Source organism: Triturus cristatus, chromosome 7 (assembly GCF_964204655.1).
Source record: "Triturus cristatus chromosome 7, aTriCri1.1, whole genome shotgun sequence".
Lineage (NCBI taxonomy): Eukaryota > Metazoa > Chordata > Amphibia > Caudata > Salamandridae > Triturus > Triturus cristatus.
In genome coordinates this window covers 1,263,615,719-1,263,687,807 of record NC_140590.1, presented here as the reverse complement: position 1 = coordinate 1,263,687,807, position 72,089 = coordinate 1,263,615,719, and the positions used below count along the sequence as shown (strand labels likewise).

The following is a 72,089-nucleotide window of genomic DNA, read 5'->3' as shown; positions in this document are numbered from 1 at the left end:
ACAATGTACTGTGATTTCAAACAGCTTCATGGTGGCTTAAGACATAAGGGAAATATAAAACAAATACAGACCCAAAATGCGTGATATTCCCAAGCAAAGGACACGTTCCTTTTACCTTTTGGGCCTGTGATTGTGCTTCACGTATGTTCAAAGCGCCTTGATACACTAACTTTCAGCCAATAAAAGATATGCCCGATTCCATTTCATGTTTGGGTGGGACTGCCTGTCTCTGACACACTGTTCATTCTGTACACCGCATGCCCTGGTTAACACGAGACACACTTCATGCGCACCTTACCGTCCCTCTGTGACGGACTTCTCTTGACACTGAGACCTCTCGATTTCCACTCTCAGAAAATGTTATTAAAGAAAGGTTTTAGGGAGGCAGAAACCACAATAAAATGTGCCCGAGAGAAGAGGCCAAAAGGAACTGATCTGGGAGATAAACAACTGCATCCTCAGGAATGAAGGGCACAGGGAAGACGGTAAAAGTGGATTAGGGTGGCAGTAAAGGAAGCTGTTAAGTTTTATATGGGCACTGGGCGTGGTGCACGGCTGAGGAGAGGAAGGGGAGCCCTGTGGTGCAAGAATCCACTTGTCGCTATCTGACTGCCTAGCTATTTATGCCCTATCTGTGTCTCTAGTTATCTATGTGTTTATCGAGCTCTCTACCTCCTACGCTCCACCTCTCACACCCCTTTCTGAACCTCCACTCTCTTCCTAGCTCTGTGACTGTATCTCGATTCCATCTGTTTACTTGTACCACCCACTCATAATATAAGAATAAAAGTCTGGATGTTATTGGTGCCTTTCAGTCTTATAAATGTGTGTTTATGTATCCCCACCTTTACCACTCAACTTCTGTGGTACCCATATCTGTCTGTGTGTCTACCTATCGCCTCTATTGATCTGTCTCTGTCTATCTAGCCCTCTTCCTTGTTTTACTTATATCACTTTAACTATCGATCTGCCACAATCTGGCCCTGAGTAGTGCAGGACTCGCCCTCTCTTTGAATACGCCTGCGCGCCCTGCTCTTCGTGTCTACTCTGCCTGCCGTGCACACACAGTCTTTGAACACTGGGCTGTGCTCGACTGAGGCAGCGAGTGGAGGATGGGTGCAGCATTTCCAGCCCTCCCACCCCCCCCCCCACCTTTGTCAACATAGCTGGGATTAGCAACTGTAGTTCTGTGCCAAGGGCATCACCGTCAGTGGTAATTAATGGGCTTAGCTGCCATGTACTGGGCAGTCTGCGGGCATCAAATAGCGTGCAGCACTAGCACATCTGTGCCATAGAGGCTATGTGACTCGCATTGTAATGGGCATGGCCATATGAAGGCCACCCATGCCATTCATTGCAAATGCCAAAACTGTAAAAGGGCGTTAATGACTGATAGAAAACGTATATTTTACCTTAAACTGGGTATTCTAGTCAGTTTGGGGTCTTTAATTACTTTAATAAATGGCAGGAAACCAGTGCCATAGACTACACATGCCAACACTGTCAAAGGACTTCAATTAATGGCTGAAAGTAATAGGGCCAGGATATGATGAATAATTTACCATATACTTTGATGTCAGGAGACTGTGCTGCTTGGCTGAACACTTATAAAGTCCCAGGGGCAAGACCTATTAGCTATGGAAATTAGACCATAGTACATCATGTACATATAATTCATGTAAATTCTGAAGTACAGTGAATTTACTCGGTTCCCGTGTTAGTTACATTGAATTTACATTCTCAACCTCATTCAAAATAAATCCCTTTAAACACCCCAGCAATGTGCCGCTCCCGCCCCGCTCCGTTATCTGTATATACATCCCCTCTGCTCCTCGTTACGGTACTCTGCTTCCATACAGATGCTCCTGCTGTAACAAAATGTTCTCTGGCAACACTCAGGGAACTAAGTTGAGCTACATCAGCTGCCCAAAACAAGCATTGAAAATGCAATAGGTCTCGCCTTTGATTAAGTTAAAGCCATTTGCTTTGCTAATGGTATTGTATAGCAAATGGCTTTAACTTAATTAAAGGCGAGACCTATTGCATTTTTAATGCTTGTCTCTCTTAGGTCAGAGGACATGAGGGATAGAGAGATGGGAGATCATGAGCCCTGGGCAGCCAACAGAGGCCTGGGTGTGGTGATCTGGATCTGCCTGCTGTACAAGACGGGGCTGCGGGACCTTTGACGACGTAGATGGGGGTGCTGCTGATCTGGGAAGGGGCCTGCTGCAGTGAATGGACTGCATTTGACACTATTGTTGGGCTGCAAGATGGCACTTCTAGTATGGAGACTCTCTCCAGACCCCCAGAATTGTTGCAACTACAACGAAACAGCGGAGGACAGGCCCCTCAGTCCCCCGGGCCTCTACCTGCATCGCCATGGTTGAGTGACAGATTCAGAGACTGGGAGATGCAGAAGTGCAGACAACCCACCAAACCCCCCACCCCCCATGAGGGTGGCATCGACCAGAGGAGATCAACAATATCAACAATACCCCAGAGAGTTACTACTCTGCCATGGGGAGGTTGACCATCAGATTTAACACACTGTGGCCACTAGTACACACAACAACAGGACTATATGCTGGCCTATCCCTGGGCGCACTGTGTTAGACTGTTGTTGGGGGACACTGGAGACATGGTGCTGTGCTGACTGTCCCACATCCGCTGGGCACGCTGGCGACCTTTGTTGCCATGAGGCCCTGATTCCTGCAGCTTGTCCCATCCCGATGAAATGATGGCGAAACCCAAAACTGCTAGACTAGAGATGTCTAAAGGTTTCTTTTCCACCACAACTAAGCCTCCCAACAATATGAACCCTTTGATGCAGGTCAGCTCAAGTCTGGAGGAACATACAAGCGAGTTTGACCAGATACTGCGGTCCATTTGTGATCTAAAACCCCTTTGGAGATAAAGATACTCGTGGTAGCCCTGAATGTCGGCCTCCTATGGGCTGATCACAGGAAGCTGGTAGACCGAGTGGACAGTGCCGAGTCTACTCTCTCAACGATATGCCCAACTGTCCATGTGCTCCATTCTCAGTCGACAGCCCTCAAGGATGAAACCTGTATCCTCAAGACTCAAGATGAAATGTGAAGGGTGATCAAGCCATAACAATATAAAAATCATAGGGCTGCCCAAAAAATCGGAGAAGTGGCTCCTAGATACAGTCCTGTACTGAAAGAGTACACCGGGTCCAGAGACACCCACCTCCCCTGGGCACGCCTTCATAATCAGTGGTAGCTTGCCCCTTTAAATACCACGATCGTGACCTCGTCCTCTAACTCAAGAGCGTATGGTCCTTGGCAGCTTAATGGTACTCTGGTCAAAATATTTCCCGACTACACACTGGAGGTGCAACATCCGTGTAGCTCGTATGTGGGAATCAAGAATGACTCTTTTCTTCATTAACTTGCAAGATGCCTAGCAATGGCTGCAATCGAAGAAACCACAGGAGGATAAGGCAAAATTGACAGATGGACCAAGCAGAGAACCAGATGGCAGAGGTCTAAGCAGTCCAAATGGGGACCCATGAAAGAATAGGCGGCTGAAGAATGGGCACGGGCTGTAGCACCAAAACACCATTCATCAGGGACAGACGAATCAGAGCAGGGCGACATGACACTACCTAACGAAATGAACTCTGACAAATCTGAAACTGAGGGGGGCGATCGGCCGTCCCTGACCGTCAGATCTTCGGACAAGATCACATGATACTCTGGCTTGCTCCACTGTGGGCATTCATTTGCAACAGTTCTTGTTCTTTTATGCACAGACTGGAGCAGATACCTGCTCATGCAGCAAAGTGGTGTTGGAGAGGGTCTGCATGGAGCTCATGAATGGCTGCGACGCCATGGATAACACCCGCCTTCCCCAGATAGAAAGCACAGGCGACTTTATGGTTGCCGTACCGTATCCTTGCTTACAATGTTTGGACGCTAGCTACTGTTTGCCTTCTAGCCTGGGTTATGGACATTGGACGTGTTATGGGTGCATTTACCAGTTTCATTTTCTTCCTTCTTGTTCATTTCTTTCTCTCTTTGGTTATGGATAGGTTGAAGGGCCTGTCAAACAAGGGCGTACTTATCACCATCGTGTCACCCCCTTACCCACTTCCTGGCCTCAGCTGATATGGTCCTGTGTTATGGTTTGATCTGATTTATGAGAAGTTATGTAACAACTGTGGGTTCCATTCTGGAATGCGGGGAGTGGGTGGCAGAGAAGGATGCAGAAGGAGAGCTGTGTGGACAGTTGGCGATGTACAACTGAGACTTAAATGCCTCCACACGAAGCACAAACCTCTTCAACATGTGATTCCTGGATTGTTGAACACATCACATGGCCACAAAAAGCCTGTGCTGGGAGCAGGATTGTCCATCATCACCCCAGAGACGAGTTTGTTTTGTGGCAGATGGAAAGAGCTGGTTACTGAAGTAGTGAGCTCCTTTGATTGTGGCATTGGGCACCTTTTGACTATTATTTTTTCTCTTCAAAGAAAGATTGTTTGTTGGGAAAAGACGTTGATGAGTCCTTGAGCTGTTGCATTTGGAATCTTTATTCCATGAGCATAGAACAAGACTTTGGGTGAGCACATTCTGCACTCCGTGAGCATAACACATAATGCTTGGGTGTCGTCATCTTTTACCTGGCGCATACGTGACTCTACGTTCCGCCATTTTAGATCAGTGTGGAAGGGAATAGCCTCGGTGTCATTTCTTGTGGGTACAACCCCCTGATTGCTTGTGTCGTGCTTGAGACTTTTGAACTGATTTCCAAGTGTGACCTTTTATGCCACCGTATTAGGACAGTGTTTTATGAAATAGCCACATCCCCGTCCACGTCCTCAGCAGAGACAGTGGGACAGAAATCTCACTTTGTTAATTACTGCCTCAGGTGAGAAAAAGTTTATTCTATGGAACTTTTGAACACATGTCAGAAGTCACTGGATTATGTACATTTTGTATAAGGAATTGTGCAGTTTCTTTTCTCACAATGAAGGCTTTTGTTCCATTTGGTGTTGACTAATATTGGCCTGGTCATTTACATATTCATTCATTTTGACTGACATTTCTTTCTCACAGTGTACTGTTAGCAGCGTTATATTTTTTGGATCAGTGTCACAGTTTCATGTCTGTACGCATGTGGATCACAGCTCTTTATTGTATTAACTTGCTGTTTTAGTTTATTGTTTTGGCTAGTTCTATTTAGCTTGTTGTGTCCGTTAATTGTTTTCCCTGGGCTGATGGCTGCTGCAAGCATGTCACGACCTACAGCTTTCATATCCGAAGCAGGAGAACCATTGTTGACTTGTAAAAAGTGAAATAAATTGTTTGATTCCTACTTAATTGCCATTGGTGGAGAGAAAGTTTCCCCTATGAGGAAGCTAAAGGGATTTTACTACATACTTTAGGAATTGAAGAGAGGAATATATATGAGAGTTTGGATGAGATCTCTATTGGCCAAGGCGTGGCCACCCTAAAGAACTTGGCAGGGACAAGTGAATTTGGAGACCTTACAGACTCGCCAATCAGAGACCAGTTGGTATTTGGTACAAGGAAAAACTCTTGGCAAAAAAATCCGAATTTGAAAGAAGATATTTTCATTATTGAGAGCATTGAACATACCTTTGGATAAGTCAAGGAGATGAGAAATGATGAATCGAAAGTGTCAGAGATAGCTAGAGTGGGTGACAAATTCCGTCAAGACCTGTCCAAAGTAATTTTTTTTTTAGCTCTGATGTGCTCAAACAAGTGACTGGGAAAATTAGGTGTTACTGTTGTGGTAGTTTCAACCACAATTCTAATAGCCTTAACTGTTATGCCAGGTTGTCCACTTGCAGGAAATGTGACAAGCATCATAGTGCGAGAGGATGCAGGGTCCAGATGGGAAAAGGGACTATTGGTCCAGATGATGTTCAGCAAGTACAGGACTTACCAAATGGTTCACATCAAGTTATTTTTAAAGTAAGAGATGTTTCTGGTACAGTATCTGATTGTGACAAAGGTGTCATAAGAATGCCAGAGTGTATAGTTACCATTGGTGGGAAAGACGTCAATGTTTGACTGACTCTGAGTCTCCCTCTACGCAGCCAACCTCTCCCCATCACTGTGGAGCAACTCTCACTACTGAAGGGGGTTCACATGTTCATTGTATGGACCTATCTTCTGGGCACCATCAGGTGCTGCTGCATGAGGATTTGAGCGGTACAAAAGGGGGTGGTGATGGACGGAGCATCAGAACCAATCAAACACTCACACCCAGTCAACAGATCTGGGTTTGATCCATCACCGTTCTGTAGCCCACTCTGCCACCCCAGTTCAGACATGGCCATATGCAAATCAGTCTGACCCTGTGCCTCATGGGAACAGTCCAGCCCGAACTGCCAAGCAATGCCTTCCCTGGACCGGAAACAAGCTTCCTAGGACCGGTTTCTGGCATTTCGGCCGTCTTCAGCCAGGCTTGCTTGAATCCAGTGGCAAAGTGAGCAAGGGGCTCACGTCTGAGCATACCCTGCCAACTTATGGCGAACAAAGCGGTACAAAAGGGGGTGGTGATGGACGGAGCATCAGAACCAATCAAACACTCACACCCAGTCAACAGATCTGGGTTTGATCCATCACCGTTCTTTAGCCCACTCTGCCACACCAGTTCAGACATGGCCGTATGCAAATCAGTCTGACCCTGTGCCTCAAGGGAACAGTCCAGCCCGAACTGCCAAGCAATGCCTTCCCTGGACCGGAAACAGGCTTCCTAGGACCGGTTTCTGGCATTTCAGCCGTCTTCAGCCAGGCTTGCTTGAATCCAGTGGCAAAGTGAGCAAGGGACTCACGTCTGAGCATACCTGCCAACTTATGGCGAACAAAGCAGTACAAAAGGGGGTGGTGATGGACGGAGCATCAGAACCAATCAAACACTCACACCCAGTCAACAGATCTGGGTTTGATCCATCACGTTCTTTAGCCCACTCTGCCACCCCAGTTCAGACATGGCCATATGCAAATCAGTCTGACCCTGTACCTCATGGGAACAGTCCAGCCCGAACTGCCAAGCAACTGGGGGTGAGTGCTTGCAATGTTCAACACTCCATCCATCATTTCCTTTGGTTTTTGCTTTGCTCGCCATAAGTTGGCAGGGTATGCTCAGACGTGAGTCCCTTGCTCACTTTGCCACTGGATTCAAGCAAGCCTGGCTGAAGACGGCTGAAATGCCATAAACCGGTCCTAGGAAGCTTGTTTCCGGTCCAGGGAAGACATGGCTTGGCAGTTCGGGCTGAACTGTTCCCATGAGGCACAGGGTCAGACTGATTTTCATATGGCCATGTCTGAACTGGGGTGGCAGAGTGGGCTAAAGAACGGTGATGGATTAAACCCATATCAGTTGACTGGGGGTGAGTGCTTGCAATGTTCAACACTCTGTCCATCATTTCCTTTGGTTTTTGCTTTGCTCGCCATAAGTTGGCAGGGTATGCTCAGACGTGAGTTCCTTGCTCACTTTGCCACTGGATTCAAGCAAGCCTGGCTGAAGACAGCTGAAATGCCAGAAACCAGTCCTAGGAAGCTTGTTTCCGGTCCAGGGAAGACATGGCTTGGCAGTTCGGGCTGGACTGTTCCCATGAGGCACAGGGTCTGACTGATTTGCATATGGCCATGTCTGAACTGGGGTGGCAGAGTGGGCTAAAGAACGGTGATGGATTAAACCCAGATCAGTTGACTGGGGGTGAGTGCTTGCAATGTTCAACACTCCGTCCATCATTTCCTTTGGTTTTTGCTTTGCTCGCCATAAGTTGGCAGGGTATGCTCAGACGTGAGTCCCTTGCTCATTTTGCCACTGGATTCAAGCAAGCCTGGCTGAAGACGGCTGAAATGCCAGAAACCGGTCCTAGGAAGCTTGTTTCCGGTCCAAGGAAAACATGGCTTGGCAGTTCGGGCTGGACTGTTCCCATGAGGCACAGGGTCAGACTGATTTGCATATGGCCATGTCTGAACTGGGGTGGCAGAGTGGGCTAAAGAACGGTGATGGATTAAACCCAGATCAGTTGACTGGGGGTGAGTGCTTGCAATGTTCAACACTCCGTCCATCATTTCCTTTGGTTTTTGCATGAGGATTTGAGGCATTGAACATCATTGTTACTGCGCCTGGTACTTTCCATTTTATTCATATTGGGGCACATGCATCAAAGCTTTTTGCGATCGCAAACGGTGCGATTTGCAAAAATCGGCCGTTTGCGATCGGAAAATGGGCTTTTGCGATGCATGAAACAATTTCGGTAATCGCAAGTTTTTTGCGATTTCCCAAATTGCGATTGCATTTAAGGAATCGCACATTGCGATTCCTTAAATGCAATGCAAAAAGCACTTTAAAATAGCTATTTCGCTATTTGGGGACGCAAATTACTGTAAAATAAAACAAAACGTAATTTGCTAAAACTTTGAAAAATGCACTAAAGTGCATTTTTCAAAGTTTCATGTCACAAACACACATGCCCTTGGGGCATGAGTGTGCGCAACATGGGTGCACAGTACAATTTCAGGGGTGCAACAGGGTGTGCTTTTGACACCCTTGCACCCTTGAAATTGCATGCACAATTTGCAAGTACCAATTGGTACTCGCAAATTGCGCATGCAATTTCCCATTCATTTCTATGGGCCCGGAGGCCCGTAGGAATGAATGGGAAGCCACTTCTTAATGGCGACTCACAATTTGCGAGTCGCAATTAAGGAATGTATAGGAATCGCTATTTTTATAGAGATTCCTACATGCATAGGCTTTTGCGAGTCCTTAATTGCGATTCCTTAATAATCGCAATTAAGGACTCGCAAAATCCTACCTTGATGCATGTGCCCAATTGTCTTTTGGATTGCTATCGGTGGCAGCTTATTTTTAGCTTGAGGGAGTGGAACAGATTTTATTTTTTCAAGATGATATCCTTGTTTACAGCAAAGATAAGATTGATCAAGATAACATTTTAGAACAAGTGCTGCTGAACTTGCAAGGGTGTGGACTAACGGTTAAAAGAGAGAAGTGCAATTTCATATTGGGTACTGTTACATATTTAGGTCACACCATTTTTGGGTGCATTGGTATTGAGTAAAGTGGTGTAGATTGCAGTAATAGAGTTAAGTGGCTAGGAGTTCAGTGGTGTAGAATAGCGCAGAGTAGATTGCAGTGGCGTAGAGTAGATTGTTTCAGAGTCGAGTGAAGTAGGGTAGAGTGGAGTGGTGCAGGGTAGAGTGCAGAGGTGTAGAGTTGAGTGATGTAGAGTGCAGTGGCATTGAATAGAGTTGTGTAGAGTGCAGTTGTGCAGAATATATTAAAGTGTCGCAGAGTGATCAGAGTGTAGTGGCGATGCTGAGTGGTGCAGTGGCATAGAATGCAGTGGCATTGAGTGCAGTGGCATAGAGTAGAGTGATGCAGGGCAGAGTAGTGCAGGGAACAGCGGCATTTTGTACAGTGGTGCAGAGTAGAAAAGAGTAGCATAGAGTGGAGTGATGTAGAGCGCAATAGTGCAGAGTGACATAGTGTGTAGTGGCATAGAGTGCAGTGGTGTACAGTAGAGTGGTGTTGAGTTCAGTGACATAGACTGCAGTCTTGCAGAGTAGAGGGTTGTAGACAGTGGCGGCTCCTCCGCAATGGCGGAGGAGCGTGGCCGCACTGCTTTCAAGCAGTGCTAGAAGCAAGAACTTAAAATGATAAGAACTTTCAGTTATTATCATTTTATGTTTCCTTTGCAGGCGGGTGGGGCTGCTCTGCTCTTGGAGCGGGGCAGGGGAGGAGTGGTTTGCCCGCTCCTAACTACGCAATGACTGTTTGGTCGGCCCTCTCGGGCCGCCCAAACCAGTCATGCACACTTTCCCACTCCTCCATGCAGTTTGCATTACAGCCTGCATGGAGAACATGTCCACCCTCCAGTCCCTGGCAATCACAATACTGCATTGCAGAGTTGTGATTGGCTAAGAGGAGGGGGCCTGGCTGCCAGCTTCCTGTTCCTGAAGATGGAAGCAGGATAGCAGGAGCAGAGACGCAGGACCCGGCGGCGGCAAGGTAAGTGAGTTAAAAGAAAAAATGTTTATTTTGCTCCCTTCCTCCATCGCGACCCCACCCCCTACGCCCAGCTGGCTGAAATTGGCTGTAGGGCTGTAGAGTGCAGTAGATTGGCGCAGAGTAGAGTGGTGCAGAGTAGTACAGAGGAGAATAGAGTGGTGTAGAGTGCAGTGACAGAGCGCAATAGTATAGAGCGGTGTAGCATGCAGTGGCATAGAGTGTAGTGGGGCTTAGTAGAGTGGCATTGAGTTCAGTGTTGGAGAGTGCACTCTTGCAGAGTAGAGTGTCGTAGAATGCAGTGCCTGTGAGAAGTTGGCCTGGCATATGCTGGTCACTAGTTATAGTGGCCACCTTGCACCAGTCCAATTCGACTCTTGTGGTAGATAGGTTTAAGACAACCTTCAAAGAAAGCTATCCTAGTGGTAGCTGTGGAGAGCAGCCTTCAGGCTAAGTCTCTGAGGAATGTAAAGCAGCTTGTTTTACCTTATAATCTCTTGAATTACCAAATGAAAAGACACCACACAGGTATATATATCAAATATATATGTATTTATTTCTAAATATACTCTACTAATCTCTTTATGAGATTAGAGCCAGGTAAACATTCAAAAGATCAACAGTTCTCAATAAATTAAGTACAAATATGGCTGTAGCCCTAGGGGCGTACCAGACCATATACTAAAACAATGGTGTAACAAACTCGACTTGCAAAATGAAGAGGCCTAGGGCCTTGGGAATCACTTGGGCTTCACTTCTGCAGTGTTAGCAGGTAAGTAGCCAGCCCACAGGAGACGCGTGCAGTGTCTAAACACACACGCGGGTTTTCAATACGTTTCAATGGCAAATGTCGCGGTTTGTAAATTACAGTTTTAGGGCACTTCGAAAAAGTCAACAGGCAAGCAACTTACAGGGTAAGTATTTCGAGAGCCAACACACACTTGGGCACCGGAGTGCACGAGTTACCTCACCCAGGGAAGCCGGGTGCATAGGTGTCCTTTGGTGTCGGGTCGCGATGCTGTTTTCAATGGAGAACACTGAAGACTTGCTGCTTGTGACGACTGGAGAGGTGTCCGTTCGAATCCAAAGATGGATTGGAGTTGCAGAAGACCTAGAAATTGAGGGGACAGAGTTCAGAGTCACTTGCCAGTGACCGGTGGCCAGCAAGATGGATGACCACAGCTGTCGCGTCTCTTCAGGTTGTTGATGGTGTTTTGTCTCTTCGCTCACGAGGTCCAGGAAGGTTCGACGATGACCAGCAGCTGGATTCGGGAGGTCCCACAACGTCTGCAGCTGTCGACGGTGTCGACACCCGGATTGGAGCCAACAAGCCTTGGCAACCGCAAGTCTCGTGTGGAGAGAAGATTGGCAATGGTGCAGACCAGCAAGGTCTGATGGACTTACCCAGCGAGGGTAAGTGAGGGCAGGCCCAGAGCAACCAGGCGAGCCCTTGAAGTTGATGTGGAAGTCTTCAGGTGAGTTACTAACCAACAGGCAAGCAACCGCGAAGAAGCCTTTGCAGGAAAAATTTAACAACAGCCCACGGTCACTTGGGACAGGGTAGGCCACTGAATTTCGGTACTAGACCTGCTAGGGACTTGGACAATAAATGGTCCAAAGCACACTTTCGTTGGACGTAGATTAGGGCTTGCACTTGAAATCAGTGCACGGTTCCCTGGTATTGCTGTTCCTCGTCACTCGTGGGGTCCAGATGCCACAGCTTCGCTGGGGGCTTAAAATGGCCGTCGAGAGGTCAGGAAATCCACTTCAGGGGACGCAGGGACTTCGGGCTCCGGCGGGAGCGGTAAAGTTTGCAACCGTTGTAAAAGAGTTTTGGTGCCTGCCAAGCAGGGGAGTCACTCCTTGACTCCAAGGGAGATTCTTCAGTCTTCCAGAGATAGTGGAACGTCGAAGGGCCAGGATTCTTCTTTGTAGAGCATCGTCCAGGTGTAATCTAAGTTGCATTGGCAAGCTTTGGTATCTTATAGTCAAAAGATGGGAGAGACTAGCTCTATGACCACTCCTCTAGGAGGGTCAGGGTAGTGGGTGGTTACACCCACTTCCCTTTGTCCAGTTTCGCGCCAGAGCAGGGGCAGGTAGCCCCTGAACCGGTTTGAGCTGGCATATGCACAGAGGAGCCTACTGCTCCCCCAGTGCAGGACTTCAAAGTACTCTAAGAGTGCACCCACCCAGCTCCAATAAACTAAATCCTGTCTGGGAGGTGGTGACACCTCCCTGTGACAGGAAACCCTTTGTTGGGCTCCCTCCACTTCGAGTTTCGGTCAGCAGCAGGAGGGCAGCCCGGTGTCTGTGCTGGTGGCATCCATTTTGTGATGCCAGGGCTCTAGATGATTTCTACCGTGTAGTACAGTGGGTACATGTCGTCCCCTCTAGAAGGGTGGGATCCTACTCCCACACCAGTTACTGGTGTGGGGGTAGGATTCCAAGACATGGAAACACGACATGTTTTGATGCAGTCATTCCAAAGTTAGCATTTACCGCAAGGTTATAATGCACTTAAGAGTATATGGTTTAACCGCATCCACAAACAGCAGCAGAGAATAGACTCTGCCAGCTGCAGAGGGGTCCTGCTCAGGCAGAAGCACCCCCTCACATAGTAAACCAAGCACCCTGCCCTTGGGATTGATAGGGCCTACCATAGGGGTGACTGATAGGTTTATATGTGTGTGTATGGTGAGATATAGGAACCTATACCTCAGTGAGGAGTGCTAACACTACCTCACACAGGCTGCAGTAGCAGGCCTGTGGTGTCAGATTGTGAATGCTTCCCAGGGGGTGGCATGATACATGCTGCAGCCCCTGGTAGGCCTGTGAAGTACCAATGCCCTAGGTACCTAAGGTACCATATACTAACTTTCACAGGTGATCAGCAACAAGTTATATTTATGATTTGTGATTTGTCGGAGAATGATCTTCAATGCAATTATGTGTATATATAATTTCTTGTAAGAGATTATTTTGCTGAAAGTGTAAATAAGGGCGGTTTTGGCACCTGATTCTGTAGATTAACAGCCTTCTGCTGTTGCGGCGGTGGGTCACTCCCCTCACACTGCACCTGTGGATTTAATGACGGATTTTCATCATTAGTACCTGGTGGATATTTACACTCGGATTTCCAGTGTCCAAATCTTCCGCAATTGTGACAGGGAAATTTCTTCTTTGCTTCTTCAATATTACCTTTCCCTTTTCCTGGGCCAAATCTTGGTTTCATGCCTGGATTATTAGCCTGTTCAACCAGCTGAGCTTCCTGTCTCTCTGCTACTTTCACTTGAGCCCACATTGCCTTTTCTTTTAGCTTGGCTTCAATCTCATCACTAAAGTATTTTGCATGCCTCAGGATCTCATCTATTTTCTTGCTTTGCCAGTCCACGGTGTGCTGCTTGATCATGTCCCCGATTTCGGGACGCAGACCATACACAAATCTGTACACAAAATGACTCAGGTCCTTCTCTCCCAGACTGTCATCCCCACTGAACTGTTTGAAGGCTAATATTAGCCTCTCATAATAGGCGTGGACTGACTCCTTTGCTTCCTGATGTGTTCTATCTATTTTAACCCAGGCTGTTTCTTGGGGGGGCACTTTGTTTTTCAAGAATGCCATGACCTGTTCATATTTCTTCATTACCTATGGGTCTGGTGCTCCTGTTTTGGGATCTCTCGGGTATTCTTTGGTGGGCCAATCTATTACTATCTTACATTCGGCCCACAAGTCTGCTGGCACTATTATATCAAACAGACTATTCAGGTCAATCCACAGCACTTTTGACAATTTCACAAATCTGTCTACCTGTCTGTACCACTCGACTGGCTTTTCCCGTAATCGAGGGAAATCATTGGTAAATGACAAAATGTCCTGTCTGGTCCATGGGACATGCACATATCCCCCTCCTGGAATCTCTCTCATAGGGAACTCCATCACCACCTTCTCCTTCTCTCTCACAGGAAACGCTGGATTTGTTCTGTCTGAGGTGTGATCCCGCTTCCTATACCACCTGCTCCTCCATTTGTCCACATCTCCCCATTTCCTCAATACTGTGATTATGTCCCTAATCTGCCCTATTCTTCCTGCAGCATTCAGATTCTCAATGTCTTTTTCTGTAAAATCCACTCGGTATGGCTTCTGTAAAGCTTTTACCTTGTCCATGTCAATTCCCATTTCACTGGCTATCTCTGCTAATCTGTCATGTAAATTTTTTGCTCTCCAAGTGACGCTCTTACACAGGAATAATAACTCCTCATCCTGGTAATTTTTCAGCTTTTCTGTGGGGATGGTCCCTACAATCAATTCTTCTAACACCATCCTTAATTTCGCTACATCAATGGTATGATATTCTTTTTCTTTATCCTGCAAACTTTTAAGCCAGTCATTCAATTCTTCAGTAGTTATGCTCACTGACTTCTCTGCATTCCCTGGTTCTGTCAGTCTCTGTGGTTCTAATATCGATCCTTCTACCCTTCTGCTTCTCTCAGCAGTATCGGAACAATAAAATTGGTTCTTTGACATATGTAATTCCCTTCTACCCATAGTATGTCCCCAGGAACTCTCTTTTGCTCCCATTATGGGCTGTTCTACCTGCCCTTTGTTCACATATGGAACTGTTAGTCCGTGCTCACTGTTTTTCTGCTTCTCAAAAATAGGCATAACAGGACCTATGGTCACAGGGACTGTAACTGCTTCTAGATTTTTCGTCAATTCTCTTATTTTCTCTGTCAGTTCCAATGTGGTTTCTGCTAGTTCTCTAGAATTTTCGTTCTCGACCCTATTTTCTTTTTCTTTAAGTGAATTTCTTCTTTTCACTTCTGGGGTCATAACTTCTGTTTTAATGATTCTCAGAGTCTCCCTCACTGGTGTGCCTGAGGTTGGCGTTTCTGGTTCCTGTCTGTACGGAGGCGGGCTCTTGTAAAACATATCATCTAGGACATCATCATCAGTTTCATTAGCCCCATACCTCCGGGTTTCTACATGATTTCTCTTTTCTAGGCATTTCCTTCCTCCACTTTCTCCTTCTGTTCTAACGGGAAATAATCCTTCAGTCATACTAGCGTCGCGCCATCTTCTCATTCGATCACTATGAGTTTCACGGTCGTTTGGCCGTCCGAACATATACCGATACCTACTGCCATTTCTTTGTTTTTCTCGCTCATGCATCTCATCTTCCCACTCTGTCAATGCCTCGAACTGCGTAGGCCTAGGTCGCGGATCTAAGTTCATCATCTTCTCCCGCAAGTTTCTTAATATTGCCAAAATAAAAGACCCATCATCTGGAAATGCTAGAACTCCGTCTTCCTTTGTATACTTTGCCCAATTGTCTAACCAGATATAGGTATGATACCCATATTTCGCAACCATGAAGGATGCGGGGGTCTTTGCCGGAGGGAGTAACTGTCCTTCCCTAGTCACAATCTCCTTGTCCTTCACAAACCAATTTCTCATTTGACTAAACACAGACTTTTTCTTTTTCTCGTGTGAATGATAATACATCTTCCTGTCTTTTGTGAACTCTTTAGTCTCTTCTACCACTGTACGATCTCTAATCCAATAGTAGCGCGACTCTTACTCATGCACCAATCCTGGCGCGTCTACGTCACTGTCACAATCTCCAATCCTTACGCGACTCACACTAACGCACCAATCCTGGAGCGTCTACGTCGCTGTCACAACTTCCAATCCCTGCGCGACTCACACTAACGCACCAATCCTGGAGCGTCTACGTCACTGACTAGCTGTCCAATCCCAGCGCAGTCCTCCTGACGTCTACAGTCGCTACAGCGGCTCCTACTCCTGACTCCTGTCTTCAGTCTACCCCTCCTTTACAAAACTACGCGATAGACTTTGTTTCAAATTTACAATACTTGTTAGTTACAACGTACAAACATCTCCATTGTCTGCTCCGCTAACCACAGAATAGCAAAAGACCTTTCCCACGAGAATCCTGTTTTCCCGAGAGCAGCGCTTACCTCTGCCCTACTACAGAATTATTACATCCGTTGGCAAAGTAGCGCATCCCTCTACTTCACCCTTCTATCAAGCATCAATTAACTGTTTTCTCTGGAATTTAAGACACATAGTTGGAAACGCAATGCTCCTGAGAAATAAAACCAGAGTTCCGCAATTAACCCGAATGCTATTTCATTCACACACTTTCACGCAAGAAAATATAGTTCATTCATACAGAATCCTGTCTTTCCCGAGAACAGCGAACAGTCTGTCCTACTACAGAATTATAACACACATTACCAAAGCAGCGCTTACCTCTACTTTGTCCTTCTAGCAAGCTCAGAGAACACCTGCTACCTTTTCAGTGATAAGCGTTATTGGTATGCCAATTGGTTTCCTGGTACCTAAGACCAAAATTTCACAGGTAACCCTTCGCTATCATTCACACTTTTCTCACACAGAAAACATCACTAATGGCAACACACGGCGATGCTGCTGAATCGAACCCAGACAATGCGCCGTGCGACTTCAATTGTCACACGTTTCTCCCGTGTACCTACGGGCAACCACAATTCCGTCTTTCCCGAGAGCAGCACTTACTTCTTCTCTACTACGGAACTGTCATCAATTCCCGACTTCCTACCTCCCGGAAGCCGTACAGACAACATAAAACTCAATACAACTTCAACATATAGTGTTAGTACATATATCAATACCAATCAATAATCGATCAGCTATATACATACCAAAATCATCAAACCAAAACAATAAAAACCATCTCTAGCTACCAGAAATACTGGTAGCTATCTATACACACACATCATCAAACCTAATCAATAAAAACCATCATCTTGCTACCAGAAATACTGGTGCAGTTCAGAACGCAAAATCTCCCTCTACTTCCACGGACAGGATGATTTCACAGTCACACGCACATTCACACATCACACTCTGGTGGGGCCCATAACACCAACATTCATTCTCATCAAGCTATCCGTGCCTACAGAGGGATTTTCAAATTATCCCGAACTACAGTTTCTTACTTGGATAGAGGAAACCACATCTTTTAATTACCCTAACAGTTCCTCCATCCGGAGGTTGACTGGATCATTTAGTTGTTTAGAATTTGATGAACTCTCATATTAATCAATAAACATTACAAGAAAATAAACACCCAACACAGTTCTTCAAACAATGATTTTTCTTTATCTAATTAAATTTGTAGGTTAAATCCTAACAATGCAATATTATCTTTTGTCATAATTACCTATTCTGGCTAATTGTCGTTCTCTAAGTCAGAAACTGGTCCTCAGAAATTAATCAGAGTCCTATCGTCCCGTCCTCTGCTGTCAGCATGGAGTGCCGCATAGAGTAGCATCGATCAGGGTGGGTCTCAAGCACTTTGGGTGGTAACCTAATTTCCCTCTCTGGACTACTAATATTTATACTAAAATTTACATATTACAGTATAATTTTCTTTATTTCCAGGCCTCTGGTTGGCTGAATTCAGCCTCGTCCCAATACTTTAAGAAACATTCAAAAAAGTTCACATACGGATGATGTATAAACTAAGCGCATGGGAAAAGCTGTTCCCAGGTCAAGAAAGTAACAGTCTATTGTGAATAGGTGGCTTTTGGTTCCCAGATGGCAACATTTCATCCGTGTTCAGGGACATTGGCATCTCGCCCAGAGTATTCTTCATGGTCCTGGTTCATTAGTTCATGGTGAGGACACGAAGAAATCAGTTCAGGCCTTTTCTCCATTTCTCAAATAATGAAGTCATGTACTTTAGTAAGGATTCAGTCGGCAGCCATCTTTTAGTAGGCCGAAATGGTCAACTTAAATAAAGAAACACAAGAATCGTAATTAATACATAGAAATGACTTAAACAGTGTTATTCTCTTACTAATACCCTTATGTGTATGTATTTATCTAGCCATAAGCAACATTTAAAGCCGTTAATGCTGGTTTATTTAAGCGCAATTCACATTAACACTGCCTAAGCAACACTTATCGTTTTAATATGCGTACAAACTTAGTTCACTTATTATTTTAGCCATGCTAATGCATTCCCACATATATTCTCTTGATTAATAAGGTTGGTTAGTTCATCACAGCACACTATTAATCATTAAAATTAGTCGTTTAGTCCTTTTAATATAAACTTATATAAATGGATTGGGTATATAAAACAGAATATTTTACCCGCTCCATCAGGATCGTGTAGCCTTATCGACCATTACTGGGGAACAGGACCTGTTAGTTGAGCATTCCACGCTAGCTAGCAACTGGTACCTATTGTGACATTCAACATTTGGTACTAAATGCACATTAGCCAATCAATCAAACAATAATAATAATAATAATACTGCCATTTATAGAGCGCGAACAGCTACCTCCGAGGAGGTGTCCCGGCGCTATAGCAACAGGTGGCGCGTAGGAAAGCCTGCCGTAAAACAGGAGTCCAGGGAGATTAATCTTGATTAAAAAGCCATGTTTTAGCTGTTTTCCTAAATTGCGTTTCCGAGGTAATCTGACAGAGGGCATTGGGCAAGGCATTCCATATCATGGATGCTTTGAGCATGAAAGATCTACCTCCAATCCGTGCTTTCCTGACTCGAGGGATACATAGCAGGTTCTGCGAGCTAGACCAAAGTAGATGATCCTGCTTGTATGCCCCTAGCCTATGCTTCAGATAGCTGGGGCAAGTTCCATGGAATGCTCAAAAGGCTAGGGATGATGCCTTGAATTTGAAACAAGCTTTATTAGACAATACATGTCATAAAAGCGTAAACATACAAATACAGTAAAATGTTAAAAGTAGAAAATAAAATGTCAAAAAAATAGAAAATTTGAAATATTCTAGTAATATGTGCAAATGAGAATGAATAGGATCAGTCCATCTCAATGCATTATTGTGCAATAAAATCTAGCACTGGCGAGCGTAACCAGTTACATTTATCATTTCATTGGACAAACACTAAAACCGTTGCTAAGCTCCACAGGTCATTGCTAAAAGGGAATTTCTCTTTTACCGAAGATACATTTCCATGGGCAATTATTTGCAGGCAGCAGTTGAGATCTTATGAGCCACATCCATTTTAGAAACTTTGCTACAGGAATTGCATAGCGGAGTGAAGAGTCAGTACGCAGAATTCTCAGGGCAACTTTGCATGATCTTGTGCCCATATTCCTGCATGTCTGCGCTAACCAAGCTTTCCTAGGTACGAAATAGGCAGGACAGGCGAACAGGATATGCTCGTAGGTTTCTTCTTGGTTGGTGCAGATGGGACATTTGCTATCACATGAGATAACCCATTTGGCTATAAAAGATTTTAATGGTAAGCTACCCACCCTAAATTGAAAATACAGTTTGCGGTCAAAAGGCTCGGTAATGGCGTACCAAAAAGGCTCAAATCTCGGGTGTGATTTTTTTGACAAAAAGTTCTCTGTCAATGAGGTACTGTCAGTGCGACTGATTGCTTCATGTTCGATCAGTTTCCACAATCTCTCCTTGATTAGGTCCCTCGATGGGAACTGAGAGCTAGATGTTGTGTCCCGTAGGTGAGTCAGGCCCATTCTGGCCAAGAGGTTTATGATGTCACGCAGCCAGCTAATTTTATGGAAATGATCAGCATCAATAATGTCCTTAAGTCCCTCTGCATAGGTATCCAGTTCTGGTGTGCTCTATATTCTTTGCCTCGATCCTTTTGCAAAGGTAGAATTGGGGTGCTTTGTAATTATTCGAATGAGTCTATTCTCTGATATAGCTAGCCGGTTGGGTTTCTCAAAGCCCCATAATCCTGCGCCATATAAAACTGAGCTCACCACCTTTACATTATAAATGTGCAACACCGGGCTAAGAGGCTTAGTAAAGGATGATTTAAATTTGTTGAGTAAGACACCAGCTAGTTGCCGGTGTTTTAATGACATAGTGTCAATATGTGGCCTCAACCTTAGTTCCTTCTGAAGGGTGATGCCTAAATAAATAAATCAGTCTCCCTGTTCAGGAGTGACCCTTCCAATACCATGCTACCCCTGAATAACCTATGCTGATTAAGTCATAAACTTCGTTTTTGTGGCATCAATTATTAAGCCTTGCAGAGAGCAAAATTCTTCAAAACGACGCAGAGCTCTCTGCTATCCACAGAGAGTTTTGGAAATGATGAGTGTATCATCTGCAAACATTAACATAGGAATCTTTTTACCTGCTAAAACTGGGGCATCGGTAGGAGTGATGGATAAAAATTTAGCAAAGCCATTAATAAAAAGTGAGAATAAAGTGGGAACCAACACACACCCCCGTCGTACGCCCTTCTCAATTGGAAAGCGATCAGTCTTGTTCCCCTGTGCTCCCCAACGTATTTGTGCAAGATTTCTCTTTTGGAGACGGGCAATAGGAGAGAGTAGCTCAGTGGCCATCCCCTGCTCCTGTAGTTCAACCCATAGCTTATGACGTGAGACAAGGTCAAATGCAGATTTAAGATTGGCAAAGGCAGGGTATAAGCTGCCCTTGTCGAGTACTAAGGTCTGCCAGTATATTAAGACGAATCGAAAAACCTGATGTAGATGGGAGGAGCCTAGCGCTTGACCAAGATGGCCGCGTGAGCTTTGAGCTCCCGAGACCCTCGTGCCCTCCGTCGACTATCCTGTCTCTAATCCTGTTTGCATGCATGGCATCGTGCAGATGACTTGTCAGGGAGGCGATTGATGCTACCCGCAGTCGGATCGCCCACCGGGAACCGGAGTTATGCATGGCGGAAGATTGAGGCCTATCTCCGAGTGATGCCAGGGGCTAGAGTTGGCAGGATGCCCGACCTCTAATTGAACAACAGCGGCCAGGCGAGGTGTGAACTACCGGACGGAGGTCCCCATCCTTTCACTTTCACTTTCTCGCCCTTTGTTTGCCCTGCCCAGGGAGAGCTCTCGGCTGCTTTATTATCATTTGGACGCTCTGCACGCCACTCTGGCGGCCCATCGCAGGACTGAGCACTCCTGACTCCTTTCGCTGAGAGAGGGTCATCCTGTTTGAACCGACCTGCTTGAGCCAACCATGTCGGGCAAAGCAGAGGTGGATCGTTTGAAGCCTAAGGCCACCAGGCGGGGAGCCTATACTCAGGCCAATAATATGGACCGCTATGCCCAGCAGAAGGGGTCACCGGGTGGACCGAGCCAGTCGCCGGATGCACAGAAGACTGCCTCACCCTTGGCCCCGGAGCTCTCGCTCCAGGATGTCATGGGCGCGCTCGAAGGGCTGCAGACTTCGATTGGGAGACAGTTTGATGCCCTGGCGCACAAAGTGGATACCATCTTGGTGGACGTTAATCTGATCCGCGCGGATTTGGGCAAAACAAATGAACGAGTTAAAACCCTGGACCTCAAGACCACGGGCCTCGCTGATGATGTCTCGGAACTACAGACCGAGGTCCGTAAGTTGCGGACCGAGAGTGATCTCGCCGCCCGTCGGCTGGAGGACTTTGAGAGCCGGGCCAGGCGCAACAACGTGCGCGTTATCGGGGTCCCGGAGTCCTCGGACGAGACTTCTGTAGACCTGCTAGTGGAGGACTTGGTGCTTAACCATCTGCAGCCTAAGGGTCTTGGGAAGTTTTTCGCAGTTGAAAGGGCCCATAGAGTGCCGGGTGGTAGGCCCAAGGTGGGAGCCCCACCGAGGCCGATTGTCGCCCGGCTCTTTCATTTTCGAGATCGGGACGCTATCCTGCAAGCATCGAGGGTGACGGGCCCGGTCCCCTTCCAGAACGCGTCGGTGAATTTCTATCCTGACTTCACCCAGCAGGTGCAGAGGCAGAGGCAGGGCTTCCTGGGGGTGAAGAGGCGGCTTCGGGAGAGGGAACTGAAATATGCCATGCTCTTCCCTGCCAGACTACGTGTGGTGTACGAAGACCGAACATTCTTCTTTGAGTCGCCTGTCATGGCCGATGAATGAATGGACGCTCTGCCCCGACGGCGGACGGGAGAGGGCACTGCCGCAGACGGGGACAGTGGCCGGGATGAACAAGGTTGATGTCTTCGGAACCGGACTGACTCGATTTGACTCTAGCTAATGACTTGAACAGAATGCAGTAAATACGGAGGGTTGTGGGAGGACGAGGGGAGCTCTTTCCTCCCTTAGGGTACTTTTTGTAGATTTTGGGTTTGGTAGGGCGACAGGCACACTGCAAGTTGGGGGGGCTTTGTAAGCTGCAGCAGGGGTGCAGGGTGGGGGGATAGTTGGGATTTTGGGTTTGTTGTTGGGGGGTTCGTTTCTGCAAGGCGTATTGATTATTTTCAGGACTGTTCCATGGTGGCTCTTCGGGTGTGGGGTGGGCCTCCTTACGTTTGGGGAGGGGGGGTAGGGGTTTAAGTGTTATTAGCTGGAATGTTAATGGTTTGGGAGATCGCATTAAGCGCGGGATTGTTTTGCAATTCTTGAAACGGTCATTGCCGGATGTCGCCCTACTGCAGGAGACGCACCTCATAGGTAACACGTGCTATGCTCTTAATAGGAAGGGTTATAAATTCATAGCTCATTCGGGATTCTCCTCTGGGTCCAGGGGTGTGGGCATCCTAGTCAGAGCCTCGCTACCATTTGAGGTGGACTCCACCATTGTTGACGATAGGGGGAGGTTTGTGGCGGTGGCGGGGCGGTGGGAAGGAAGAACTTTGGTTTTAGTTTCGGTTTATGTCCCGCCGGCCCTGCAGGCCTCCACGTTTACAGATCTGGGTAGGGCCTTGCTGGATCTCCCGGGGGGTATGCTTGTGGTGGGGGGTGATTTCAATGCTGTCGGCTCTGGGCTGCTGGATAGATACCCGCCCAGAGACACAGGGGGGGCTCAGAAGTGGCTTCCAGACTTTTTAGACACACTTGGCCTGATAGACTGCTGGAGGCTCCGGCACCCCACACAGAGCCAATACACCTTCCACTCCGGAGCGCATGGTAGCCTCTCTAGGATTGATTACCTGCTCACTCTGGCTGCGCACGCCTCAATGGTGTCCGAGGCCAGGCACATGGCGCGTGGTATATCGGACCATTCGCCAGTGTGGGTCAGACTGGATGTCGGCCGTGAGGGAGGGGGAAGGGTGGCTCCTATTAACCCTTGGTACTTCCGAGACCCCAAGATGCGCAGCGCACTGGTGAAGGCAGTTGATAATTTTTTCAAGGACAATCAGGGATCCGTGGACTCGGCAGTGTCGCTGTGGGAAGCATTTAAGACCGTGCTGCGAGGGGAGGCCCTCTCCCTTGTAGTGGCGGCCAAGCGGCGGAGAGATGGCGAGGTTATGCAGGTTGAGGAGGAGATCGTGGCTTTGGAGGGAGCGCTAGAGGAGGAGGTTACAGAGGCCTCACTGCATGAGCTGAGCTTGAAGCAAGCCGAGTATAAGGACCTGGTGACGAATGCCGCTAAGACCCTCAGTAGGGAACAGCAGGGCCGCCTGTATGATGTTGGTGACAAGGCCGGGAAACTCCTAGCTTGGCTGGACAAAAAAGAACGGGTTAATAGAGTAGTGCCGGAGTTGACGGGAGAGGGGGGAGAGGTGATTGTGGAACCTGAGAGGATTGTACAGTGCTTCACGGACTATTTCCGTATGGTTTATGCCTCAGTGTCGGATAGGCCGCCCGAGGACTCGCGTGACCTCTTGCGTGATATCGCTTTGCCCTGTCTTTCTGACGTAGATAGGGATGATCTGGATGGAGACATGACGGTCGATGAGGTGGCGGGAGCTATCCGCGCGCTGAACTCGGGCAAGGCCTCGGGCCCGAATGGCTTGCCAATTGACCTGTATAAGCTGTTTCCGGATAGGGTTGCCCCTCACCTGCGCGCCATGTTCGTGGAGGCGCGGGGGAGTGGGACCCTCCCCTTGGATCAGCGACTGGCGACAATTGTTGTTATACACAAAGATGGTAAACCCCGAGATAAGTGTGCCTCATATAGGCCTATCTCACTCCTTAACGCCGAGCCGAAGATTCTGGCTAAAATCCTTGCGGCCCGATTGATCAGGGTACTTGGAGACCTGATCCACCCGGATCAATCCGGTTTTATTCCGCATCGTAACACTGCGTTAAACCTTCGGCGCCTTCATGGTGTAATCGCCAGGGCGGGCACGCTGCGTGAACCAGCTGTTGTGGCGTCTCTCGATGCCACGATGGCCTTTGATACGGTGGAATGGGCATATTTGTGGGCTGTGCTGGCCAAGTTCGGCTTTGGCCATGGTTTTGTGAGCTGGGTGAGGTTGCTGTATGAGGGACCCCTTGCGAGTGTGGTGGTAAATGGCCGGGCGTCGACTCCGTTTCAGCTTGGGAGGGGCACTCGGCAAGGTTGCCCCCTGTCGCCATTGTTGTTCGCCCTCGCCCTTGAGCCGCTGGCAGCGTGGATACGCTGGCACCCGGATATACGGGGACTTAGATGGTCGCCCGAACACGAGGACCGCATTTCGCTATATGCTGATGACATCCTGTTGTATCTCGCCTCGCCCAAGAAATCACTTATAGTGGTCTGTGACGTTCTTACATCCTTCGGTAGGAATTCGGGTCTCGTCATCAACTGGAGTAAATCGTATTTATATGTTCTGAGTGGCGAGGTTCCACCGATCCCGCGAACTTGCTCGATCCAGATCGCTCAGCGGGGCTTCGTGTATTTGGGGATCTTTATCTCCACGGACTCCGCTTTGCGGTATGAGAGGAACCTGCTCCCCCCCCTAGCGCGCCTGCGGCGGGATGTAGAGGGCAGGCGGAGGCTGCCGCTCTCCCTCGTTGGGCGCGCTGCCTTGTTCAAAATGATGTCTCTTCCCCAGTTCCTCTACGCATTGCAGAATACTCTAGATTGGGTACCGGCCAACTACTTTCGGGAGATCGAAAGCCTCCAACGAACGTTGTTGTGGGACGGGCGGCCGCGAATAGCAATTGCTAAGTTGACGCTTCCATGGTATGATGGAGGTATTGCGCTTCCAGACATCCGACGCTACTATTGGGCCACCCAGCTGAGCGCGATTAATCATGGTCTCTATGGCCCTGCCCTCAGCCCTGGTTATGCCATGGATAGGTGGTTGCTGCGTGGTGGTAACTATCACAGGGCGTTGTACTCGCGGTCCCTGGACTCGTCCCTCACAGGGCCCACTGGGGTGGCGGTGCGTGTGTGGAAGATGGCAACTGACTCGCTGGGCTGGAAGGATAGGCACACCCTCGCTACCCCGCTGTTTGAATCTGAAAGATTGGGTAGGCTTTGGCATACAAAAGGTTTTGATAAATGGGACTTGATCGGCATCTCCAGGGTCGGAGATGTGCTGATTAAGGGGAGGGTGAAGTCCTTTGAAGAGTTGCAGAAGGAGTATGAGCTGGGGACATCCGAGTTTTTCCGCTATGTTCAGATGCGTCATGCCCTCCGGTCAGTCCTCGTGGAGGGTGAGAAGGTGCCTGAGTCCTCTCCTTTGGAGGACCGGATCCTTGATGGCCATATGCCTGAGAGCACGATCTCGCTCATCTACAAGAAATTGATAAATGTCCGGGCGGATATGCTTCTGGGGCTGCGGGACCAGTGGACTAGGGATGGACTCGAGTTGGATGACGAGGATTGGCAGTCTGCTGTGTCCTCTCCCAAGGAGGTTGCGATCCCGTCGCGTCTGAGGCTGGTGCAGCTCAAAATACTGCATCGAGTGTATGTGACGGGGCCAAGGCTGGTTCATATGGGATTCTCTGAGGAAGGCCTATGTAGGAGGGGATGTGGTATGGTGGGTACTTTCCTGCATATCATTTGGGAATGTGGTGTCATCACGGAATTCTGGAGGAGAGTCCATGCAGTGATGGGGGAGGTGACGGGCATTGCTATGCAGCCGGAAGCGCGGTGTTGTCTCCTGAATGTCTGAGGGCCCACTGATCACGATGAGGCACAGACCCATTGGGTGACTCTGGGTAACATGGTCGCTAAGAGAGATATCGCGCGATTGTGGGGCTCCGTGGGACCCCCCACATTGACCGCGTGGAAAGAAAATATGGACTGGAGTATGCTCAGGGAAAAGACAGTATATTGCGCTAGAGGCCGCCCTCGGAAGTGGCACGCCATCTGGGGGCGGTGGAATCAATACAGGGGGGGAATATGTCTTGCCCCTGATTTGGATCCCCCCGAGGAACAGCTTTCTTCTTGACATTCTTTCCAGCTCAGTATATAAGATGTGATGGTTAATTGACTTCTTGGGCCTCTGCTGTCCCCCTTCTTCCTCTTATCACAGTACTGTGACTGTTAGATGATTGGGTTCCGGCCTCCCCTGGGGGGCTATCACCATGGGCATTCAGTGTTCTTGCCTTGCTGGGGTTTGTTGTGTGTTTGTGCTTAGTTAAAAATGGAATCTTTTCACTGCTCCTTTAATGCAATGTGGACGCTTCTTTGTCCTTCTCTATCGAAGCTGCCGAACCTCCGGGTTGTCGGCTGAATAGCTGTGTCCAGACTCTTGAAGAAATAAAGGTTTTTAAAAAAAAAAATTAAAAAAAAAAAAAAAAAAAAAACCTGATGTATGGTGCTTATGCGAGCCCGAAAAAAAGCCTGGAGTGGACTAAGGATATCTTTGTCATCTATCCATTCTTGGACTTTTGCCAGGAGAAGTCGGGTCACCACTTTTTGGATTGAATCTCTAAGGCTTATTGGCCTGTAATTTCCTGGCAGGGACCTGTCCGCCTTTTTATACACTAGGATAATTTCTGCCCCCGCCGTGTTTCTGGAATGGGGGTGCCTTGAGCGACGGTGTTTGCTAATAACATAATATAGCAGCTCCATTTGACCTTGTAATGCAAGAAAATGTCAGCTGGAATGTTATCGATACCCGGTGCTCTCCCACACTTGATAGCTTTAAGGGCTGCAATTACATCTGCCAAATCAATTACTTTATCACTAGAATAATATCGCGTTAGGATAAGGTCACAGTCCTCTGTGTCATCAGTGGCATATTGTAAAGCAAAGTGATTTACCCATATGTCTGGGTCAACATGGTTTTGAGGGTGTGGTGCTACTCCGCATCTACCCCATTTTACCAGATTCCAAAAGTGTTGAGAATTATTCCTGTTGCATCCCAATTTTGAATCCTGCCATCTATTCTCAACCCAAACTTTTTTTGCACTTGCCACTGCGTTTTTATAGATTTTTCTGGCATTTTATATTCTGGGTAAGTCTCCTGATCTAATTTCCACCCCCAAGCTTCTGCGAGCATGCTTACACTCTTTATTATACCAGTGGTGCCGTGACTGGGTATTCTTTGTCTTAGCCCTAAAAGGCCTTAAAAAAGTATGAGCGCATTTTGGTGAATAATTTATTGTGCTGCAGTGTTATTTCATGTAGAGTCTGAGAGGTAAGGATTGAGAACTCCATCTCTTCTGTAGTATTTTCCCCATCTCTACTAATGATGGACAGTGTTTCTGGTCGTTCTATGATCATATGCCATTTTACTCGCCGCATATCGTTGGTGGATTGCAGATCAGCAGTGATACCTGAATTATGGGTGTCTGTTTGTGCTTGCAATTCCTTGAATACAAATGTGGAGCAAAGAGGGTTAAGGTCACTCTCCACACGAGCCGTCACAGCCATGTCCTCAAGGGTATGCCACAGTTTTAAACTAGTTCAGAAGTAATCAATGCAACTTGAGTGGTAGCCGTTGTTAAATGTGTTAGCCCCTAGTCTGTCAGAGATGGTTCTACCATTGGCAGCCCTTAGACCGTATTTGAGACATAGGGCTTTCATTTGGAAGGCTGCTTCAGTCCATCTTTTAACTGGTGGTATTTCCAGATATGGAATTCCCCATTGCTCGTCCTCCTCCTCCACCAAATCTTTTTCCTCACTGCCAAGGGGCTTGAAAGTCGTATTTAGGTCCCCCACTATGATGACAGAGCTGTCTCAGGACAGATTATCTTGGAGTTCACTTGAGGCATGGATTGTATCGGACCTTCTTCCCCCGCTTTGGCCTCTTGCGTATATATTGTATATATATTGTAGATGACATTACTTCCATAGGGACCACACATCAACCGAATAGCAAGGATATCATTACATTCATTCGGAAGTGCCTGTATTTTGAGGCCGATATCCTGTCTGACCCATATGGTAAAACCCCCCGATGGTGGTAAGACCCCCAGATGCACATTAGCAGCATCAGACCCTTCTTCCTTCTCTATGGTAGGACCATCTCCTGCTCTGTGTAGTACATTTGTGTCAAGGTGTTCTTCTGAGAAAAGCATTGATGCCTCCTGACCCTGGGGTCTATGCGTTTTGCTAAACATTTTCTAAAGATAACTATTACTAGAGGTTGCGTTGGTGTATTTTTTCTTTTTGCTTCCCTTGTTGTTCAATAAGATTTTGACCTCCTCAATAAGGTTGTCGATCTCATTTTGCATGCAGTTTTCACCCATATGTTTTACTAGTTTATTGTTTGCTTTACCCACCAGGGCCAGGTTATCAACAGCTTTTCGTTTCCCCATCACTAGCCAGATAATCTTTCCACCTATATTTTACCGGCCTGGATAAGATTGAGACAATAAGACCCACCAAAACAATTTTAAAGAATTGATTTCAACTTTTTTATATATTCCTGTCCTGACTAATTCAATAAACTATCAATATGACAAGATTTCAACATGAAAACAAACCAGAAAATCTAAACTTCTTATTAGCATCAGCACTTGATAGTTTTACGGCCCTATAAAGCATTGCCTCACCCCACAAAGATTTAAAATGTCAAACAGATTTGGGCATGACGCGCTGTTCTCAAGTATGGGAGGAACAAGCGGCTCACTTAGAGGCCTATTCACAAGCTGGTTTGTGTCGCTCTTGCATCACGCAGCATGGTGCAAGAGCGATGCAAACCTTAGGTCAGATTTATGAAGGCACGCATAACAACTTTGCGTGGCCCTGAGTGGCTCTGTAAATCTGGAGTAAGGTAACGAAGCGCAAATCACTGTGTTGCCTTACTCTGTCCTCCTGGGAAGCCACTCCATTGGCGTTACGCGGATGTTCCCATGCGACTCGAAAAAGATACTCCTGCCCAGGAGAGTCATAACGAGGAGAAATATCTCTATTTCTCCTTGTTACCTACTCTTTCTATGCATGCTGCATTCTGCAGCACACATAGATAGAGGAATATGCCTCTCAGGATTGTTTTTGTGCCGGAAGTTGTGCCTTCCTGCACAAAAACAATCCTGCATGCAAATCAGGCACCCGTGCATGCATTGGCGCTAGGCTGCCAAAAGAGCACCAGAGCATACGAAAAAGCAGGTATGCACCATACTGCCTCAAATATGACTCATTCTTGCCCTTTCCCTATCACGCAATGCAGAGCAGCAAGGTGACTTGATCCGCTGCACTGCGTGACTTTTTCATAAATAGGCCCCTATGACCTTACGATGCACAGTAGAAAATACCTTGCAGTTACTGACCATGAGAGATTGTTCTCATGACATGAGGATCAATTTTAGAGATGATACATGTGCAGCGTGTAGTGTGAACGTGCTTTACAGCACTCTCAGGTGCCTCAGGTGTGACGGGATCCGCCTCCTCTACCCTATCTTCGTCAGTGTGGCCTCCTTGTAGTCCCTGCTGCTGTCACTAAAAGCTTCCCGTGCAGTGGATGATGCGAACTCACGCTCTCAGGTGCCTTTGGCATAACGGGGCCTCCTCCTCTGCTCCCTCCTTGGTCAGTATGGTCTCCTGGCACTTGTAGTCTTTACCGGGTTCAACAAACCTGCCCCACACAGCGGGAGATGGGAACTCACTTTATAGCACACTTAGGTTCCTCTGGTGTGACAAGGCCTTCCTCCTCTGCCCCCTGCTTGGAAAGCATGACCAGCTGGAATTTGTAGTCCCTGCTGCGCCTAACATAAGCGTACTATGTTCCAGCCTTAAATCAGGTGCACAGTTACAGGTACTCAGAAACAGCAAACGTTAGCAACTATGATTCCTGCAGAGCCTTGCTCTTTGGGTTGTTCTGTGTCTGTCATTGGATCTAGCCTTTGGCAAGAGCAGCAGCATGTTCATTTGCTCCAGCAGCCACTTGCTGCTGTCCAGCTGATCCTCCTAGGTATTCTCCTGGGTAGGTTAAGAAAAGGAAGCAGACACACCTTCAGGCATGTTCTCTGTGGCCTGTGCCTCACTCCTCTCACTCGCCTTGGCCTTTTTGACTTTGGTCTACTTTGGTTGTTATCAAGTAATAAAGCCTCTGGTTACCGCATCTAAAACGAGGATTAGCAGATTAATAAGGTGTATATAAATAAAGAGCAACATGTAAAAATGAAAATGTAAAAACATTCCATAAATGTGAAGGAATTTGAACTAGGAGGCTAAGAATTAAGTTGGTATCCTCAGACAGGTTTCTGGGAGCAGTGCAAGTGCATCAAACAGAATATAGTATGGACAATGGGTGGCTTAAATTGAATTTAGAAAAGCTCCAACCTTCCCGTTAAAATTTTAAGTAAGTAAGTAAATATATTGTTTTTGATTAATTAAAACCATTACAAAAATATACTCTGATAAAACATTTTTGGTTAATTAGCCTTTTCAAACAGTACTCTTTTAAAATTCTTATATATTAAAAAATACAGGAATGTTCAAGAGGAGCAGAGTTCCCAGAGTGTCCATTTTGCTCTAAGCCTCTGGAGACTGTACACAAAATACAGTTCGGAAGGATTTAAGTTTTTTGTTGTTTTTTTACTCCCACAGGATGACACCGGACCTTGCTTAGATGCTGCTAGTATCAGGATCTTGACTAGCTTCCTATTTAAATGCGGGCCACTTGGGTTAAGGCAGGCAAGTACTGTTTGCCTCCGGGTACGTATGCCTTGTTCGTTAAAGTGACTTTTTAGGAGGTCTGCCCTTTCCTCTTTCAGCTTAATGCTGAAGCATATTCAATGTTCAATATTTTCATTTGCGGCTCCGCATAGCCTGCATAATTTCCCGCAATTCTCTCTCAGCCATGGTGGAAGAGGACGTGTGGCTGGAAGGATTCCTAACCTGTATTTTAAAAAGGATTCTTTTGACTTCCTGGAATACCCCAGTTCGAAGTATGCCTGTGGCCCAAATAGTTTGTAGCTGCTCAGAGTCATCCATGCATGGCTCCTGTGTGAAAAGGTGGCTTTGTCTTCTGTGAGGGAAAGTTTCTTAATAACCTTATTGACAATATCCTTAAAGTGCGAGTGCCTTGTTGGAATTTCCAATAAACCTGCTGCAGCAACTCTAACTGCTGGGAGCCGATTCACATGCAACAGAAGTCTAAAAACAGATACATTTGACAATTTTTCTCTACTCATCCTAACCAACTCTGAGATTCAGCTTGATATGTGTAAGCACCCAACCCTATAGGCCCCAATTCACCAGTGTAAAATTACAGGTGTAATTTTCAAGATGGAATTCACCATTTTTGTTCACAAGAGGGAGTGAAGACTCCTATAACTGGAATTACAAATGTAAAGTTACTACAGGTAACTTAATAGGCGGATTTCTACTTCCTCCTATGCGGCGTAGATACCCTAATGTACAGAAGAGAATTCAAAATAGAAAATAATTTGTACATTTCATACACCTGATCTACATTACACACACCTTACACACATTAATCCAGCAAACAAAAGATTACAGCCCACACCCAAGGCTCTGCCCTCTTCCTCTTGTATTGCATGACCTTCCAGACTTCCACAGACACATAGATCTGCAGCAGCCTCGAGGATGCAGCCCACCTCAGTCAAAAGAAGGAGCAACTTCAATCAGGAGAAGACAAACCTTGCAGTTATCTTTGTTTTAGGACATTACAGGGAATTCCATGGTCTGCCCTCAGTCGAGCACATATCAACATCTTCACAAATCGTACCTCTGGTAAATTCTTCGGTGTGGGTAGTACTTCAGCTGTGGGACCTCTCCACTGAAGTTCCTGTGCTGGCATAACATCTGCCTCTGCTGCAAGTGGAAATGAAATGAGTACCACTGCAACCTGTCATAGGCACTACGATATCACAAGGACCTGCCACTGCCCAGGAAATATTTCCTAGATAGGTTGAAGTGAAAGCAGGAAAGGTCAATGTAATGTTTGATGTGGTGTGGTGTGGATATGAGGGTCACTCACAAGCAATGGCCTCAAGCACATATTAAAGTCTTCCCAAAAAATAGCTCTAGTAAATTCTTCGGATCTGTGTAGTACTTTCACTCTAGCACCTCCCCACTGCAGTTCCTGTGCTGCTTAACGTCTGCCTCTGTACCACTACAATCTTTTGGTTAATATTTGGTTGATTATGCCTACCATTCATACTTTAATCTTATCTTCCAAGAATTAAGGCCAAAGCATTCACCCTTCATGTCAGAAAGAGATACACAGCGTGAAACTGGAAAATCTGGGAGGTATCCTGGCTTTCCTCTTTGACAAAATTGTGTGACCCAAGGTAAATACTTTGGGCCTAATTACGATGTCGATGGAACCGCCATCGACAGGCCATCGATGGTGGTCCACCGACATAGAGGCCATCGGTTCCACTGCCACATTTGGATGCAGGCGATTGGACCGCATAGGTCGGGCGGAAAGACCGCCGCCTCCAACAGGATCCACGATCCCGTTGGGCAGTGGGCAGAATCCTATCCCTTCAATGGAGGCAGTGCCTGCACAAGCACCGCTATAGGCATTAGGATGTGCCTTTCCAACTGCCTTTTCATGGCAGGTCAACTGCCTTGAAATGCCAGATGGAAACGGACTTTGGGGTCCCCAGCAGGGTCCCCGTTCCTCGTTGGCCACTGTTAAGAGGCCCTTCAGGCACATGTAGTGCCCCCCACACATCCATGCACCATGTGCCATGCACCACATGGTGCCTGGCACATGATACATGGATGTGCACCAAGTGCTTTTTTCTACTGTGGCTTGTGCAGCAGCCCTTTTTATGGGCTGCAGCATAAGCCGCAGTAGAAAAAAGCACTTTCCGACCACCTGCACAGCGGTCTCATCCTAATTGGGTGGATGGGGCCACGGACTCGTTGTCGGGTGGTCTCCTGTCTGCTGCAATGGGGGTTGGCAGTGCAACCAACCGTCATTGTAATTAGGGACTTTGTCACCGAGCCTCGTTTTTGGTCATGATCGCATATCAGGCCACTATGTGAGTTCAGAGTGTGAGCTGTACAAAAACTTCTCCTGTTTTTGATTTTTAATAATGTAAGGTTCCTCTGTGTATAATAAGAATCTTCGCCACATAGATGAGGGTCGGAGTGTCTGTGGAAACATGAAACCAGTTTGGATGAATATAAATACTGAGGTCCATATGTAAAATGTCTCAGTGGAATGTGAGTATGAGACTAAATGGGACACATTTTGAAATAAGGGTTTATTATACAAATTTTGAACTACGGACAAGTCAACTCCGAGCTCAGCCTAAAGGCATTAGAAAACTTTACATTAGCACCAGTTACATTACACAAAGTCAACTTTTTAATTTCTTTTTAGGCATGGGTAAATAAAGTAAATTGCCCAGAATCACAGGATGTTGACTCAACGTTAGAACCCGATCCTGGTTTCAGCTCTGGTGGCTCGTCAACATATTTCAGCTGAATTATTAAAACAAAATCTGTCAACGGTTGGATAAAATATTTTATGCATAGTGCACATCACAGCCCGTCCCCAAACATGTGCGCGCGCGCACACACACACACACCAACTGGATGGTTCAGAACATACGTAGTCCGATTGACATGGGGTAGAAAACTAGGAAAATGTTAAAATACAAGCTGCCAATCAAACTAACCAATCTAATGATTACAAAGAATCACACACAAACACGTTCCACATATACACAAACAAGTGTATACACACAAGCACACATTCACTTCAAAAGCAAAAATAAACAAGCACTGGCATAGTCAATAGGTCTCGCCTTTGGTATGTTATAAGTGTTTAGTTATCCAGCACAATATCCTTGGTGCAACAACATCAACTGTTGTATGGCTAAACACTTATAAGGTCCCAAAGGCGAGACCTATTGGCTATGCCAATGCTTGTTTAGCTAAGGACCGTTGCATTCTGGGACCTGTACTTGATGTTGCTAACATGGGTTGAAAACTCCCAGCATGCAATGGGCTGTTGATGAAAAGCCAACATCTGCCTGAAGGCTTCTACGTGGCTGTCATGAAATCAAATAGTGTTACAACCGAAGCTCGGTATGGGGTGTAGTAATGGGGGATGGTCTAAATGAGTAATTGGCGATAATATTCTGCTGCACTCCTGACAGCAGTGACACGGTCCTTTATTAAGAGAAGGCACTCTAAAATTTCCCAGGCCCCTGCGCTAGAATCTCAGCTATGCAAGTATTTATTTGCGCACATGTAGCCCTGAATTTACAAGAGGTTAAATAATAAATGTGTCAAAAATAATACGTTGTTTCTATTTAGCGCTTCATACCTCACTTTGGTGCCTAAGCGCTGTGAAAAACCCCTACGTCATCTGCAGCGATTTCTGGACTTTGTCCCTTGTGATTATGGCAGAGTTTAAGTAATTGAGGAGCGGTGGGGTCTATTTATTTCTTTGTTTCTTTCAAGCGCACTTGTACACATGGGCTGGCTTGGTTTGTTAAATAACCCATGAAGTGCTGGAAGGACATGGACAAGATCACAGGCCAATGTTCAACCAGTGGCAAGTTACTGAAACCGACAAAATTATGGGAGAGCTGTTAAAAGAATACGCTGTCCTTTGAAGCAGTCTTCCTGCAATTTAAACAAGCATTTGCAATGCAATAGGTCTCGCAGTTACGAGAGTTTAACCTATTGGTATTGTAAATAACAAATCCTTTTATTTATGTTTCTAAAAACTATTCAAAAATAAAAGGCATTGTTATGTGCAATGCCAATAGCTCAAACACGTGTCAATGTCGAAGCTATTTATTATAATGGTATATTGCGAGGGGTAGAGAGAGAGCTAGAGAGAGTGGTAGAGGCAGATGTGAAAAGAGAGAGTGAGAGGTAGAGAGTTAGTGCGAGGTACAGAGAGAGCAAAAGAAGTTTTGTGAGCAGTAAAGAGACTCCGAGTGCGCTGTCCCCCGCCAAATGTTCCCAGCCAGAATATATGTTTTAAAATGATGAAATAGTGAAATCTTCCTGCCACATAAATTGCATTTTCTTGATGTACCATTTAGATAACCGTGCCACATAATTTGTTACCCCCATACCATAATCCCAGCACCTCTGAATATTGTGAGTACCATGGAGTACTCTTAATTGCAAAGGGAAGAACCACATAATGGCCGAGACACTTCCAAATAAACCAGTGAAAGTAAAATGTTCTCTCTTCTACGTTACAGGGTGCCATGTATTTTAAGGGGTTTTGCTTTTGGGTTTGCGTGGCATAAATAAACCAATTCAACAAGTTTCCAAATGTTGACTGTTTAAAAGGCGCAACTACTGCAAGTCTCCCCATTGCATCTCACTGACCCAGGGTGCCGGAATTGTATGGCACCCCTCCCCCACCGCCACTAATTCTTTGTAAATATATAGAGCGCGTGCATGTAGCTTTTTACATTGCACCTTCTGAGCGTTATTCCAAAAAGCACGCGCTGTGTATATTTAAAAGAACAAGCCCGTTATGCGTGACAAAGATGGCACAGTGCTGGTTTTCTTTTATGTAAGTCCACCATTGTGATCCCTTTAAATAAGCGCACGCAGAGGCAGCCCCAACATATAAGGAATGGTGGGCCCGGCACTCCATATTCCACAAACTAAGCACTGAAGAGGTGGCTTGTAGCAAGACCAAGGTACATGAGGCCTGGACGCATTATTAATGTTTAATAAAACAGCTCCAAAGTAAAAAATAAGTACGCAGTGTAAAGGTCTCTATTTCGAAAGAAATTTCAAAAACATGTTGAATGCTCCTGCTGAATAATGAGATCTTGTGCGCTGCTGATTGATGCCGTAACAAATAAAGGTAGACGTGAATGAAGAAAATGGTGCCTGGGGGCCCTGCATGGCAGGGCAGTGTAAGGTTAAAAGTTCACCTTCACAACAACGAAATGCCCCTATTGTTGGTGATAATTGAAAACACGCCGGAACTCACCCCACGGCTGCCAAATAAAGTTTGTAAACTGTGAATGAGGGATTTCCTTAAAAATTTGCACGTAGAAAATAATTCATGTGTGTCTCTGTGTGAATGTGTTTGTGTGCGTGTGTGCGAGCACTTATGTATGCCTGTGTATATATCAGTATGGACGGCGAAAGTTTTTTAGCTGAACAAATAAAATTAGGAAACAATGCATGTGTGTGTCTGTGTGAATGTGTGCGTGTGCGTGTGTGTGTGCAGTTGAGTGAAGTCTGCACAAATTTGAAAACTGATACCTGTCAAAGAATTAAGCATGCAGGATGGCTCTCACCACTGTCTCTGCGTATTTTGAAAGCGATTTCAAAAATATGTCGAAGCTATTTATTATAATGGTATATTGCGAGAGGTAGAGAGAGAGCTAGAGAGAGTGGTAGAGGGAGATGTGAAAAGAGAGAGTGAGAGGTAGAGAGTTAGTGCGAGGTACAGAGAGAGCAAAAGTAGTTTTGTGAGCAGTAAAGAGACTCCGAGTGCGCTGTCCCCTGCCAAATGTTCCCAGCCAGAATATATGTTTTAAAATGATCAAATAGTGGAATCTTCCTGCCACATAAGTTGCATTTTCTTGATGTACCATTTAGATAACCGTGCCACATAATTTGTTACCCCATACCATAATCCCAGCACCTCTGAATATTGTGAGTACCATGGAGTACTCTTAATTGCAAAGGGAAGAACCACATAATGGCAGAGACACTTCCAAATAAACCAGTGAAAGTAAAATGTTCTCTCTTCAACGTTACAGGGTGCCATGCATTTTAAGGGGTGTTGCTTTTGGGTTTGCGTGGCATAAATAAACCAATTCAACAAGTTTCCAAATGTTGACTGTTTAAAAGGCGCAACTACTGCAAGTCTCCCCATTGCACCTCACTGACCCAGGGTGCCGGAATTGTATGGCACCCCTCCACCACCGCCACTAATTCTTTGTAAATATATAGAGCGCGTGCATGTAGCTTTTTACATTGCACCTTCTGAGCGTAATTCCAAAAAGCACGCGCTGTGTATATTTAAAAGAACAAGCCCGTTATGCGTGACAAAGATGGCACAGTGCTGGTTTTCTTTTATGTAAGTCCACCATTGTGATCCCTTTAAATAACGCACGCAGAGGCAGCCCTAACATATAAGGAATGGTGGGCCTGGCACTCCATATTTCACAAACTAAGCACTGGAGAGGTGGCTTGTAGCAAGACCAAGGTACATGAGGCATGGACGCATTATTATTGTTCAATAAAACAGCTCCAAAGTAAAAAATAAGTACGCAGTGTAAAGGTCTCTATTTTGAAAGACATTTAAAAAACATGTTGAATGCTCCTGCGGAATAATGAGATCTTGTGCGCTGCAGTTGAGTGAAATTTGCACTTTGCATAAATATGAAAACTAATACCTGTGAAAGCTTTAAGTGTGCAGGATGGCTCTCTTCTCCGCCTCTGCGTATTTTGAAAGACATTTCAAAAATATGTATAAGCTATTGTTTTTATTGGTAGATTGCGAGGGGTAGAGAGAGGGTTAGAGAGAGTGGTAGAGGGAGATGTTAACCATGCAGGATGGCTCTGTCTCCTCCGTGTCTGCGATGAGGTGGGGAGAGAAGGGAGGGGGAAGGTCAGAGAAGGGAGGGGGAAGGTCAATCCGAGGAGCAGAAAGGAATCTGATTAGAAGGGAGGTGGGAATTAAAATAGCTCAAAAGTAAACCAAAACGCGCAGTGTAAGTGTCTCTATCCTGCGAAATAAGGATTTCTCGTGCGCCGCGGATTGATGTCTGAACAGTGTAAATGTCTCTATCCTGCTGAATAATGATTTCTCGTGAGCTCAAAAGTGAAAAAAAACGCGCAGTGAAAATGGCTCTATCCTGCCAAATAATGATTTCTCGTGCGCCGCTGACTGATGTCTGAGCACTTTAAATGTCTCTATCCTACTGAATAATGTTTTTTAGTGCGCCACCGATTGATGCCTGAACCAAGAAAGGTAGAAAAGAATGCGTGTGTGTGTCTGTGTTAATGTGTGCGCGCGTGTGTGTGTGCAGCTGAGTGAAATGTGCAGTTTGCATACATTTGAAAACTGAAACCTGCAAAAGCATTAACCATGCAGGATGGCTCTGTCTCCTCCGTCTCTGCGATGAGGTGGGGAGAGAAGGGAGGGGGAAGGTCAATCCAAGGAGCAGAAAGGAATCTGATGAGAAGGGAGGGGGTAGTGTGAAAAGAGCGGGGAGATAAGGGAGGGTGTAATAAAAAACAAAGGAGCCAAAGCTATAGAGAAGGGAGGGGGGAGTGGGAGCAGCTGTGCACGTGCATGTGATCGTGCACTCAAGGTTTAGGCCAGCCAAAAGACTGTGGGTAGCACTTTGAAAATCCCACATACAAAATGTCTCTTCGAGCCTTTGGCTCAGCGAGACCTAAAAAAACTCAACGTCACTCTCCCCAAGACAAACACAACTGAAAAACCACTAAAAGACATGCAGATTTTTCCCATGTGTGCAGTGCATGGCCGCAGACCAAAAATAAACATTTCATAATAGGCAGTAACCTGAGCACCCTGACAATGGCAGGTGCATGAGAAATGTGGCGGCTCTTTTACAGACACCCGAGACCAAGCCTGCACTCAGGAGTGACCAAACACCGGGCGCACATACAATATGAAAATATCAGCTAACAACGTCCGCATTGGTACAACAGAACCCCTGGCCTGATTGTCTTGTCCCCATTCGGCTGGTACGGCCAGGGAGCTGGGGGCCCTAACTTTGGAAATGAAATGGTGAAAATCAGAACAAGTAAACTTCAAATTTAACAGAGATTATAGGTTCGGTATAGGTTATTTCAGAGGCTGTAACTCCCGTCCTCTCTGTGCCATCGCTACTGTCAGTAGTGGGAGCAGGGTTCAGTGGAGCTGCGCTTTTGAAGCAACAGCCTTCTAGGAAGTGACAGCCTTCATTCTAGGAAGCCACAGCCTTCTAGGAAGCCACAGACTGCTTTAAACACCACAACTCCCACCACCCCTCAGCTTATCCCGGTCTCCTGACATACATTCCTCAGGGTTCCGCTACACCCCAGCAGGTGCTGCGCACTCTAGAATAAGACATTACCTCATCCGCCGGTAGCCCGAACACTTCCATAGGAGAGACTGCCATGGCTCCAGACTATCCACAAAACCTAGTCCTGACCACGGGCACCACCCACTGCCATCCCCAACAGTTCAAAAAGGAAAAGACCCAAGCCCGAAGGAGATTTCAGGCAAACGACAGCGCCCGAAGTCCCCACAATTTCCAGCCCGCCCTAAATATAAAAAAAAACCAAAAAACGGAGCGCGGTGAGCCTAAATCGGGTGCAGCGCTCCGCATTAAAGTAAACCAGCACTGTAAAAAAACGTGAATGGTGCGCGCGAGAGCGAGCACCAGGGCACGATAATTTAAAACACATGTCGCCCCTGAGATGCAGGAGCTGCTGGTGTGCTCGCGCGGTTTCGAGCAGCAGCATATGTTTCCAATTATCGCACCCGCGTCTGGGCACGATAATTGGAAACATATGCTGCTGCTGCGCGTAACCGCAAGCATTAGGCCCTTGGCGTGCACGTGGGTGGGACAAAAAGAGGCTTTGGCCAATAGCCTGGGGCAAAACTACAAGCACACGTGCGAGCGTGTGCGAGCGTGTGGTGGATTTCTGAAAGCCCTTACATAAGGTAGAGCCGAGCAGCGCATGCGTGCTGCGCTAGGCTCAACCTAAAAACATGCATGCAATCACCCATAAAAGCATCTACATAGCAACATGTACAAACACACACACATGAATGTTCAGAAACATACAAGCACAGTACTTTTTTGTATAGGGAGAATTCGACTCAAAGATTGAAGCGCTTAACGAGAGCACCATTTACATTACAAAAATTTACATTCATTTTTTCGCCAGGGGGAGATTAAGTGATTTGCCCAGAATCAAAGGAAGTTGAACCGACGCCACCCAGCCCTACTATAATTTATTGGCCGGAACCCGTTGGTTCTGTCAAGCACTATCAAGGACAGGGGTGAGGGACCTGTGCCCAGAGATCGCCACCCCTTCAATGACTGGCCTGCCATGACTCCATCCTCGGTGTAGTATCGCCCATCGCGATACTTTGTAGTTGTTGGGCGCATTGCTGCTATTGCAGAGGGGGTGTGCATAGGCTCACCCCGACGGCGTATACTATTGTGGCTGAGCCCACGTCAGGAGGGCTACGTGAATAAATAGGCGTGACTGTGGGGCGGAGTTTTAGTTTCGACTCCCCGGGCATGCTAGAAAAGTTAAGTGTGTGGTCTCAGTATTTTCAGCGTCCGTGCACTCGCCCCACCACGCGAATGAGGCCCACTAATGTTGCTGACCTGCTGCCTAATCTAGCAACCACTTACCAGATGCAAACATAACATTTGGTGACAAGGGTGGCCCGATGCCTGAAGAGTGTTGCGGGGCAGCCGTGCACCGTTCCTGCATGTGCGCGGTGCTAGTGCGGCATGAAAGCTACGCCCCTAGGCCACCCAAGAGTTGCTGTATAAAGGAAACGCCTGCTGAGAAGAGACAGCGAGCTGGAGGAGATCACGGCCCGTAACTACATTGAAGCATGTGGGGGAAATTAACAGAGGCCTACTGAAGCCATACAGAGCAGTGCATGTAGCTGGACTCTGGTGGCTGAGAATTGTAAGTGGCGCAGACCTGATACATTATATACCATAAGGGAGCAGTCGCACACAAACAGCAACACCACTGACCTGATCCTCTGCCTGGCTCATCACACAGAGGAACATCACTGAGTGTGCACATACTAATACCATGGCTCACATTGCAGCGATAGAGCCGTTTGTAGTAGAAGGGGCCCCGTCAGCACAAGCCGCGAGGTGGAAGGAGTGGGTGGAGTGGGTGGAGAGAGTGCTTTTGTTTTTCGAGGCCACATAGGTAGAAAATGCACAGATGCGCACCATGCTGCTCCATCTATGAGGGAGAGATGTATACAAAATCTCCTAGATGGTGGTGGAAGGAGCGCCCAAGACACACCTCACGCTCATTGCGGCTCTCAATGCGCATTTGAGCCAATGGCAAATCAAGATTACGAGAGGTTCACCTTCAGGTAGGCAAGGCAGCAGCCGGAGGAATCACTGGATGTATTTCATGCACGCCTAAAGGAGTTGGCACTTGAGGTTTTCAAGACGAAACCAAAGAAATGAGAGGCCAGATCATCCAAGGGTGTGCATCGGTGAAGCTGCAAGAACGGATTTTAGAGGAGTCCGGGAAATCACTGGCTAACATTCTAACTCTGGGGCAGACGAAAGAACTCTCGAAAGCATGGGCGGCACACATTGAGGCCGCTCTTCAAAAACTTGAAAAAGACAGAGCCAGTCAATGTCGTCGCCCAAAAGGCCCCGTCACAGTCAAGCAAAGTGTGGAGCCCAAGGATATGGATGTGTGGATACGGTGGGGGACCGTCTCATCACCCGTCAGAGTGCCCAGCAAGGGGCAATAAGTGCACGGCGTGTTGAAAAATGAACCATTTTATGAAAGTATGTTGTTCCAGTAAGGGAAGTACCCCGAGGTCCAACGTTAACACGATCCCGGAGGCTCAGGAAAGAGGGAGTGACATGGACAATGATGACAGCGAGGAACACACAGTACACTCGGTCTTCACGATAGGGTCAGCGTCCCAAACACAGAGTCGATTGCCACTGTGCCAGGTCCTAGTGGAATGGAGTCCCTCCAAGGCAAAATTAGACACTGGAGCCACCAATAACATCATGTTCTCTAATGCTTTTGGGAAAACGAACTCACTACCACAGTTAACTCCGGCCAAGATCAACATTTTTGCTTATGGTCAAACGAAACCACTTACCATCAAAGGGAAATTTAAGACCACCATAGCCTATGATCAAAAGGCGGTAGAAGCCCTGGTATATGTGACAGACGAGGGGCTTGGAATGCTGCTAGGATGCAGGTCATCAGAGGCCCTAGGCATAGTCACCTTTGGATTTGGGATACACCGTGAGGAGATAAATCACATCCTGGAAGAGTTTCCGCAAGTGTTCCATGGCATAGAGTGCCTGCGAGGAAAGCAAGTACATCTACACATTGACCCGTTGATACAACCAGTTGCTCTGCGACACGGGCCCATTGCCTTCCATCTCAGACCGTTGGTGGAAAAGGAGTTAATCAAGTTGGAAGAAGCAGGCATCATTGAAAAGGTAAAATGACCCACCCCCTGCATCTCACCAATTGTGGTTGCGCGAAAACTTAAGCAACCCAGGGAGGTGAGGATCTGCGTGGACATGCGTATCTCCAGTTTGGCGATAAAAGAGAAAGACACCTGACATCAACCATTGCCGATCTGATTGGTGAGCTAAGTGGGGTTAGCTGGTTTTTTAAGCTTGATCTCCGGGCCAGATACCACCACCTGGTCCGGGATGAACAGTCCCGGTCTATAACGACCTTCTCCATGCATGTTGGTTTACGACAATATGAGTGGTTGAGTTTCTGAATATCCAGTGTGGCTGAGGTGTTCCAGAACACTATCAGAGAACTCCTTGCTGACCTCCCCGGGGTAGTCAAAGTCAGCGACGATTTTCTGATCCACGCAGAGTCCATACCAGAGCACAACACACGGCTGTGAAAGGTACTACAAAGATCCCAAGAATCTGGACTCACCCTCCATCGGGAAAAATGCGAGTTCCTCCTACAGAGACTGCAATTTTTTGGATACATCTTTTCTGCGGAAGGGGTGGCCTCTGATCCAGTGAAAGTCAATGGCATCAAAGATGCCCCAGCACCATCTAATGTGACCGAGATGCGCAGTTTTCTTGGGATGGTCAATTACTGTGGCCGGTTCACTAAAGACCTGTCCTCACTTACACCACAGTTGTGGGAGTTGACCAAAGCCTTGAACCCATGGTGGTGGGGCCCTGAACAGGAAGTGGCTTTTCAAACAACCAAAGATACTCTTTCCAGTTCCACTACACTGAGGTATTTCGATCCCCGGTGACACACTCAAATTGCTGTGGCTGCAGGTTCCAGAGGGCTGTCCTGATGCAACGACCCGCGAAGAAGATGAGTGGCTCCCATGGCGTTTGCAAGCAGATCGTTGACCGCCACAGAACAACGATATTCCCTGATTGAAAAAGAGGCCATCGCAATACAATGGGGGTGTCGCCACTTCCATCTGTATGTATATGGGAAGCCTTTCCTCGTCACAACAGATCACAAGCCCCTTATTCCACTCTTCACATAAACTGCATCAAAGCCTCAGCCACGCATAGAGAAGTGGACGCTCCAGTTGCAGGAGTACGACTGCAGATCTGAGTATCACCCGGGAGTGGGGAATCTGACTACTTGTCTCGCCATCCTCGAGAACCCACGCCCAGTGAAATGGAGGACGCCGAGGAGACTGAGGAGCATGTCCGCTATGTGGTAGATTGATCTCACCCTTTGCCCATCACACTGGGAGAGATATGTCAGGCCACAGGCCAGGGCGAGTGCTTGCAGAAAACTCTGGAAGCGGTGAGGACCAACAAGTGGAACCAATTTAAAAGTCAAGGAGAAATTCTCACTACTGAGGCGAGAAGAGTGCTCGAAAGTTTGTACAAGGTGAGACAAGAGCTGGCTGCAGATCCCAATAGATGTCTTCTAAGAGGTCACCGCCTGGTCATTCCCATGTCACTGGTAAACCGAGTGATACAGCTAGCACATTCTGGGTATCAAGGGATTGTGAAGACGAAAGGGCGTCTTCGAACGAAGGTGTGGTTCCCTCTGATAGACAAGAAAGTAGCGGAGGCAGTGAGATCCTTCTCCTGGTGCCAAGCCGCTGGGGAGCTAAACCCTCCTGCACTGTTTGTGTCGGAAAGAATGCTGGTGGGCCCATGAATCTGTGTCAGCATGCATTTTCGAAGTCACCCAGATGGGAGGCATACCCTAGTGGTGATCGATGATTACTCAAAATACCCCAAGGTTGAAGTGTTGTTATCCCTGAATGCCGGAGAAGTCATACCGAAGCTGGAAAAAGAGATGGCCACCCATGGATTGATCAAGGAACTAAGGACGGACAACGGTCCTCCCTTTTAGGGACAAGAAATTACATTGTGTTTGGTCTCGCCGGGCATTGCCCACCGAAAGGTTACACCTAAATGGCCACAGGCCAATGGAGAAGCTGAGCGCTTCATGGGGACTTTAAACAAAGCGATTCGAATTGCTTCCGCTAATGTGGACCCTCCAGAACAGTCCATTTACTAATTTCTCAGGGACCATAGACAGACACCACATGCCACCACAGGCCAGGCCCTTGGGCATCTCTAAATGGGTAGAGTGATCAATGACTCCATTTCTCATCACCCTCAGTGGGCACCTGAAGCCATTGATGAACAGGCTGTAGATGGTAAGAGAAGAAAGTCCAATGACCATGACATACGGAATCGCTGAGCACAAAAGTCTAATCTTAAGGTGGGCGATTAAGTATTGGTTCAAGATCGACACCCAGGCATTAAATTTAGATTGCCGTTTGAGAAGGAGCTGTGGCAAATCAAATCCATGAGAGGCATGCAAGTCATGGCCTGGAAAGGCTATGGAGACAATCACAAGAAATATTGCGGCCTTTAAGAGGTTCTACAAGGCTCATGAGTCCGTGGTCCCAAGTAATAGAATGGCAATGGAAGCCCTGGATGAGGCGGAATGGGCACATGAGGATGAGGAGACAGGTAACACAGAGGTGTCCGGTTTTCCCAGCGGAAGCCCCGGAGTCAGCCAACCTTTTCCAGAATTGTCAGCGAGGCCTGATACAGAAAAAGAGGACAGTCATGAATGCTGGACGCAGTATAGACTGAGCTAGAATGCTGAGCCATCTAGCAGGCTGAGAGATTATCATTGCTAGAGGATCATCCAAATAGACTGATGGTATTACTGTGGTCTGTATGCCTTTGTTTACTAAGATGTTGCTGGTTTATGCACAGTTAATGTGATTGGTAATGCTTTCATTGTTCTTTTGGGGAGGAATGTAGAATCGCCCATCACAATATTTTGTTGTAGTTGGGCACATTGCTGCTATTGCTGAGGGGGTGGGCATAGGCTCACCCCGACGGCGAACACTATTGTGGTTGAGCCCGCGTCAGGAGGGCTGTGTGAATAAATTGGCGTGACCGCGGGGCGGAGTTTTAGTTCCGACCACACTAGAAAAGTTAAGTGTGTGTGGTCTCAGTATTTTCAGTGTCCGCGTGCTCGTCCCACCGCACGAATGAGCCCCCGCTAATGTTGCTGAACTGCTGCCTGATCTAGTGACCACTTACCAGATGGCAGACATAACACTTGGTAGGAATCATCCCCCTACCATCCCCCTGCCAATTGCCAGCTGCAATATTAAATCCCGGCAAGCATTGTGAATAGCAGGGGTGTGCAGGAGCTGTGCACAGTGCTCCCCACACCACAAAAATAAGTTTGCACACATACAGAAACACACACACACCAATGAATGTCCATGTACACACACAAACAGACACCCGACAACACAAGCCTCACCACACACAATTGAACGCAGCAACATATACACACATATAAGCATACCCAAACGTTAAAAAAATACATGCACACATTATTCTTCTTGCAGTTTTACATAGCGCAAATTCGGCCCAAAGATATTGGAGCACTCTGCATGAGCACCAGTTACATTACACAAGGTCTCATTCATATTTTTTAGGCACAAGGAGATTAGGCGAATTGCCCAGGATCACCAGATGTTGAGCCAAAGCTGAGAGTAGAACCTCCGGTCCAGTTCCAAAGTCAGCAGCTCTGGCCAGTCACTCAATGACAGGCAGGCACTGATGACTAGCCCCATAGAAATTATTCGTCCAGGACCAATTGCTCTCATTAAGCACTGTCAAGGGCACATAGGTGAGGGAGCTGAGAATAGTCTCCCCACCCCTAAAAATACTGGCTGGCCAGGCCCCTATCCCCAGCAGGCATGTCTATCCTTACAGCCCCACTATAATGTATCTGCCAGGACCAATTTGTTCCAGAGGGCACTGTCAAGGAAACAGGCATAAGGGACCTATGCATGGTGCTCCTCACTCCTAAAAATAACAGACATACCTGCCAGGACCAGTTTGTCCTGGCAATCATTGTGAAGGCCAGAGGGCAGTGGAGCTGTGCCCAATGCCCCCCCACCACCTTAATGATAGGCCTGCTAGGGCCCCACACCTTGAAGGCACTGATGCCCCCACAAGTCCCCTGTTATTTGCATGCCATGACCAATCACCTGGCAAGTATTGAGAAGGCCATGGGGTGGGAGAGCAGGAACATTGCTCCCCCACCCCTAAAAATAGTCGCCGGTCAGAACCCCGTCACTGGCATGCATGTTTTCCCCTCCCATCTCAAGGAGGACACCTGCTGCCCTTAGTGTCATATTGTGGTCATGTTTTCTTCACACTGCATTCCACATTTTGGGTTCCATTGCTTAGGAATGTGGAATGCAGGGCGAAGGACTAGAGAGGAGGGATTCTACCTCTGGCAGTTGAGACTTGAGGCTGTTGGAGACGTTGGACAATAAACCCACATTTCTACAATCAACTGTGTCTGGTGTTTTGGGTGATTACACTTCCGCACATATGCTGCTGATGCATTTCAGTTTCAAATTTGATGGGATGATTTGGGGCTGGCTGTGAAAAGCAGTTCAAATTAAAAACATTTCAACCAACCTGTCAAAAACTCAGCGTGTCACAAAACAACATAACTTTCATTTCTACCCTTCGTAAAGCTTATGATGTACATACACTTTTTGGTATCCCTTTGCAAATAAAGCCCAATCTAACATAACATCCACAGTGAGTCATTTCATGTGTACCTAATCACTTCAGATTAATTTCTGACTGCCATTTTATGTGAAGATCCTATTATGCTTTCTTAAATTGCTTTAATATTAATAGCAGCAGTCAAGATATATATCTATCTATTTCTTGGGGGTTGTATTCATTGTGGGGCCAATTTACTATTATCTCCCTTGCTTTTTGTGTCACCCCTTTGTCTCTACCCTCCCTTTACACGCCTGTAGGGTGTGTTTTCAGGCCAGTGCCATCCCACTTTTTTCTAAAGTGCTGCATTTGTTACCATGGTATTAGATAGTTCCACTTTAAATTTTTTTTTATTTTTTATATTTTCTTTTTATTAAACAGTTGTGATGGTATAATAACAGGTCAGAGGACCACTTGGCAGCATCAAAGCACAAACAAGGCATCTGCACATGATTACCTAGTACATCGCAGCACATTATAATATTAGACAGTGAGAGCACCAATATCATTAACATTTTTCTCGAGTTACATATATTTCCTCTTGATACGTTCCACGTTGTCCATTTATGATCCCACTGCTCCGGGCACCCTCGATGCTTGAACACATCTTTTTCTGCTATCATGGCATTGTGCATATCTCTGGCCCATTTTGAGTACTTCGGCAGGACACCGGTCCACCAACCCTGAGCAATGTTTCTTTTCGCCAGGGAGACCCATGTACGTTCGGAATGAGTCAGGTCTGTGGCTTCCCACACGTCCAATAAACAAAGTTGTGGGGATAGTGTGATAGCTTTCCCACCCACTCTCACAAGCTCTGAGACGATTTTCCCCCAGTATGGTTGCAGCAGCGAGCACTCCCAGATTATATGAAAGAAAGTACCTTCAGATGTGCACCCCCTAAGGAAACTAGAGTCATTCCGAGGGCCCATCTTGACCAGTGTGTGTGCGGCGAGGTAGCATCTATGTAAAATTTTGAGCTGGACCAATCGTAAACGCATGGGGATGGCAACCACCCGGGGGGAGGAGAGGGCCTCCTGCCAGTCATTGTCATCTAAGTAACAAAGGTTTGTTTCCCACTGTTGGTCAAGTCGGGATAACGGATCAGGTTGATCATTCAAAAGTTTGCGAAATTACCTTACGTGTCAGGGGGTCAGTCAAAAGTCTGTCCTCCAGCAGGGAGGCCTCAGGCAGAGTCTCCCCCTTAGGGACCACAGAAGTGAGTGCGTGTCGGATCTGAAGGTAGCTGTAAGTTTCGGACGTGGCTAGTTGATATTCTTTTTGAAGATCTGCAAACGAGACCGTAGCGTTGCGTTTACATCAGTCTCCCACCAAGGAAAGTCCTATGAGGTCCCATTTATCAAACCCTGGACACCTGCTCAATATCCCAAGTTGTTCGGATTCCCACAGGGGGGTGTAGAGTGATTTTATTGTGCCAGCCCATTTTCTTAGTTACAGTATGCCAGGTTGTCAACGTGTGTGTGGTGGGGCCTGTGAGGTACAGTCTCTTGGGATTGGAATAGAGTGCGCATTTGTAACCTCCCGTGGGCACCACCCATCTAGCCGTGCAGAATGCTGGCTCCTGCGGGGGCAAAAACCCATTGATTTACTACAGCAAGCTGAGTGATCCATTAATACTGTTGCAGGTCGGGCAACGTAATCCCCCCATCGTACCATCCTCTAGCGAGCTTGCGTGTTGCTATACGTGAGCATTTCCCGTCCCATAGGAGGTTTCTGTCCACTTTACATTTTGATAATAATGACAATGGGGAAGCATTCAAGCATGAATTGAATAACTTTATTCAATCCTCAGTAGAACAAGTTGTTGCAGCTTCCATGAATAAAATATCTAAAAATATTGAGAATTCAGTGAAGGACATGATGTCCAAAACCTTGTTGGTCCAATCTGCGTGGGCAAGCAGAAAGCATAACATTTCTTCTTCTCTACCTTCCAAACAAAAACATTTATTTTCCTCCAGTGATAACGTTGCACTTCTGAACAGTGAGTTTCCCTCACATCAGACCGAGGACTCTTTTGCTCCCAGCACCCTTTCAAAGCGGAGAATTCGAAATTACACACTAAGTGCAAGTCCAAATCAAAAAATGTTCAAAATACATCTAAAAAAATGGTAATCTTTAACATTTTGTACACTGACAATGATATGGGGGATATGGATGATTTTACTGATACTCCTGGTGATGATGACACTTCTTCCTCTCCTCCTTCCCAAAAATCCCAAATAGACTCTTTTGCATCCAAATCTGTGCTAGATGCTGAAGGTTCTACCATGTTTGACCCTTCTCTGATTCAACATCCAAATTCAACAGAATGGTTCCTTGCTGATACCGTGGGAGACTATATTTCTTCATGTCTTTGCCGCCCCTTGGATAAACAAACTAGAAGCAAATTAAAATCGGAATGTACTTGTCCTTCCCTTCCCTCCAGTATTAACTCCACTCCGTCGATTGATCCTTCTTTACTTATGTTTTTTCTAAGTTTGGGAAAGATCCTCATAAAGGGATTGACAAGGCTTGGTCTACCTGCCGAGATAAATTACTGGATGTTGTGGGTCCTTCGGCTCGCATCTTCGCCATGGCAGAAACTGCAAAACTGGAAAACCTAGATATTGATCCTCTAGATTTTTGCAAAAGGATTCAAAGAGCTTTCTGCTTTCTTGGAAATGCAAACTCTGCAATCACTCATGAAAGAAGGAAAGGTCTCCTCATTAAATCAGACACCAAATTGGCTAATTTAGCATCTCTGGATCCAGGCAAGGCACTGAAATCACTCGAAAAGGTATTCTCACAACAGGTTTTTGCGAGGGCTGCTAGAGAACTACAGCCCACGGTTCTACCCTCAAAGGGGTAGAGGCTTCCAAGGTCATGGACAAAAGAATTTCAGAAACAATCAACAAGGCGAGTCTTCGGGTTTGTCATCCTCCTTTGGGACGCCGTTTTCAGCTCTTTCTCGCAAAATGGCAAACTTTAAAGGCAGAGCCTTGGGTTCTAAACGTATAGAGTTTTATGCACCACCTTTCCAATCGTCTTTCCCTCCTCCCTCAAAGTTTTCAGAGGGCATGTCCAATCTCATCTTTCAAGAGATCCAATCTCTATTACAAAAACGGGCTATTCAAATGTTGCCGTCAGACCAATGTGGTTTTCTCAGATCCCTATTTTTAGTACAAAAGAAAAACAAAAAGATGCATCCGGTGATCAACCTCAGACTTTTCAATCAGTTTGTACTTTACCGACACTTCAAAATGGAGACCATAATCCATCTCAGGGACTCTCTGTGTCAAAACGATTGGATGGCGTGTCTAGACTTACAAGATGCCTATCTTACAATTCTATCCATCCATCTCACAGGACATTTCTGCAATTCCAATAGCAGGGTCTGACCTACCAGTTTTCATCCTTTCCCTTCGGTCTTTCTTCAGCATCTTGGTGCTTTAGAAAGGTAATGAAACCTATTTTAGCTCACCTCAGATCATTAGGCATAAGATTGATAATTTATTTAGACAACATTCTTCTCTTGAGTCAAAAGGTTAAGTCGCTTCTCCTTCATCTTCGCATCACCTGTTCTTTTTTTTCGGATCTGGGCATACTTCTGAACTTCGAAAAGTCTATTCTAATTCCCACTCAACAAATAGAATTTCTAGGCTTTTGGTAAACTCTTCAAGCACTACTTTACATCTTCCACAAGCACAGGTGACAGCCATAAAGGCAGCTACTCTTCACATTCTTTGCAGTTCCCACATATCTCTCAGATATATGGCACTATTGATAGGTTTCCTATCCTCTCCATCCAGGCAATCTTTTCAGGTCCCCTTCATTACCGTGCACTTCAACCCTTGAAAATTCACCATCTCCGCAATGGCCTGGCCTACTCTGATCTAGTTCTTATCAATCCAGAGGCCCATTTAGAATTTCAATGGTGGATAGACCATTTAGATGTCTGGAACGGTAGGCCTATCTCTGAATCAGCCCCCGATCTTGTGTTAGAATCAGATGCAAGTCGGACAGGATGGGGCGCCCGTTGTGGTTCAATCTTGACTGGAGGTACTTGGTCTGTCTGTCGAGGAGTTCAAATTGCAAATAAATTGCTTGAAGATGCTGGTAGGCTCCTTTGCGATCAGAAGCCTTGTAAAAGACCGAATTCAATGTTCCATTCTTCTTCGCATAGATAATGTTTCTATGGTACAATACATAAATTGTTTGGGCTGCACCAGATACTGGCCTCTGGCAGAACTCGCAAAACGTTTCGGGGAGTTTTGTCTTCTCAACAAGATTTCGGTACAACCAGAATATCTTCCAGGAAATCGCAATTCCATCGCAGATTGGCACTCCGGCCATCTCCGAGATTTCAGCAATTGGAAACTTCATCCTTCTGTTTTTCTCTCTCTTTCAGAAAAATGGGGTCCTTTTTACATCAATCTTTTTGTATGACGCCTCAATACTCATCTTCCTCACTTCTTCGGCTGGCATCCGGATCCCCTAGCATTGGCCACTGATGTGTTTTTACCGGACTGGTCTCTGTCTCTCAACTACGCTTTCTACCTTTTCTTATGATAAGCAGAGTGTTGTCACAGATCAGACGCCAACAAGCTTCTCTGCTATTAGTAGTCCCATTCTGGCAATCTCAGGTATGGTTCCCTTCTCTCCTGAAACTCACAATCCAGTTCCCAGTTCTCCTCCCTTCCTTCCTCTAACTTCTTCAGGACCCTCTCAGCCAGCCTCACAGTTTGGTTCTCGACAATTCTCTGGTTCTCTCTGCTTGGAGAATATCGGGCCACCTCAATCCCATTTCAACCAATATAGTTTATATCATTAATTTTTTGGCAGCTGAAGCCAGTGGAGGTAAGGCTTGCAGAACTACAAACCTTTACAGATCATCAGTTTCCCTGAATCATCCCTACATTGATGGCATACCAGTTGGAGAACATCCTCTAGTCTGTCGACTTTTAAAGGGAGTAAAATTTTCGAAACCTCCTGTATTAAATAAATCAGGTTGTGGGATGTTAATGTGGTTTCGCATTTGCAGCTTCTGTTGTTGTTAACATGCTTTAAACAAGCATAATAGGAGCCTAAGGTCTTGACATAAAATGTAGATTTTCTAGGGTAATTTATGAAGGAAAGTCTTAATTTCGTTAAAGAAAAGGAGGCGAGTATTATCCCACCTCAACAAATGGTAACCTATGTGCTTTTCTTTCTCTCCCTGACAGCGATTCCTGCCTTACCTCCAGCATCCTCCTAACTACTTCATGGATCAGAAGGAAGGTTCTGACGTTCTTTCCTCTTCAACTCTACCACATGGAGGTTTACCGCACTCCTTGGATCTTCCTCAGTCCTTTCCTTGTAGGAACTATTGCCAAGATGTGTTCACTTTTATAATGGCTTTTTCCATTGTTCTCTCCATTTTTCCTTTATTTGCTAGTCCTTTCTAACTTCTCGCACAAGAAAAGAGGACTGTTTGCAGTCAAGTTGGACATTATAGGTGTTGAGAAGGTATGATTGGTGATAATGTTCATGACATGTTTTCTACCCATTGGCTAGCATGTTGCTAAGCCTTTTGGGGGTTGAAGTTTATATATATTCACTGAAAAAACCATAGGTTTCACACATGTTATAGTTAGTGGAAATTTTACTGATAAAAAACCAATGAAATTGCCCCGTTATAGTTAGCGCAGGCAACTATAACTCACGCGACCACAATCCTCTGCTGATGCTAATACTGTATTTAGACACTTATTTGCCCATGTCTTCTTCCATACATTTTTAGCTATACATATATTACAAATATTTTTTTTTCATAAAGACACATATGTCATCAGCAGAGGATTGCGGTCGCGTGAGTTATAGTTGCCTGCGCTAACTATAACGGGGCAATTTCATTGGTTTTTTATCAGTAAAATTTCCACTAACTATAACATGTGTGAAACCTATGGTTTTTTCAGTGAATTTGCAAGGTTTTTTAAATGCTAATTCCTAACTATAACGTGTGTGAAACCTATGGTTTTTTCAGTGAATTAGTACGGTTTTTTAAATGCTAAGTTTTTTTCCCTTATAATAAGCCCTGTACATTTGGTGGCCTACGGCCACCAAAAGCACAGGGGGTGGGGTAAGTGTGGATAGTGTTTTTTTCCATTGTAATAAGCCCAGCACATTTGGTGGCCTTCGGCCACCAAAAGCACAGGGGGTGGGGTAAGTGTGGATAGTGTTTTTTTTATTTTTATTTTTTTACCGTACGCTTACCGTAAGCGTACGGTAAGCGTACCCCGCGAAATTGCCGAAAAAAAAATAAAACCGTTTTTGCACTTGGGGGATGTTTGGGGACTCCCTCAACATGACTATGTGGGAGGGAGTTGTCAAAACAGCCCCTTTACATGTTTTTGGGCTTCCGATTTTAAAAATCTCTCTCAGTGCGAGAGACAAAATGGCGGCCGCCGCTTCCTGGTTTCGGCCGATTCGAATGTTTACTAAGATCTAAGAGCCAATCAGAATCGCGCTCGCGCACGCCACCGTACGCTTACCGTAAGCGTACGGTAAGCGTACCGTAAGCTGGCTCAGATATATATATTGATTTAAAGGCTATTTTCTCAGAATCTACTGAACAGATTTACACCAAACCTACAAAAGGCACTTCCTTGACCTAGGGACTACCTCTCTGCCAAATTTTGAGTAATTCTGTTCAGCCATTCGGGCTGTAGCTCGTTCTAAAGGTCCTATGGAAAAATGCATGGGAAAAACGCGTTTTGGGACCCCCCTTTTATCTCAGCCCCCGCTTGACGAATCCCCCCGAGACTTTCAGGGTAGGAGCGGAGCGCCCCACCTATTTTGAGAAATTCGCGAGCATTCGTCGACCGGCGCCAAAGTTATTCAAAATAGAATGTTGAGGTTTTCCTATGGAAACGTGGTCCTAACTATAACTACCTACTGGCTATCGCCAGTAGGTAATATATCTTGACTGCTGCTATTAATATTAAAGCAAGTTAACAAAGTATAATACTTGCCTTGGTGTCTTTAAAACAATTAAGACTTTCCTTCATAAATTACTAGGTAAATCTACATTTTACCATATTATGCTATAGACTGTGTATCAATAGACATATTCCCATGCTGAAACACACTCACTAATATCAACCGTTGGTCCTGGCCCTTTTTGCAGGTTTATCCCCTGACTTTTTGTCACCTATTTTTCTGACCTGTTTCTGTGGGCTTTAGGACTCTGGGTACTTTACCACTTCTTATCAGTGCAAAAGTGAATATGCACTCTGTGTAAATTGTAATTCTGATTGGTTATCGATGATTGACATATTTGATTTACTGGTAAGTCCCTAGTAAAATAAACTGTGTGTGCCCAGGGCCCGTACATCAAATGCTATTAGTAGGCCTGCAGCACTGGTTGTGCCATCCACATGAGCAGCCATGTAAACTTGTCTCAGGCCTGCCATTGCTGTTTCTGAAAGTGCAGTTTTTAACTGCCATGTTGACCTGGCAAGTGCACCCATTTGCCAGGTCCTAATCTTCCCTTTTTCTACATGTAAGGCAACCCTAAAGTAGGCCCAAGGTACCTTTGGGGCAGAGTGCAGTGTATGTGAAAGGTAGGACATGTACTGGTGTGTTTAACATGTCCTGATAGGGAAATACCGCCAATTTCGTTTTTCGCTATAGCAAGAACTATCTCTCACATAGTCTATCATTTGAGCTGTCTTGTAACAACCTACAAGTGTTACTGTCAATTGGGAACAGCTAGAGATTTGGAGTTTAGGCTTTCTGAGCTCAGAATTTACAAACACATCTTTTAGTGTAAGTGGTTTTTAAATTGAGTGTTTTTGAAAAGGCCACTTTTAGAAAGTGGCCATTTTCTTGTTTAACCAACTAGTGTATCTGCCTGCCTGTGGTATCAACGTCTGGTTTAGACTGACAAGGGCCTGTTTGTACATTCACTCTAGACAGTCACACAAAGGGAGTTGAGGTTGGCTCTGCATATCCTGATGGCCCATCACCAGGCTGCTGGGCCTTCCTGAGCTAGAGTGTTGGGAGGAGCTGTCACCTGCACCTGATTAGGGCTGTGCCTGGCCTCTCACAATGTTATATAAATGTGTTTGTGAGGAGTTGGCCTGGCATATGCTGTCTCCTAGTTATAGGGACACCTTGCACCAGTCCAATTCGCCTCTTATTGATGATAGGTTTAAGACAACCTTTAAAGAAAGCTATCCTAGTGGTAGCTGTGGAGAGCAGCCTTCAGGCTAAGTCTTGAAGGAGTGTTAAGCCTATTGTTTTACCATAGATAACCTCTTGAATGACCAAATGAAAGAGTAGTCCACACAGGTATATATATAAAATATATGTATTTATTCTAAACAGAATCCCACAAGTCTCTTTATGAGGCTGAGGCAAAGTTACAGTTCAAACAAGCATTGATAGATACAATAAAATAGCACTGGAATCATAGGGCCCCAGGGGGGGACTAAACCATATATTAAAAAAGTGGTATAAGAACCACGACAATTCTACAGACAATGCCTAGGGCATTTAGGATCGCTGGCCCCTTAAGAATCCACCCCAGGTTATGAGGAAGGGGACCCACGGGAGGCGCGTGCAGTGGAAATAGCTGCTATCGGGATCTCTATTAAAGCCTATTGAGAATTTCGCGGTTAGATTTAAACAGATTAAAGTCACTTCTAGCAGGAGTACAAAGTTAAAACTTTAGAGTTAAGCTTTTGATGAGCCCACTACCACGAGAGTACCGAGGTACCACTGTTACCTGCCCCAGGGAAGCCGGGTGCATAGGTCGTTTTCGATGTCGGGTCGCGGGCTGATTTTTAATGGAGAAATGTTCAAAAGTGCTGCTAGCCAAAAGCATCGATGATGCCGTGAAGATTGAAGTTGTAGAACGTGTAGAAAAGAACCTGAAAGCAGAGGGGACAGAGTCTGGGTCACGGCACAGTGACCAGGGAGCTCAAAGCAAAGAGCCCTTTAATGTCGGGTGCTTCAAGTGGAAAGAGGTGTAGCTTGGATCTGCAGCCACGGGCTCCGGGAGGGTTCAAGGAAGGCCAGCTTCAGGAGGGCGACTGTCCCACATTGGATGAGGGTCGCTGCGGTGTTAGTGTCCGGATTGGATCCACTAAGCCTTGGCAACCGCAACCCATGCAAGATGAACAAATCAGCTACTGGTGCAGACCCACGAGGTCTGTGAGAGGTCTCCTTTGGAGAGACTGTATAGCAGGCCTGGAGCAACCAGGGGAACTCTTAGTTGTCGAGATTGTCCTCCACTCGGGCCCACAAGTCGAGAGACAAGGGACCGCGGAAGGCAGCAAAATGGAGTGCGTAAAAGGGAGTTCACGGGCCACCGGAGGGGGCTAGGGTGCTGATCTTTGGCACGGATGCTGCTTGGTGGTTGGCTCAATAATGGGCCAAAGCACAACTTCCCCACTGGTTAGGGTCGTGTGCTACGCAAGAGGTGGCCGGTGTCCTGGGGTATTGGGAATCTCGGCACCGACGCGGTCCACGGTACACAGGTTTGCTGTGCACACTCACTGGCCTCTGGGATGCTTAGGAAACCCACCTCAAGGGTGCTGGAAGTCGAGGAAGTTCGTGAGAGCAGCGAAGTTCCAACCTAGTCACTTGCAGTGTTTCAGGTGCCTGCCAAGCAGGGGGATAACTCCTTTATCCCAAGGAAGATTTCTTCAGTCAGCTGTGCAGCAGCTCGTCGAAGGTCAAGTCTGGAAAGTCCAAGATTAATCTGAGGCTCTGGGGCCACGTTATTCACCTTTATCCCCAAGATTAGGGGAGTGTCCAGAGTAGTGTCCACCAATGAGTGGTGAGGCGGTAGAGGGTGGCTACACCCTCTCCCCTTTGTGTGTTTCCCGCCTGGGCGAGGGGCAGGATGCCCCTGAACCGGTTCCAAGCGGTGTATACAGAATGAAGGCACTGCAGCTGCCTACGTGCAACTCTGAAAGGACATTTGGTGCACCCACCCTGTTCCAATCCACATATCCTGTCTGGGGAGATGCTAGCACCTCCCTGCCACAGGAGCCCTATTGTCCAGCTGGCGAGGCTGGGTTTTTCCCCGGCAACAGCCTGCCAGAGTCGTGTGGGTGGCGGGTAGTAGCCATTTTGTACTACTTGTGCACTTTTAAATTGGTGTCCGAATTCTGCCGCTTTTCCCATATCGCCCCTCTAGCAGGGGGGAATCGTGCCCTCATGCCCATGGCTGGACTGGGGGTAGGATTCCTACATGTTTGACACCAAACACGATATGGTTCTGTGTAGCCATTCCCAAGTTATCACGCTATCGCGATAGACTTATAATGCGGTTAAGAGTATATGGTATGGCTACACTACAAACAACCCAGCAATGATTTTATGAGGGTTGCAGAGAGGCCCTACTCAGGTAGGGGTCCCCCCTCACACATATCTCAGCACCCTGCCCTGTAGGATTAGCAAGGCCTGCTATAGGGGTGACCTATGAGAGTACATGTGTTGTAATGGGGTGGGATATAGGATACCTATATCCCTGTAAGGGGTGCTAGCACCACCTTACCCAGACTACAGTAGTGGTCTGGTGGTGTCAGTTTGTATGGCTGTCCCAGGGTGGCACAATAGGTGCTGCAGCCCTGGTAGGCCTACTGAGGGACCCATGCCCTGGGTACCTAGGGTACCATCTAGAAGGGACTGTCAGGGCATCCTCAGCATCCAATTGGTTTGTACCTAGGGTACTCACATCAGTTTTAAGGAGAAAGCAGATAGGCTGGGGTCCTGGATAGCAGGATCTCAGCCAGACTAGTCAAAAACCACTCAAATACCAGGCAAAAAGTTGGGGGCAACCATTAGTCAGATTCCACCTTCCTACATAACCCCCCCCCCCCCCAAACGAAAGGAGATAAGGCTTACCTTGTCCAGATAAGCCTTTATTTCCTGAGTGGCCATATAAGGAAGAACCTGCACTAGCATGGTTGCTCCCTGTCTCATGGTCCACTTGGGAAATCCTACCCCAAGGGGTTCTAGAGTTTCTCCAAAGTCTAGGGGAATTACCTGTATTGGTTTTTGGTACAGAGGTGGGCTGGTGGGGTGTCTGAGTCTGGAAGGGAGGCCCTATTTGGGGTGGTCTCAACCTCCTCAGGTCACTGGTCACCATGGAAGCCTTTCTGCCCATGACTGTGTCATATCTGGCCCTAAGGGTCAACCTCTGGCTGCCTACAGCTGGGGGTTGGATCCCTTTGGTTGGAATAGTGGAGGGCACTGGAAGGTTTGGGGCAGTGCCCCAGGTTTCCCTGTGCCCAACAACATCCATGTGAGGGGTACCTATACCTAGAGGTAAGGGGGATCCCTCAGTTTGTAGAGGAATATTCACCTGGCTAAAACTATTCTGCTGGGTGTCCCTAATCTGCTGATGAGGGGGTTCCTTTGGGCAGGGGCCCATTAAGGGTCCACTGACCTCCCTGACCTCTGCAACCCTGGGCTGACTGAGGCAGGGTAGAGAGGGGCAGGATACCTGCTCCAGACTGGGTACCACCTTGGAAGGATCCCCTGCCATCAGAGAGGTGGCCAGGCCAGGCCTGTCCACTTCTGAGGCAGTTACTTCACAAGGGGCAGGATCAGTTCCCTGAGAAACTTGACCCTTACCTTTAGTCTGGTGGGGGGAGGACTGTTCCTCTCCCCCTATGCTCTCTGTTTGGGTGGAGTGATCCATAGTTTCAGGCTTCACTCTTTTTACTTTCTCCTGGGGTGGAGGTGAGGCCTTTAAGGTCTCATCCACTCTCTCAGGGATGCCTACCGTTTTCAAGTGGGCCTTGTGGTCTACCTCAGCCCAGGCTGAGATTTCCAGATCATTCCCCAGTAGACAATCTACAGGCAAGGTTGGGGACACTGCCACTCTCTTTGGGCCAGTGACCCCTCCCCAGCTGAGATTTACCACTGCCATGGGATGGTCTGTCCTAATTCCATCTATGTTGGTCACCTGGTAGCTAAACCCAGGTAAAAGCTGTTCTAGGGGCACTAGCCTCTTGGTCACCATGGTGACACTGGCCCCTGTGTCCTTGTAGGCCACAGCCTTCTGACCATTGATCATGGGCTCTTGTCTGTACCTGCCCAAGATATTGGGATCCATGGTAAAGTTGGCAAACCCCATGCCACCATCACAGACTAGAGTTGCTTGTGTAGGGGACCTGGTTAGGCCAGAGTCCACCTGAGTTCTCCAAGAAAGCCCAACTAAATTTGTGGGTGCACTCCCACCACCTGGGGGATTACAACTAGTAGTAACAGGAGGTGTTGGAGCTGCAATGGGAGGAACATTTTCTTTATTGCCATTCTTTGGACAGCTGGAGTCAGTTTTCCAGTGGCCAGGTTGCTTACACACATGGCAATATGGTTTCTTGTTAGAAGAGGAAGGAGTTTGGGACCCACCCCCAGCACTTGGGTTTTGGGGCCCTTCAGAGGACTTTTCTGTTTTATTATACCCACCTTTCTTTTGGGCTTGGTAGAATCTTTCTTCTGGTCACCACCTTGGTTCTTGGGCCTGATCCTGGCTCTGACCCATTTGTCTGCCTTCTTTCCCAATTCTTGGGGAGAGGTCAGATCAGAGTCCACCAGGTGCTCGTGTAAGAGTTGGTTCTGACAATTATTAAGAATCTGCTCCCTCATAATGAGATTGTACAATCCTTGATAACTTTACTGCCATTCAACCAACCTTCCAATGCCTTGGTAGCACAATCCACAAAGTCTACCCAATCTTGATCCTGTACTTTTTGGGTGTCTCTGAACTTAAGTCTGTACTGATCAGTGGTTAAGCCAAACCCATCTATTAAAGCATCTCTCAAGATATAGTAATCCTCTGCATCCTCTTCTCTTACAGAGAGGAGCTTGTCTCTACCTTTGTCTGCAAAGGAGAGCCAAAGGATTGCTGCCCACTGCTCTATTGGGACCCTTTGTAATTTACAGGCCCTCTCAAGAGCAGAGATCCATTTGTGGATGTCATCCCCTGTGTGATAGGGGGGCACAATCTTGTGGAGGTTCCTATTGTCAGGGGTTTTCTCTCTAACTCTAGGGGTTTTATTACTGCCACCAGGGGTCTCTAGACCCCACTTTCTTGAAGCTTTCTGAAGCTCCAGGCATTCCTTATCCAATGCTAACTGTTCTCTCCTGAGCTGTAGTTTAGCCTGCTCAAACTGGATCAGTCTGCATCTCCTCTCTTGGGAGGATTCTCTTCTCTGAGAAGAGGCAGAGGTCCCCTTGGATCTCCCAGAATGGTTGGACCCCTCTGAGGGGGATCTGTTCCTTCTGTTTGGACCCACCATTCTCCCTTTAGGGATGGAGAGAGTGCCTTTTGGGCCATCACCTCCATGTTGTGAATGGTCTTGTTCATCCAGGTTGAGTTCACCTTCCTCTTCCTGGTCCTCATCAGAGTCCACCCCAGGGGTGTCCTCTTCTGGGGGATGCCCACCCAACCTGTCTACCCCATCAGACATTAAAGTCTGCTTAAAGTCTGCTATGAGCAGGATTTCCCTGAGACGTTGGGTATTGGCACCTTTGTTTGTCTTAAGTTGCCTAGAGGTGCACATCTCCCTCAGCTCAGCAAAGGAGAGATGATCATACTTGTCGACTGGGACCCTTTGGGGTCCTACCAGAGCCTTATGGGCACCTGAACTTAAAGACATTTCTAGTGTAGTGGTAATGGTGTATCTACCTACACTAGGTGTGGCCTACTGAACCCTTTCTTGAGTTGTAGTCAAGGTGTGCTAAACCCTCTACACACAACTCCTAAGTTCAGTAGAACATATTATATTCTAAGCTTGAATTTATATGTACCTTTGGTACCAATTGGCTTTCACTTTAGAAATTCAATTAGTTATCTGGTAAAACAATGGCAAGCTTGAATCCAACCGCTGCACACCAATGTGAGAAGTTGGCCTGGCATATGCTGTCTCCTAGTTATAGGGACACCTTGCACCAGTCCAATTCGACTCTTATTGATGATAGGTTTAAGACAACCTTTAAAGAAAGCTATCCTAGTGGTAGCTGTGGAGAGCAGCCTTCAGGCTAAGTCTTGAAGGAGTGTTAAGCTTATTGTTTTACCATAGATAACCTCTTGAATGACCAAATGAAAGAGTAGGCCACACAGGTATATATATAAAATATATGTATTTATTCTAAACAGAATCCCACAAGTCTCTTTATGAGGCTGAGGCAAAGTTACAATTCAAACAAGCATTGATAGATACAATAAAATAGCACTGGAATCATAGGGCCGCAGGGGGGGACCAAACCATATATTAAAAAAGTGGTATAAGAACCACAACAATTCTACAGACAATGCCTAGGGCATTTAGGATCGCTGGCCCCTTAAGAATCCACCCCAGGTTATGAGGAAGGGGACCCACGGGAGGCGCGTGCAGTGGAAATAGCTGCTATCGGGATCTCTATTAAAGCCTATGGAGAATTTCGCGGTTAGATTTAAACAGATTAAAGTCACTTCTAGCAGGAGTACAAAGTTAAAACTTTAGAGTTAAGCTTTTGAAGAGCCCACTACCACGAGAGTACCGAGGTACCACTGTTACCTGCCCCAGGGAAGCCGGGTGCATAGGTCGTTTTCGATGTCGGGTCGCTGGCTGATTTTCAATGGAGAAATGTTCAAAAGTGCTGCTAGCCAAAAGCGTCGATGATGCCGTGAAGATTGAAGTTGTAGAACTTGTAGAGAAGAACCTGAAATCAGACTGTCAGGGCATCCTCAGCATCCAATTGGTTTGTACCTAGGGTACTCACATCAGTTTTAAGGAGAAAGCAGATAGGCTGGGGTCCTGGATAGCAGGATCCCAGCCAGACTAGTCAAAATCCACTCAAATACCAGGCAAAAAGTTGGGGGCAACCATTAGTCAGATTCCACCTTCCTACAGTATTCATTTAAATACATTTTTTTAAAACAGAGATCGCAATGATCTTGGCGGGGTGGTGGGGCGGGCAAGCAGTGTTTTGGGAGCAGTGAGGGGATTGAGAGAACTGACACAGGAAGATTAAGTGTGAGCGGTGATTTAAATAAACAAGCGTGAAGCCCATTGTTGTTGAAGCAGCGGGTGCCGTGCTAATAAAAGATGCACAGCTGCACAAGCCCCCTAATACAACAGCAACACCTTTGAGGTGATTTGTTGGCACTACTGTGTCAAGAAAAGAGACTCCAACATGGAACCCCAGAGTGAGAGGGTGTGGTGCAGTGGTCAGAGATGTTGACTCGGGGGGTTGGGGATCTGTGTTTCAGCCTCGGCATCTGCCCAATATCTTGTGAATTTGGGCAACCCACTTATTCTCTCCCCGCTGTATAGATGTACTAATTTAAATGAAAAAAAGCAGTAATTGCATCGATCTTGGAGGGGTGGTGGGGTGTTGCGGGAGGGATGAGGGGTGGGGAGAGAGGACACGGGGAGATTAAAATATGAGAATCGTAATTTAAATTTTAAAAAAGCAGCAATATAGGAGGGGTGGTCAGGTGGGCAAGCAGTAGTGTGAGAGGGGTGAGAGGGTGGGGTATGGCACAGGGAGATTAAGTGAAGGCAGGGCAAATGAAGCTGCCAAAGCTATAAGTAAACAGAAGACTTAACGAGCAGAGGCGGGCCAACAAAGTAATAAATGAATGCTCTTGAAACTCTCTACATAGCCTGATGAGTAAGAACACATGTAACAGGGGAAGTCCTCGTGGAAGGATACAAAAGTCCAAAAGGAGGGACTACTAAGCATATCCACCAAATAAAAGCCAGCATTTTCAAAGGACAGAAAGAGGAACCAATTAAAAAGATGTGCGGTCCTCCAAGCCCATATTCTGATTACAGCATGTCTCGAAGAGACAGCGGAAGCGGCCTAAGCGAGACCTAAAAAGTAGTTGTCATCTGTGCAGCCTCTGTCATCGCAGACAGCTAGCACATTGATGAAATGCCAGAGGTGTCTGTTGCAAAAACGAGGTGGCTGAAGAGCCCCATTGGTGGATCAATGGCAAATACTCGATGTAAGTGGACAACAGAATAAAATTCTCTTGCCACATGTTGCCTTTTTGACAGTGACTGTGGCCTGATGATAAACTGGTATACTCAACTAGTGTGCATCTCAGTACCTCTTGGTAGCACCATGATTGGGTTGACTGTGAGATAACTACTGTTTCTCCACTGACCACTTGGAAATATGCCATTGCCAGGAAATAGGAATGCAGCCAGTACTCTGACATGTGCAGGAACTGCCTGTAAGCAGGTTATAGGTAAAGTGATCTCCTGCTCCTAGTCTGTGAACATGTCAAGAATCATATCAGGAAAGAGGAATTTGACAGTCTGCCTGAAATACTTTATCTACTCCTCAAGTATCTATTCCTCAAAATGAGCAGCAAGACAACAAACATATTCACTGATATAGTTAAAAAAATGTTTTGTTTTGCATGCCTTCTTATTTGGGCTACCTATCTATGATAGGTTGATGTAGTGAATGGTTATTTATTTTCCTATTTTTGCTTATGTGGTGTTAGTGTTATTCTCTGCCATCACTAGTTTCTGCCACCACTGATTTCTGAGAGTACCAATGATTGGCCATGTGTGGTGCTTGAATTACTCCAATGCAGAAAGGACAATTGATGGACAGAATGCTCAGCAATGTCAGACATTCACTCCAGTACAGAGATCTGGGCCTAAATCCATCTTTTGTCTGCTCCCCTTGCCATTTCAGTTCAAAGCTAGCTATATGCAAATCAACCTTGTCCCTGGTTATGAAGAGCGAGGTTTCCGTGCTCACTGTGCCGCTGGATTCAAGCTAGCCTGGTCGATGAGGGGTGATGCCCCGAAACACTTTCCAGGATTCTTGTTTCTGGTCAAGGGAGGACCTGGTTTAGCAGTTTGGGCTGGACTGTTCCCTTAAGGAGCAGGGTCAAGACTGATTTGCATATGGCTGGGTGCAAACTGGGGTGGCGTGGTGAGCAAAAGAACGATGGATTAAACCCAGATCTTTTTGACTAGGGGTGAATGTTTTCAGCTATAGACCGATCAATCTAATGGACTCTTTGCAGAACATTTTCTGCAAGAAGCTACTGGCCTGTTTCCATGACTGGATCCTAGAGTCAAATATTCTGTCTGACTTCTAGGTGCGCTTTCATGCTAATATGAGCACCCTGGACCAAGTATTCCAATTTCTCTCCATTTATTGAAGAGAGGTTGCCATCAAAGGGGGGAAGCTATATGTAGCCTTTGTGGATCTGCGTACAGCCTTTGATTTGGTCCCTCGAGCTAAACTCTGGAGGGTGGTGGCAGAGTTGGGACTCCCTCGGAATTTAAATTTGGCTGCACTCAGGAAATAAAGCCAAAGTTAGGTTGGGGAGGATGGTCAATTAACTGAGCCCTTTACAATAAATCGTGGAGTGAGACAGGGATGCATTTTAGCGCCCCCTCTAGTCTCACTTTTTATCAATGGGGTAGCAGGCTTCCTCGATTGGGAATGGGTGCGATGCACCAAAAGTCGGCCGGAGAAGAGTGCCCGCACTTCTCTTCGCTGGTGATAACCTACTAATATCAAAGTCCCCACAAGGTCTCCAACAGCTACTAAATGATTTTAAACTCTTCTGTGAGGAGCATGGCCTGGAATTCAATGAGGCAAAAACAAAAGATATGATATTTTCTAAGGGGATTTCGAAGCCCTCTAAGAGACGTATGCATGTAGGGGACCGTACAATAGACCTAGTTTCTGTTCTTGACTATTTGGGGATCCATTTAACTCCAAGCGTATGCTGGGCACCCTATATAGAGAAAACATAGTTGTCCCTAATCCAGAAGACTGCCCACACAAGCAAGATTCATAAAAATATGGTGTCTAGGAAAGTGGCCCAGCATTAGAAATATATATAATCAAAGCCTTAGGAGCTATTTTATATGGAGCAGAACTGTGGGGTAGCGGGAACACTGATTGTCTTACTGTTATAGAACATCGCTTCATAAGATCCCTTTTTAATCTATCAGCTAGTAACCCCCTGACTCCAATTTAACTGGATCTGGCCCAAAGAAAATTGTCCCACAAGCAGGTCTACAAGCAATTAATGTTCTGGCATTGCCTATGGACAATTGAGGAGCGTGCCCCATACCGAGTGGTAATTAGGTGGTGACACAGTCCAAGGTTATTACAATACATTGGATTAGTACTCTGAGAGATCTGTCGAGGAAATTAGGCATGGAGCTTTATTGGTCAAGTCCTGAGGAGTTGCGTTCAATTCCGAAGAGCAGGGTCAAAACCCTCTGTTGGGAGTTCATCCTGGTGAAAGATGTGATAAATCTGGTGGGCACTCTGACCCAGGAGTTTATGAACTTTAAACCTCTTCCATGGTTTGAGGAAACAATCGAAGAAATTGTTCCACCCCTCACATCTAAACAATTCCTCCAATTCAGATAATAAGTCCCTTCCCACTAAACTGTTTTGTAATAAGTGGTGCACTAATGATTCCTCTGATGATAAATGTTCAGCTTGTAAAGGAAGCCCTTAATCCCTAGTCCATCTGTTATTCTTCTGACCCCATTATAAAATCTTGAGGGGAAGTGGAAACTGCCCTTGTTTAGGCTTATTGGTCCTATTCACTACCTCGATGTGCTGAGTATTCTCTCTACAGACACCTGTAGAGTAATGGTCTTTGGCTTAGCTAAATTTTTGTTAGCTCTATGGATCAAACGCTCAAAAAGTACTGTATAATAATTTTTATTGCATTTTTAACTGTATATGTGGAAGAGATGTTATTTTTTAATGGCCCTTATGTTTTTATGCATTTTTCACTTGCTTCTTTTTCAGTGTACTTTTTAAGATCCTTGTGATTGAAATAAAGTTATGATAATGATGATGTTTGCATTGTTTAGCATTCCCTCCATCATTTGTTCCTTTTGCTTTTGAATTACTCTAAGGCTTGTTTGGAAAGAATTTGAGGCTGTTTTGTCAGTAATACTAGTGTAGGTGATTTAGGTGTAACTTTTGTGAATAGGAATTGTCCACCTCTTTTGTGCGTGCCCGTAACTATTTGCATATACCTCTGTAAAAGCCCACCTTAATTTTTCTTTTACCCGACGCATTTAATAATAGATATTCTCCATTTTCTTACAATATCCCACTCGCATGTCCCACATTGACACCAGGGCCAGTCTTACTGAACCATCATGCAGCCTCTAGGAAGCGCAGTGATTGGGTGCACGCCATGGCTCCACAGCAAACGTCTACAACCTCGCTGATCAATACGAATGAAGCCAAGACCCCGCGCACTAACGTTCAAAATTGCGGTGAGAAAGAACAAATACCAACACTCACCACAGATACAAAGCAATACACATTTCTGAATGATGACCCCTGCGGGAGGTGGCTCCCATGTACGGTGCAAAGCAGCTCACACAATCTCGCACACATTTGACAGATCACACGTTTGACAGTTAACACGGTTGACAGTTCACCCACTCCAATGATGATTTACTGGCTATCCTTGCAATAATCCATAAATGAGGAGCTGTCAGCTTCCGATGCTTCAGTGCAGTTCGTTGATCCTGTAACATACTCCACTACTGCCAGTAACGCTTCTCAATATGTCGACTGCACTTTCGGCTCCACTAGACAGGTAGTTTCACATGAGAACTGTTGAGCCAAGATTCATTTAAGCAGATCAAATGGTGCTCAGCCCTCTTCAAATGTATGCTAACACAGCGGGAGTTATCAGACAATGTCAACGATGAAAGCTCAGTGTAGTGTTTGGCGCTGAGTACAGTGCAAGGATGCCTCGTAGTTTTGCCTCATTTAAACAAGGTTCCACGATCGGGCTACGAACGATGCATGCCAGGATTCTGCCAACATTATTCAGTTGGTGGAGATCCTGGTAAGCAGCGGGAGCGCTCGGTCGTGGGTGCTGCAACTCAGACATAAATCTTCAAACAACTCACCTTTGCCTGACGTCTCATCCTTTCTTCGATTACCACAACTGGTGATGATCGGTGAGACCCACCGACCAATTTCACACCTTCCTGCTCCTGCCTCCCTTCGAGTGTTTGCTGCCCCCGCCTCGTCTGAAGCCGGCTCTCCCCACCCCTTCTTCATTTCTCCGCAGTGCCCGCTGCATGCTCTGTGCACCCGCATCCATCCCTGGGAACTTCTTCAATTACCGGATCCCTGGATGACGTCACGCAGCTCAACAAGGCTGCACGTCATCACATTTCAACGCAAGCGGCCATTTTAAATTGGGCTGCTTCCCTCTGCTTTGCTGCGTCATCATGCCCCTACGCACGCAGCCATCTTTAACTGGTTCGTCTCTCTTCAACGCTTTTCACCGCTTTGCTGCATCAGGTAGGCTCTGCCTGTCCACGCTTACGGTGACGGGCACACATTTCTGCAATTTTAATTCAGCATTTCCTATAATTGGAGCCTTCTTTAAAAGGCTCACTTTGTTTATTTTTCAAATAATTATTCCTTCAACTTGAGTTTTTACCCAGTGACTGCCTCAATATTTTAGCAACATTTACCTGCAAATACTGTTTAGATTTAAATTGATTAATCCTTTCACACAGTGCATTAATGTGCATTGTACCGTTACTTGTTTGCCTTCTTTACTTGCAGATACTGTTGAGATACAAGTTTTAATTGCTAATTCATCCTCATTTTTCTGATGGCTTCTTCTCAGCAGTTTGCAGAACCGCCTCCTTTCTTGCAGCATCCAGGTAAACCCAATATTCCTTGGAGACAATGGTGAAAGCGTTTGAGAATCATATAGTGGCAATTGACGCTGTCAAGTTTTCACCTGCTCGCAAAGTTGCCATTCTCTATGGTTGTTTAGGTCTCTCCGCTAAACATGTCTTTGAAAATTTACCTCCGTTTCCCACACCTCTGGGTGAGGCCAGTGATGCGGATCATTGGAATTCCTACAGTGAGCTTTAGCTCATTTAGCAAGAGATTATGACCAGGAACCCAACATAATGTTAGAGAGACATCATTTTTTCAGAAGAAAACAATGTGCGGAGGAAACTGTTGATGAGTATATTTCTGATCTACGAATTTTGGCTTCCACTTGTGATACCTACATTCGTGATCAATTTTTTTTTCTTCTTGTTTTTCAAGGAAAATTCAAGAACGCCTCCTTAGTTGCAAGAAACCCACACGTCTCGAAAAAATTGACTTTGCAAAGAGCATTGAGAGGTCCATCGTTACATCTAAAGCGCTTCAAAATGATCAGTCATTAAGTTCAGTCAAGACCTCTACACATGAATCTCCAGACTCTGTTAACGCTGTGAACATTAACAAACCTGTTAAGCAATTTCTTAGAAAGGGCAATACAGTTTGTTATAGATGTGGGTCAAGATCATATCTCAGCAACTTTCCCATGTGCCCCGCTATTGGGAAAAGATGTGTTTTATGTAAAAAAAATATAGGCCATTTCCAAGGAGTTTGTAGATGAGGGAGAAGAACCACCAGAGTTAACACTGTGGAATTTTCTGAGTCTCTTGATGATTGTGTAGAGCATTTACATGATGTTGTCGTTACAGGCGAGTGCAATTCTATTTTCAACAATCATTATGTCAAAGGTCCTTTAAGGGTTGCACTCTTTGGGAGAAAAGAGATCCCAATCATGGCTGACTCTGGATCGCCCATCACAATATTGTCAGATGTAATGTTTTATGACAAGTGGCAAAATTCTATTACGCTAACTCACACAGACAATAACCCCAAAGCATTTGGAGAGTTTGACATAGAAATGTTGGGTTACTTTACTTCAAGGTTGGAATGTTTAGGCAGATACATTTTTACAAACGTTTATGTTGCTCTCAAGGGACACAACATAATCGGGTGGCAGGATCTTGCAAAAATGGGATTATATCTTATTCCAGGTTCTGAAAACCCCATTGCTATTAGTGATGTTCCCCAAGGTTATACTGGTGCTTTAGAAGATGAAGATACCAATGTGGATTATCTACGCCTTTACAAGATCACGCCACAGATATCAAGAAGGTTTGAGATTGTTTTCCTAATTTGTTTTCAAACAAGTTAGGCATGGTTAAAGGTTTCCAACATCAAATTCGGCTCAAGCCTGATGCCCAACCCATTGTCCACAAAGTGCGCCCATTATCCCTAAGTGCCAGGGATGAGCTCAAGTCTGCACTCAAGTCATTGTGTGATGAAGGGGTCATTGCTCCATGTGACTCCTCACAATGGGTTTCCCCCATTGTTATAGTCAGGAAAAAATCTGGGGAGGTTAGGTTGTGTGCAGACTTGCGCACCTTGAATGAAAACATCTTAATTGATTGCCACCCTCTGCCCAAGATTCATAAACTGCTGGCCAGTTTGGGGGGGTGCAAAGTTTTTTTCAATCATTGACCTTCGCTCAGCCTAGCACCAAATACCTTTGACAGAGGATTCCCAAGAACTTACGACATTTGTCACTCCCTTTGGCGTTTATAAATACCTGAGGCTTCCATTTGGTCTGGCTTCCAAGGCCAGTGTCTTTCAGAAGATAATGGATAATCTTTTTAGAGACATGCCGGGAGTCCAGGCTTACCAGGATGACATTCTGGTCTTTGCAGATAATTGGGAAACACATTTAAAAAAACTGTCTAGAGTTTTGTGCAAATTAGAAGAAGCAGGCATGACCATTAGAACAGACAAATGTCAGTTTGGCACCCAACAGTTGGATTATCTAGGTCACTCGTTGGCTCAGGAAGGCATCAAACCCAAGCTATCCCTCATTAATGCCATCAGTCATTCTGCTCCTCCCAAGGACAAAGATACCCTGCGAACGTTTTTGGGATTAGCAGAATATTACGCTTGCTTTGTTAAGGGTTATGCTCAAACTGTTGAACCTTTACGGGCCCTTCTTTGCAAGGGTTCAAAATTTGCCTGGTCTGAAGAGATTTTATCTTCTTTTTATCAGGTTAAAAAATGTATCATTGAGGCACCTGCTTTACACGCCTTTCAAGATGGTTCAAAATATTTCATCATTGTGGATGCCAGTCTCACTGGCTTAGGTGCACTCATTGTTGGTCAATGGGTATCCAGGAAAGAACACACAATAGCTTTTTCTTTTAGAATTCTTAAACCATCTGAGACTTACTATAGCACCATTGAACGCGAGGTACTCGAGTGTGTTTGGGCGATTGATAATTTCAAGAATTACTTTTGGGGACGTGAATTTGATCTTTTTACTGATCACAAACCTCTTACACCTATACTTAATAGTACAGGTCTTGGTAAGACTTCTTCTAGACTGGTTAGACTGCTGTCCAAATAACAAGAGTTTCATTTTTCTATTAAACATATTTCAGGTGGTAAGAATTTCTGGGCAGATTGTCTGTCACGCATGGCGGTTCCAGAGGACACTGATCTTGAAGAGGTTGAGGACACAGAATGTGTTGTAGCAGCTTTGGATGCGATCAAGGAGTGCCACAATATCTCTGAGCAGTTATGGATGGAGGCTTACAGTAATGACAAAATTCGTGGACAAGTTATGGATTATATTGTTAAAGGTTGGCCTATGAACAGGAGACTCTCTGGTGAATTAAAAGCGTTTTCCATGGTATCATCTAATTTGTCCATTGTCAATGGCATGGTTATGCGGCATGATTCTTTTGTTCCTCCTACAACTCTCAGGGAAGATATAATCAAATCTGCACATCATGGTCATTTGGGTGTCACCAAGACTTTCCAGTTAATCAAGTTGTATTATTGGAGGCCATCATTGGAGTCTCAGGTCAAATTTTGTATTGATACTTGCACAGAATGCTTGTCGTCTGATAAGAAATGGAAGTTGATGAATATGCCCATGCATCCTGTTCCCTTTCCAGACAGGCCTTTGAATAAAGTTGGCTTGGATTTTTCTGGCCCCATGATATTTTGCCTTTTGATCTCAGGTTTCTCATTTTAATGGTTGACTATCATTCCAAATGGATTTATCGTATGTTTTGTGATGCAGCTAGTACTGATAATGCTGTCAAGTTTTTAATGATGGTCTTTGCTGTTGAAGGTTCTCCATCTGTCATCGTTACTGACAATGATACGCATTTTGTTTCTCTTAAGATGTGCACGTTTTTAGAAAGTAATGATGTCAGTCATTTCAAGGTTGCGTTTTATTCTCCAGCCTCCAATGGATTCGTTGAAAGGGCTAATAGATTGGTCAAGGACGCCATTCAGGCAGCTGTTTCTTCTCACCAAGATGTTCAATATTTAGTTGATGTCAAATTGTGGGCTTACAACATTTCGTCTCATTGTACCACAGGTATCCCACCTTTTACTCTTCTGAGGGGTAGAAATGCACACACTAAGTTATGTCCTAATTGGTTGCTAAACAAACATGACAAGCATGACCATGTTGACGAAGGTCTTGCTTCTCGTGTGTTACAAAAGCAGAATCTCCTTAAAACTGTACATGATTCTGGTAAAAGTTTTTACAATATGGATCTTAAAGTCAATGATTGGGTCCTTATTAAAAATCCCCAAAAAGTTGCAAAAGGTTTGTCTAAATTTTCTGCTCCTGTTCAGGTCATTGAGGTGAGCAAAGGTTCAGCTCTTCTTGACTCTAAAGTATGGTGGAATAAAAGATCTCTTGTGCATCTCTCTGACGCACAGGTTGCCTCTTTGCTCAAGTTGTCCAAACAGGAAGCTGAAAATTGTGCCTGGACCAATTGGTTACATGAGCTCCCTTCTGGTGTTTCATTTCCGGTTGGTGAGAGTAATGGTCTTGAAGAATCTACTTCTCGGTGTCTAACTTCACAGGTCAGTCAGCATGACAGTCCTACTCCCAGGGCTGTTGCGATGGCTGTTGATCTTTCCTCTCATACTGGTACTCTTGGTACTTGGCAAAGGAAGTTACCTTCCAAACTCAATTATTATATTTTGTCATGAATTGTTATCATATTTATATAATGTTTTCACTTACTGTTGTTCTTACATTGTTTTGTTTTTCTTCCTCAATCTTGTTCTTTGTGAGGAGGGAGAAGATGTAGTGTTTGGCTCCTTCCTCGCACTGTACTCAGCGCGAGGATGCCTCGTGGTTTTCCCTCATTTAAACAAGGTTCCACGATAGGGCTACGAACGTGGCATGCCAGGATTCTGCCAACGTTATTCAGTTGGTGGAGATCCTGGTACGCAGCTGGAACACTCGGTCGTGGGTGCTGCAGCTCAGAAATAAATCTTCAAACACCTCACCTTTGCCTGACGTCTCATCCTTTTTTTTCGATTACCACACTCAGTTGCAGTCTTGGCACACAGGGGAGAAAACTTGCCAACATTAGT

At 46.1% G+C, this 72,089-nt stretch overlaps 1 long non-coding RNA gene across 1 annotated transcript; it reads right to left on the bottom strand.

Moving 5' to 3' along the window:
- Window positions 1–17,183: 17,183 nt before the first annotated feature.
- Window positions 17,184–66,978, bottom strand: LOC146811783 (uncharacterized). The gene is made up of 2 exons (XR_014965835.1): window positions 66,758–66,978; window positions 17,184–17,835 (listed from the first exon to the last, which is right to left on the bottom strand). It is a non-coding gene; the product is annotated as an uncharacterized LOC146811783 (long non-coding RNA).
- Between the last annotated feature and the right edge of the window lie 5,111 nt (window positions 66,979–72,089).